At 34.5% G+C, this 72089-nt stretch overlaps 3 protein-coding genes, 1 long non-coding RNA gene and 1 other non-coding gene across 5 annotated transcripts; 2 read left to right on the top strand and 3 right to left on the bottom strand.

Moving 5' to 3' along the window:
• Positions 1–15073: 15073 nt before the first annotated feature.
• Positions 15074–15796, top strand: LOC107633565 (uncharacterized). The gene is made up of 2 exons (XM_016337178.1): positions 15074–15385; positions 15497–15796. Exons 1-2 carry the CDS (start codon positions 15074–15076, stop codon positions 15794–15796), a joined length of 612 nt encoding a protein of 203 aa, XP_016192664.1.
• A 21436-nt stretch (positions 15797–37232) lies between these two features.
• LOC107634614 (uncharacterized) lies at positions 37233–39241 on the bottom strand. Its single transcript, XR_001619013.3, has 3 exons — positions 39134–39241; positions 38557–38691; positions 37233–37796 (listed from the first exon to the last, which is right to left on the bottom strand). It is a non-coding gene; the product is annotated as an uncharacterized LOC107634614 (long non-coding RNA).
• Positions 39242–51749: 12508 nt separating this feature from the next.
• LOC107633564 (uncharacterized) lies at positions 51750–52220 on the bottom strand. Its single transcript, XM_016337176.1, has one exon. It carries the CDS (start codon positions 52218–52220, stop codon positions 51750–51752), a length of 471 nt encoding a protein of 156 aa, XP_016192662.1.
• A 6658-nt stretch (positions 52221–58878) lies between these two features.
• LOC107633563 (uncharacterized) lies at positions 58879–60031 on the top strand. The gene is made up of 3 exons (XM_016337175.1): positions 58879–59056; positions 59426–59573; positions 59680–60031. The coding sequence occupies exons 1-3, from the start codon at positions 58879–58881 to the stop codon at positions 60029–60031; spliced, it is 678 nt and encodes a 225-aa protein (XP_016192661.1).
• Positions 60032–64498: 4467 nt separating this feature from the next.
• Positions 64499–64606, bottom strand: LOC148572343 (small nucleolar RNA R71). The gene has a single exon (XR_015907838.1). It is a non-coding gene; the product is annotated as a small nucleolar RNA R71 (small nucleolar RNA).
• Positions 64607–72089: the final 7483 nt, after the last annotated feature.

Below are 72089 nucleotides of genomic sequence, written 5' to 3'. Positions count from 1 at the left end.
AGTGTGAAGAGTGTTGAAGTTAGTCCCACATCAAAGAAAGCATGGAAGAGTGAGGAGTTTATAAGATGAGAGACCCATTAACTTGACTCCTTAAGGTTTTGAGTTGGATGTGGTGTCTTCTCATCTTATGTTCTCTCACTTGATTCTTCCCTGAATTTTCTCCGGTTGTCGAGAGCTCGGTCTGGTTTTTAAGGGGTATTAAAGGTGAAGCATCGAAAGTCCGGGCGGCGTGTCCCGCGGTGTTTTGCGGCGGTGTAATGGACGAATACTCATATGTGGTGGAGGAGCTAGAGGGGAGTTGGTGCTTGATGTGGAGACTCACACTTGAGGGGGAGATTGTTAGTGTTGCAAGTGTGAGGAGTGTTGAAGTTAGTCCCACATCAAAGAAAGCATGGAAGAGTGAGGAGTTTATAAGATGAGAAACCCATTAACTTGACACCTTAAGGTTTTGAGTTGGATATGGTGTTTTCTCATCTTATGTGGTTGTCGAGAGCTCCCCACGGTATGCATTTAATTTGTCTTAATTATGTATCATTTAAATCTTTTTTCCTTTATCTAAACCAATGCGGTGTAAGCCACAATAAGTTAGTTATATTGATGCAAGATATAGCTGTTTTTTGATATTTTTTGGTGACTGAAATAAACTAAAAAAAGAAAAACTAAATAAAGGATCTTCTTAATATATTATAGGTAGTATATATTCTGATAAATTAAATCGTTTATTTGAAGGCCACTCTTTATTGATTAACTTAAACATGAGTATCCTCCAATCAAGTAGAAGATTAATATAATAGTGCCCTTGATTCGTGAAGGCTAAAAAATCAATAATAGAATAATGTTACCTAATTAAGTATGTATGTATCCACTAATATGCTAATTTGTATATAACCCTACAAGAATAAAAGAAAAAGAAAAAGAAATGACCAATAAGAGGGGGTTGAGAGAAGAATTTGAGCATATATGTTGTTACCTATAAATCTCACATGTTACGACATGTGTCTTAATTATTAGCTTTAGTTTGTGATGCTTGATATATATGGTCCTACACAAAAAAACAAGTCACAATTTTTTTCAGAGAATCTTAAATTTGAATTTGCACTAGATTTTGATATTGTTTTGGTTTATTGCGACAATGACCAGAGAATAATAATCACAAATAATGATGATTATAGAAATATATGAATTGAATGAGGAACCACTGAAAGTGGGTGTTGAAGGCTTTGACCCCAAAATTGATTAGTGCTGCCTCATCAACATCAAAATTATCGCTGCTCATACATGTATTTGGATAGCCCTAACGTCTCCGTCCTCTCTCAATAGCATTTTGGAATATTGCAAAATTGAATTATTAATTTATTATCCATCCCCTACTAAAATTCTTAAACAAACTATTGAATTGAATTATTGATGTTAAAAAAAAGTCCAAATACATCAAGCAGAATTCTAGTATAAATACAATATTAACTAAAAATATTTAGGGGTGAGCACGAATAACGATCCGTCTAAATTCAAACCGAACTAATTAAATTGGTTCTGAAATCAACGAGTAATCGGATCCAATCCGAATTAAACCGATAACTTTTGTTATTGATCGGTTCGAGTATCGATTCTAGGAGTGCAAAACCCGAACCAACCCGTAAACCCAATCATATATTAATTAAATAAAAAAAAATGGCTTTTACCTTTTAGTGAATTTTGCAACTCGTAACCCTAACACTTTGAAAACTAGACAAATATTTCTATTGCCCTTTTGTATTTAACTTCTAATGTTTGTATTTTAATGTGTTTTGATTTTAGCTTCTTTAAAAGATTATTCACTAGACTTTTGTATTTAGCTTCGAATATTTTTATTGCACTTTTGTATTTCCATTAGACAAAGATTATTCACTATTAATATGTTTGGATTTTAATGAGTTTAGTTTTTCATGTTTGGATTATTTCTATTGATGTTACACGTTTATTGTATTTGTTGAATTTTTAAGATAAAAATTTGATTTTTTTTTTATGAATTTCAAAGTCATCGAGTACCCAATTACCGAACCGAACCAATCCGTTCTTAATCGATTTAATTTGGTTCGATTCGGATATATGTACAAAAAAACGTAAATTCAAACCAAATCGAACCAATTATATTTTGATCGATTCAATTTTAATTTTACTTTAAATCCGAATCAAATCGACCCGTACCCACTCCTAAAAATATTGATCATCAATATAAATAAAAGTTGATGATCTCCGAAATTTTCTTAAAGCGAAGAAATTCTAGAAACTGAGATTCCGTTTTTAAAACAAGAGCCATACGCCCGGCATATAGGCATGGGCCAATTAAGTTTAATTTCAGGATCCACTTTATATTCTGAGTAATATCTGTGAGCACTATAGAAGAATATAGAAAGCCACAGACCTAAAAGGTCACATGCAGGGTTTTCAAATTTCAATTATATATATGTTCATTATGTTGCTAGCAATCATGCACTAATAATACACTTTCAATTTACAAGATTGTTCTATATTGGAGAATATATACATATATATAAATTAAACAATATTCCATTATAATGCACATTAACTGGCTCTTAACTCTTAAGTAATAAGATATATATACCTAAGATTGTATTGGATAGACTCTTGCCGCAATATTTGAGATCACAAATCATTTGATGCTAAGCCACCTGTAAAGAACGACTTTCTAAGATAAATATATATATATATATATATACAAGTTCAAGTGGTAACAATAATAAGCGTGCATGCCAGTTATAACCGTCCTCTTATATGCAATGCCCTGATCTAATTAATTGCTTTTACCCCTCAATTAATAATTAGGGAAGCTTTAATATCTTGCCAATTATAATTAATCTTCTACTTGATGCGCAAAGTTGAAGCAACATGTAAAGAGGTTGTGAAAATCATGTATGTAAGCAAAAGTGTCAAATAAGAAAGTGCAAATGGTTATCCTCAATCCTCCTTTTCGTCAAACATTACAGGCTCAGTTAGCTTATTGATAACTTCCATTGGCTGTTCTTCCACCACTAACGTTTCGGATAACTAATTTATCACCTCGTCATTATCAATCCGACCAAATCTAAACTACATTATATATATATATATAGCTGCGTCTCTGGTGGCCACATTATCGGTGGCTAGCAGTGGTTACGTGCTGATTGTCCAATGAGATGCTGACATTTAAACTCATCGTTAGTGTCGCTAACATGTGTTTAAGAGATTAAGTATGGTTAATGTTTCCTCCTTTACCGTAGGGGTACGATTGTAAATAGGTGATGTTGCAAGGTTATGAATGTCAATTGGCAGAATTGCCTTTATCAAAAAACGGGGATGCTGGCAGTTGCCGGAGATGGGCGAGCTAGGCAGAGAACGTCGTTGGAGAAAATCAGCTCAAAGTGGAGGTTACAGGCTTGGTTATGTGTGGATTGTAGTCGGCTTATTAGCGGTAGCTACAAGAAAAATGTTCGTCGGATTTATTATCGGATTTAGCATCAGTTTTATCGGCAGATTTTTCGACAATTTTTTGGTGTTGAGTTCGTCATGTCAAATCATTATCGACGTATTTCTCTTTTTGATGATAAATTCGCCGCTAATAATTAGTAGAAAAAAAAATAGGTGTGAACTTTAGCATCAGATTTACTGTCGAAAAAATACGATGATAACCACTTTAGTGAAACGCTACGTTTAAGTGACCCGTACCGCATTACCATCGGATAAATCCGAAGGTAATTGTGTTCTAAATTCAAACTGCGAATCCTCTTTCCCTTCATTTCGAATTTCACACACACACACACACTCTCTCTCTCTCTCTCTCTCTCTCTCTCTCTCTAACACTATAAGAAAAATGTTGAGTACCGTCAGAATTATCGTTGGCCGTTAGCAGCGAAATTTCTGTCAGATTTACCGGCGGTAATGGTGTCGAATTTTTAAGGTTTAGTAATTACCAGCGGATTTTGGAATCCGACGATAACTTCGACGGTAATTATTGGAGGAAAAAAAATGGCGTGTTCTTTACCGTCGGATTGATTGGCGAATTTTTCCGACGGTAAAGCCAATTAGTGAAACGATGCGTTTTGGTGATCGCAAAGTTTTACCGTCGAAAAAGTCTGACGGTAAATCTGATGGTAACTAGGACGTAAATTCAAAATGCGAACCCTTTTCTCCCTCATTTAGATTCACTCCCTTTCTCACTAAACCACTGAAACCACCATCTCCTTCCCTTTCCCTTCCCTCTCCCCAAAAACGACCCTCTGTCGCCGCTGACACCGCCACCACCACAACCCCCTCTCCATTGCCGTCAGTCCACCCACCCCCCAGACCCCTACGTCCTTCTTCTTCTCCCTCTTCTCTCCTTGCCACTTCACTATTAACCTTCTCCGTTCTCCGAACCGTTGCGCCACACCACAGAGCCACCACCGCAGCTCCCTAACTTCGCCTTTCTGGTGTCTGCTCGTCACCGCCGCTACCCAACTTATCCTATTCGAATTGATTCTGCCTCTGCAATAATAGGTAATAAATTTAAATGCGAATATTAAAAATAGAAGCTTGTATGCTTAATGCTGATGTATGTTGAAATTCAATTGGATTATATTTTGTTTTGTTGTAAATTGAAAAAATTGTCAAGCTGTCCATTTTAACATATGCAAAATAATTGAGAAATTAAGTTATATTGAAGCATATGTTGCTTAATAAGGATGCATATTTGAAAAAGAAAACTAGTTTAACCTGTTCTTCTGTTTGATGAAAGTGGAGATGGGTTATTATGTCTGGTTGTTTATATCCAACTGTTTTTTTATTAATAGATTATATCCACATGTATGTAAACTATATATTGAATAAAATATTATCCTAACAGATTTTGTTAGTAGGGTGAAAAAACTTTGTTTTCTATTTAATTGTTTTTACTTTTTTTCTATAAAACTTGGTTAGATGATGTATATGATGAGTATGGAGATTGTATTTTTATACGTGTTTGAAGATGGCTGAATTTGAGTTTACGAATATGCTGAGATTTTTTTTAGTGTTGAATTAGTTTTTCTTATTTTGATGTTGAATTTGAACTTTGAATTCAACTTTAAAAAGTGTTTCAATTATTGAACTGAATTGTTGAATATTGTTGCTGGAGTTGTTTGACATTATCTGAACGATGTGCATTGACTGTGTTATGGCTAGTTTTGATACATGCAAAGATGATGACAGGAAGAGGTGTTGCGAATCAGGCTGTCAGTCGTGGTCGTAGCCATGGTCGGGATAGAGGGAGGGTTTTCTCTGGTACCTCCGGGACTTCTGGATCTGCTCCCTCTACTCCGACCACCCCGATGGCACCACAAGTTGCAGGTTTAGCAGACTAGCCATTCATCACGGTCCATAACCTTAACTATATGTCGCCGTCCATGGAGACGATGCCGCCTCCTATCGCTCAGCAGCTCGCATCCACGGCGACGCCGAGTCCAGCGACAGATACGGCGGCCCCGAAGTTCAGCCACGACAGTGAGGCAACAGCTAATGCCCTTCCACTACCTACTATCATACAGTTGCGCATTTGGACTAATGGCAGCAAGGGACAAGTATCACGTTTAATGCTCATGTATTTCCTGTTTATTGTTTTCTAGTTTTATTGATTATGATTTTCGTTGTTGCTGAGATTTCTTGAAAATTGATTCCTGTTTAGTGGATTTAGGTTGATTTGGAATGTTGATGGTTATTATTTTCTAGTTTTATTGATTATGATTCCCGTTGTTGCTGAGATTTCCTGAAAATTGATCCCTATTTAGTAGATTTAGGTTTATTTGAAATGCTGCTGGTTGCTGTTTTCTAGTTTTATTGATTATGATTCCTGTTGTTGCTGAGATTTCCTGAAAATTCATACCTATTTAGTGGATTTAGGTTGATTTAGAATGCTGCTGGTTGTTGTTTTCTAGTTTTATTGATTATGATTCCCGTTGTTGCTGAGATCTCCTTAAAATTGATTCCTGTTTAGTGGATTTAGGTTGATTTGGAATGCTGCTGGTTATTGCTTGTTAGTTTTATTGATTATAATTCCTATTGTTGCTAAGATTTCCTAAAAATTGATTCATGGTGAATGGATTTAGGTTGATTCTTGTTTGTGGGTTGTTGTTAGATTTTTGCCGAACCTGAACGCGTGTACTCAGGAGATTACGAATGTCATTAAAGCTGATGTATGACCAGCACTGGCCCAGCAACACGAAGATCCCTGCTGAGACTAGGCAGTGCTGGTTTGAGAAATGGGCGGTAATTACTTTCATTGTTTCTGTTTTAATTCTTTTGTGTGAGTAAACATATGTCTGATTATCTTCTGCTATGAAATTATTAGATATTAATTGCATATCTCTTAGCTTACTAATCACAGTAACTTATGTTAATTACACAGGAGTCTTACACACAGAGACTGGAGGCCACAACTCAGCAGTCTTAGCAAAGTGGGGAGGATGTCACCGATGGATCTACAGCCTTAGTCGTCAATCCCGATGCGGTTTGGCGCGAGATTGCCTCTGTCCCGTACAAGAACCACGTATACAAGATGGGATCGTTCTTCGCTAGCAGCCTCTGTACCTCGACGTTGAGGCTGTCGTTAGGTTCCGCCACCAGTTGAGCCGTCCAACCCAAGAAAGGCGTGGATTTGAGGCTCCAAGTGCAGGAGCTCCAACGCAGCCTTCACCAGCAGGCTCAGGAGCTTAATGATTATTGGAAGAGGTATCAGGAGATCCTCACCCGCGTGACATCTATGGATGAGCTTAGGATGGAGTTTAGGAAATTGCTAGAGTGGATGCAGTGTATGGAGGCTTAGATGGAGGTGTACCAGGCCCAGATGCACACCGCTGGCATCGACCCTGCTGGTGGTAGCGGTCCTGCTGCAGGTGGCTGCAGTAGCACTAGTGGTACACGGACATCATCACTGCCTCCTGCACCGCCGACTCAGGGCCATGGGACTAACGACGATGACTACCGGGATCTGTAGATATTAGATTTTAGTTTTCTTATTTCATAGATTTATTTGGTGTACTTGACTTTATATAATTTGCACATTGTATTATTTATTTATTTTAAATAAAAATTATTTATTATTTATGAATTGACCACTAATTGTGTGAAAAAAATTAAAATTAAAATTAAAATTGACCATTTATTTTAAATTTCAAAAAAATAAAATAAAATGACATTACCGTAGGAATAATCAGACTGCAACATGGCACAAAACAACATGTTTTGGCGCCAACTTTACCATTGAAAACATCTGACGGTAACCAATTCATTTTATGAGCTGGTAATCTGTCGCAAAATCCGATGGTAATTACCAGCAGACAAAATAAATTTGACGGTAAGTATTTACTGGCGAGGTTTATACTGTCTGATTGTTTTTGATGGTAAATTCGACGGTTGATATGGATTTTACAAACCACAAATTACCAGCAAGTGCATCGGATCGTATCAAGTAATACCACAGTGAGTGGGTTATCGATCCCACGAGGATTAATAAATTAAGTAAGCAATGATTGACTAATTATTATAGTTAGACAAGTGAAATTGAGAGTTTTGAATATCAAATAACATAAAAGACTGAGAATTGAAAATGCGAACAGTAATTATGAAAAAATAATATGAGAAGAGAGTTAAGGCTTTGGAGATGTTTAGATTTTCGGATTAACAATTATAGTCATCTACCTTGATCATGCAAAGATTTAGTTCATAGCAAACCTTAGGTGATTGAATTCCAATTTCTTGGCAATTCAATCTCTTCTAACCTAATCAACCGCCAATTTCTTGATCAATTAATTATGTCAAAATGTTAAGTCTAAATTCTGATTTATAAGCCACACAATTCTTAAAAACCCAGAAATAATCTGATTATATGTCACGTGTCACATTAAATCCAGATAATTGAAGAATTATGAGAAAAAGGTTTCAAGCTTTAATTCCAATGATGTAACTTTTTCAAGATTCAAAGGGATTTAATTTAGATTAGTGTTATTCTCCAATATACCCTAATCCGTAGGATGAAGAATAATATCAATTCTTGAATGTAAACCAATGCATTAATTAAAGAGTAGAAGAACAAACAGTATTAATCTATCAAAATAATCAGAGCTCCTAACTTTAACATTCGAGGTTTAGTTGCTCACGGTGTAGAGAAAATCCTAAAAAGGTAAAAGTTGTGTAAATGTAAAAGTGCAAAAGTCCCAGAAGAGAAGAGTCCGCAGGGCAAATCCTTTTCCATTTTTATAGTTCTAATCCAAATTGATACTAAAATTAATCCTAAACCTAATAATATCTTTTGTTGTTTAAAAATTAAATTCAATTCAAATTGATTTCCTTCGTGTGATTTGGTTGCGTGCGTAGGGACCACTTCAAATCTCGCTGCCGGTGATGTGGTGTTTAGTGCCACCTTGGCAGAGAAGGGTGAGAGCTTTATATGATCTGGTGGTAAACATCGATGATGTGGCATTTAGCGCCACCTTGCCAGAAAAGGTTGGTGAGCTTCTTCAAGAATTTTGCCTCATCTTTCACCCAAATGCTACCTGTAATCAACACAATGCAACAATAACTCAAAGTAGCATCTAATAGGGTGTAAATGACTTAAATCTTCTAGGAAATCAACAAATCACCATATAAATCATATAGAAAAGATATGAATGATGCTCATGCATCAACGGTAAATTGATTACCATCGGATATATTTGAAGAATTCGACGGTACTCAACGTTTTTCTTATAGTGTAATCTCTCGCCTCTCACTCTCTCGCTAACCCTCTCATCTCTCATCTCTGTCAACATCCTCCTCCCCAGCAGCCCCCTCCAATGGCACCATCTCACCATTCTACTATCGTTGTTGTAAATGCTTCTGTCGCCGCTTCTGCTTTTCTTCTTCTTTTGGCGCCGGCGTGAGGTCTGAAGCTCTTGCTATTCTTACTTGTTATTTGTTATTATAAAATACGTTTTGTGTTGATTATTGTTGATTTGTGTTGATTATTTATTCGGGTTGTTTAGTGAAGTTTCCATTATATATTTTTTTCATTATTGTTAATTTTTTCTTAATCTTTTACTTAGAAATTATTTTTTGGTGCTTTAATTTTCTTTTCAAGTTTCTTGCTGCTTCAATTAGATGATAATTTAGAATCAGTTAGAGAATTTATAAAAATTGGTTTGACGATGAAGAAATTAAAATAAATTATATGATATATAAGGTTTGTTTGTTTTACAAATCTAGAATGCTTTGAAAATTTAGCAAATGTGTGCATTTGAGTTGCTTAATAACAATGCTTGAAGCCTCTTGGTGAGTGGATTAGGATTTGAACTCTTGTATGTTGCCTCAATAATGATTGAAAAAATTAAAACAGAACAGAATTTAAAGTTACATAACTTTCTCATATAATGTGATATGAGTCTGAAACTTATTTTAAATCAAATTTGGGGGTGTCTAGTATAATGCCACCAAAATTTAGGAGTAATGAGTTAGAATTAAATTTTTCATGATTTTTGTAAAATCCTAGCTACCTGTTGTTTTTCAAAAATTGCTAGGATATGGGTAAAACTTTGAAAATTTGTACAAAATTAATTTTTAAAGCGATTGTAATAAAATTTGATTTAAATTAAAGTTTAGGATAATGTATTTTTTTAACTAAGTTTAACGTAGTTTATTTTGATTAGGCATTTTGAATGATTAGTGAATATGTTTAGCACATTTTTAATTGGTATATGCTCTTCGCAGACATAACGAGCAAATTTTATTCATTTTTTCAACGATATTCTGGTGAAGAAGGAGAAAAAAGTGTTATGTCTTTGTGAAAATCTAACACAATTGTCATAATTTTTTTTGTTTTACTTTGATATCAAAACAATGAAGGTTGGTAGGCGGGGAAGATGATGATTAATGGAGATGTTGTGGATAGTTGATAAGTGGAGAAGATGATGAACAATGGAGACTTTTTTAGTTTTTTATCAGCTTTTTTTGGTTGCGATAGATTTTTATGATCCAAATTACTTTCTTCAAAAATTTTTTCATCATGTCTTTTCTTTTAGGTTCAAAATAATTCTCATCCTTACTGTTTAGTTAAAATAAAAAGACTTCTCTGGCAGCTTTGTTAGCATCTGGTGGTGGTCTATGGAAGAATTGGAGGTCAAGAGTAGACCAATGTAATGGAGGGAAGATAGAAACTCAAAATCGAACATGGTTGAGTAAAGAAAATCAGGAATCAAAGGAGATTTCTCAGAGTGGGCGACTCTGTGAAGATCAAGGGAGAGAGATTTGATTTGAAGAGTTATGGTTTATGACAAGAGGCATTTCTAAAGCTGAGTTGCAACATTATTCCTTGCTGGGTGTGGGAACAATGGCTAACCGAGGAAGGCCCGGTGGTAACTGATCGGCCAAAAAGAGCTTCAGTGACGAGATGTTCCAAGAAAAATTCATCTTCCATCTACAAGACTACGACCATGGAGTAAAACATAGTAGATACATTCAATGGAATAGGATTCAAAATTTCAGATTGAGTTGGAAACTGGGTTGGAGACTAAGTCTCTAATGGAGTGGGTAAAATAATTGGATCAGATCGACTTTTATGGACCCTAATCCAAAAAAAAAAAAAATCACCCATAGAAATTTCCAAACGAGTAATTCACTCATATAATTTTACCATAATAAAAGTTAGGCAAATCCTTTACCCCACAACACACACAAAATTCACCCATAGAAATTTCCAAATGAGTCATTCACTCATATAATTTTACCATAATAAAAGTTAGGCAAATCCTTTACCCCACACACACACACACACAGATATATCGTGGTGTAAGGGGCAAATTTTCACATGACCTAATTCCATCTCGTCTTACTTTATTCTATATGGAATTTATCTCATTATTATCTTTGCTCTAATATGCTTTTTACTAAGTACCTGCCTTGTTCCTATTTGCTCATATAATAACCTTAAGATTTAGCATATAAAATTAAATTTCAAAATTTATAAAATTATGAACATCATCTAAATATAAAATAAATTAAATAATGAGAGTCATACAATACTAAAAATGAATATATAATTTTAAATTATCTTTTTTATTATATATATAAGAAATGCTAGGAACTATTAAAATTTATTATTTTTGGTCATCACTTAGCCATCAATTCAATTTATTTAATCTAGTTCTTTTAGTTTAGTAATCCAATAACATAACTCTGCCTATGTTACACCTGCGGTACAAAACTGGCCCCAAGCTTGGATAAAGGAGGAGGGTTGTGTTAGGCCTTCGACAGTTAAGATAAACACTTATTCGAATCTTCATGACATGGATCAAAGACATTACTGCGCTAAAACTAGGTCATTGACCGGAAGCAACGCATCGTATGGCTCGCGTACAGTGTCAAATTAGTAAGAGCCGCTGCATTGGTATCCGGGTGTAGTGTTAAATGAGCAAGGATTCTCGCATTTTTGTGAACGGACGAGGGTAAATAAGCTAGTTCACAAAGAAAAAGGTAAAGGTAAAGGTTGGAGCGACAGAAAGTTAAGATTTGAGACATGGAACATAAGCACTCTAATAGAAAAATTCATGGAGGTGGTGGATACCATGACAAGGAGGAAGATTAACATCATGTGCCTACAAGAAACAAAATGGGTCAGCGTGAAGGTTAGGGAGTTAGATACCTTTGGGTTCAAACTTTGGTATATAGAAAATGTAAAAAATAGGAATGTGGTAGGTATTATCGTGGATAAGTAGTGGAAGAATGACGTAGTGGATGTCAAGACAGTGGGTGATCGAATCATCTCTATCAAACTTGTGGTAGAAGGAGGTACTTTTTATGTGATTAGCGCCTATGCACCGCAAGTGGGTTCGGACAAGTAACACATGATAAGGTTTTGGAAGGATCTAGAGAGTTTGGTGATGCGTAAGCATCTTGTACCTTTTTTCCCTTTATTTTCTAGTGTTTTTAGTTATAGATTATTAAGTTTTATATTATCTTAGTGCAAAAAACCTCTTTGGAATACTTTTAGTTGTTTCAGGTGAAATTCGGAACAATTTAGCAGAGTTTTAAGTAGAAACAGAGAAGTTGGCAACATCCCTTTGGGCGCTAAATACCAAGATGGTGTTTAGCGCCAGCAACACGCCACAAATAAAATGCCTCTGCCCCCTTATGGGCGCTAAACACCCAATTGGCGTTTAGCGCCATCAAGCCTAATCCGAATTGAAGGCCCACTCTTGGAGCATCTCTAGTTGGACTTAGCTTTTATTAGGTATCTTATCTTTTATTTTTGTAATTTTTATTTACAAACAATATCTTTTAGATTTAGGATTTAATATTTTATCTTATTTCCAAATCAAATTAGGTTAGATATAAAAGGGAAAAGATTCTCCCTTTAGAAGGATTCGAACCCTTTCGATTTTTGGCATACTCTTCAGAACCCTAGTTTTTCTCTGTACGTAATAACCCACTAAACCTATTTGGTTAAGGTTAGGAGCTCTGTTTATCTTCTATGGATTAAGACTATTGCTTTTCTATTTTAATTGATGTATTGATTCAGTTTCAAGGATTACTTTCGTACTTAATTTTATGAATCTGGGTGGAACGAAAGTATGACCCTTTTTCTATATGCGTTCTTATGATCATTGGAAGAGGTCTCTCACCTGAACAACAGCTTGAAGTAAATTCCTCCTAAATTGCTAATTACATGAACTAATTGGGATATGTGACATATAATCCTTTTAACTTTGGGTAATTAGAATTTTTGTGACCATAAACTAGTTTTGAACTTAACCCTCTAATCGGAATTAAGTGACCATGACGATGGCGGTTAATGAAGGTTAGAAGAGACTAAATCACTAAGACATTAGGGTTTAGTCATTTACAGTTTGCCATGAAATGAATCATGTATTGTTAAAATAGTTGGTAAGAAGTTTTAATTCGGAAAAGTAAACATCTCTGATACCTTAACTATTTTCTCTCACTGTTTTCACACTAAACTCATTATTTACTTTCTTTACTATTGTTTTACTGTTTAATGCATTTTAAAACCCACCAAACCAACTCTTCTATTCGCCTAACTAAGCCAATCAGTTGACCATTGTTGCTCAGTTCCTCAGTCCTCGTGGGATCGGCCCTCACTCACCTAAGGTATTACTTGGACGACCCAGTGCACTTGCCGGTTCAATTGTGGATAATTCAAAAATTCGCACCAAGTTTTTGGCGCTGTTGCCGGGGACTGACGGTAATTGACAACTGCCAGTTGTCTGGTTGCTTAGATTAGGTATTTTTTCTTAGTTTTGTTCATTTATTTTTTATTTTCCTTTAAAATTTTCGAATTTAGTTTTATTTATTTTTCCTTAATTTTTTTATTTTAAGTTTGGTGTCCCGTTAGTGATTTTTATTTTTCTAAATTTTTTTGAAACTTTTAGTATTCTTCTTTGTTTAATTTTCAAAAATTTTATGTCATTTTTCTTTCTTATTTTTTTGAAATTTTTAGTCTAATTGTTGCTTTATTTTATTTTATTTCTTTTTACATAAGATATCTCATTGAGAGTCCTCTATACTCTGATATAGAGACTCCCACTTTTATTTGTTTTCTGTTTGTTAATGAGCAGGAACAGGGACAAAGAACCGTTCTTGAATTTGATCCTAAACCTGAGAAGACCTTGAGGCGGCGTTTGCCACAAGCAAGAGCTTACAAAGCCTAAGAGAATCTCAGAGATACTTCTGAGAAGGAAGCTGAAGAGCTCACCATGGATCCTAATAGAGGGAATCCGAATGGTAATGAGCAAGCAAAGAGGACTCTGAGCTCCTACACTATCCCCACTCCTGACTTTTATGGGCACAATATCTCAGTACCTGCTATTGGTGCTAATAATTTTGAGCTGAAGTCACAGTTGATCACTCTGGTGGAACAAAATTTCCAATTTCATAGACTCTCGCAGGAAGACCCGAATTTGTTTATCTCTAATTTCCTATAGATCTGTGACACTGTGAAGACTAATGGAGTGAATTCGCATGTCTACAAGCTCATGCTCTTCCCATTTGCAGTGAGGGACAGAGCTAAGCAGTGGTTGGATACTCAGCCAAAGGAGAGCCTGGACACATGCGACAAGGTGGTCAATGGATTTCTGACCAAGTTCTTTCCACCTCAGAAGCTGACTAAGTTGAGGGTGGATGTTCAGACCTTCAGGCAAAAAGATGGAGAATCCCTTTATGAAGCCTAGAAAAGATACAAGCAGATGATTAGGAAATGTTCCCCAGACATGTTTTCAGAATGGACCAGACTGCAGATTTTCTATGATGGCCTCTCTGAGATGGCTAAGATGTCTCTGAACCACTCCACAGGAGATTCCTTGCACATGACGAAGACACCTGAAGAGGCTAATGAGCTCATTGAGATGGTTGCCAACAACCAATATCTTTACTCTTTTTAGAGGAACCCTGTGAATCCTGGGAGTACAATGAAGAGAGGAGTTATGGAGGTGGATACCTTAGATGCCATTCTAGCCCAGAACAAGATCATGTCATAGTAGATTAGTATGATTTCTCAGTACTTGAGTGGGATGCAAGTCTCAGCTGTCAGTACTCAAGATGCATCCTATGACATGAGTAGAGGCTTCAACCAAGGGGAGAACTATAATTGTGCTCAAATTACTCCTGAGCAAGTAAATTACATGAAAAATTCCTCCAGAAATCCCAATAATTACCCTTATTCGAATACATTCAATCAGAGATGGAGGAATCACCCTAATTTCGGGTGGAGAGAGCAACCCCAAAAGCCTCAACAAAACTTCAACAACAACTTTCAGGGCAGTTTTAACTAAAACAAGTTCAATAATTTCAACAACCACCAATTCCAATCCTCTCAACCATAGCAGGCATCCACTCAGCCTCAGAATACTCCTGACTTGGCCACTCTAGTGGCAGAACTTTCAAAAAGCACTCATAGCTTTATGTAGGAGACCAGAGCGTCCATTCGAAATTTGGAAGTACAAGTGGGACAGTTGAACAAGAGAATACCTGAGAGACCTCCTAACACTCTTCTCGGTAACACAGAGGTAAATCCAAGAGAAGATTGTAAGGCCTCACAATGACAAATAAAGCTGTGTCTAAGGAGGTGCAAGTTGTTGAAAGGCCAGAGGAGAAGGAAGCTCCAGAAAAGGATGAAGTTGCATTGTCACACGCTCCACCTAGGGTGCCTATTCATGAGCCTAAAGCACCACACCATCATAAGTCCCAAGAGGAGACCAAGGATGATCAGTACTCTCAATTCTTGGAAGTCTTTAAAAAGCTCCACATTAATATTTCTTTTGCAGAGACTCTGGAGAAGATGCATCCTTATGTTGCATTCATGAAAGGATTACTCTATGAGAAGAAGGCCTTCAAGGGAGATAAAACAGTGGTGTTAACCAAGAAGTGCAGTGCACTTATTCAGAGCAAGTTACCAAAGAAGATGCCAGATCTGAGGAGCTTTTAGATTTTTTGTACTAATGAGAATGTCACTTTTGACAAGGTTCTCTGTGATCTTGGCTCAAGCATCAATCTGATGCCATTGTCTGTGATGTGGAAGCTGAAAATTCAAGAGGCACAGCCTATAAGGATAGCATTGCAGATGGCTGACAAGTCTCTGAGGCAGGCACATGGGATAGCGAAAAACGTCTTGGTCAAGGTTGGAGAGCTATTCCTCCCTACTGATTTTGTGATACTTGATATGGGAGAGGATGCAAATGACTCCATCATCCTAGGAAGACCATTCCTAGCCACGGGGAGAGTGATAAGTCCATATTTTCCGATATATTTTAGCTTAATTTGAATGGATTTTATCACATAAACTCACATTTAAGCACTCAAATAGCATACTTTTGTGTTATCTCCCTAATTTAGACTTAAATATGAAAACATGTGTTTTTGTGCTTAAATTAGTGACTTTAATTCTACTTTCATGCCATTCAATGCCATGATATGTTTTGTGAGTGATTTCAGGTCATTTTGGCAAGATTGGCTAGGCAAAAGTGGAAGAAAGCATGTACAAGGGAGAACACATGAAGAAAACAAGGCAAAGCACACACAGACAACTGTGCGTGCGCACAAGCATGCATGCATACACACAAGAAGGAATTTGTATATGTGCGTGCGCACAACCCTCTGTGCGTACGCACAGGACCCTGCACGTGGTTTCATTAATGAAACATGTGCTGTGCAATTTCTGAGGGCTTTTGGCCCAATTTTGGAAGGCTATATGCTGAATTGAAGTGCTATATGAAGGGGATATCAACACATATCAACACATGAGGTTTTCATTAGGTAGTATTAGGTAGAATTAGTTAGGAAGCTTCCATAGGAGTAGGAGTAGGAGTAGAGTAGAATTCCTCTCTTAGGATTTCATTTCCATCTCCATGTAGCATTTTATAGCAAGCTTTGATTTTGGATTTTGCTTCTTTAATTGTAAGTACTCTTAATTTCCTCTTTAATTCCATCATTTTTTCTTTTACTTTCTCTTGGTTCAAGTTACTTTGTTAATATTGCAATTTTGAGTTCTTGAAGTTTTGATTGATGAATTTAGTGTTTTATGCTTGCTTTATGTTTGTTTGGATGTTTATTATTGATATGGTGAATAGTTGGTTATAGTTTTTCCCTTTTCCTTTGCAATTTCTCATGTTTTACTTTTATGCCCACAAGGTGTTTGTGAAAATGCCAACTTTAGATTTTGAGTAGATTTTCACACCTTAGCTAGGGATTTTAGTTCCTAGGATACTAGAGTCATAATGTCCGACATTTAGTGGTAATTCTTGGGTAGTTAGTTGATTCTTGTTTTCATTGACGCTAGCTTTTTATCAACTAGTTTGGTAAGTTAGCTAGGACTTATGAATTAAGGTCAATTATGCTTGTTTGACTTATTCCTCGATGTTAGGGATAGACTAAGCGAGATTGACTCATCATAATTACCATAGTCGTGGTTATGGCGATGATAGGATTCCTTGGATCCTCTTATCCCCAAGTCAAGGCTCTTTTTATGCATATCTTAGCATTTTCACTAAGTTTTGATCTTTTTTCCCTTTTTACTTGCATTAATATCAAGTTTTGATCATTTCTTAGTTCTTTCATTTCTTAGTTCTTTCAATCTTTCGTTTCTTACTTGAAAACCCCCCTTTTTTTCTAACAACCGAAAGTGTAACATTTCAATTGCATCCTAGGGAAGATGACTCGAGATTTAATTACTCTCGGTTGATATATTTGATTTGAAAGTCTAAACTTTGATGATTGGGATTGTATTGCCGGTTTGGACTATACTCACAACAGAATTATTTTATCTAATTTCTGAATCGGTGTAATTCCCTTTCACCAAGTTTTTGATAAGGGAATTGGTCTTAAGGCTGTGGAAAGATGTTGAGAGAGGTGAATTGGTCCTAAGGCTGTGGAAAGATTATTTGGTGTTCAAGGTTTTTAAACCTTTACCGCTCTCTGGAGAAGGAGACACCTGCATGCAGAGTTTATTGCTTAAGCCTCCCCCTTTGATGGAAAACCATACAGTTTTCCCAGACACCAAACCTAAGTTTTGTGTTGGGCATTCACTACCCACCGAGGAGGGAGGAAGTCCCAAGAAGAAGGTACCCAAGGGCTGGAGGAACAAAAAGATTCTTACTGAAAACTTCTCACCTAGCATGAAGTTGGTGTTCACTAGGAGTCCAGTCATACCTCACACAATGAACAGGATCCTGTCCTTTGAGCATGTTGAGTTGATTCATGATATCACAGGAAAAAGGTTCACGGTGAGGGGTGAAGATATGAGCCCTTATGACCCTCCTCCTTAGAGGAGTTGACCGTCAAGCTAATGACGATAAAGAAGCGCTTGTTGGGAGGAAATCCAACCATAAGTATCCTTTAGTTTATTTCAGTTTTATTTTCATTTTATTTTACATTGACTTTTATAGTTTTCCTAGGTTTAATCTAGTATGTGATCATGCACAATGCTTAGAACAGGGACAGGAGGACTCAGAAGGAAGAACAGAACGCTCTGGAGTAGAAAGTGCCCTGGCGTTTCCTGGCGTTTAATGCCCAGAATGGAGTATGGAGTAGGCGTTTAATGCCCATAATGTGCGTTCCTTCATCAAATTTTACTCCCTCAAAGGCATTTAGCGCCACTTGTTCGTCCTAAAAAAAAAGAGAGAGTATCCCTTGTTGGCGCTGGCGTTTAGCACCCAGTACGCAGTTTCAAGTTTTGAAGGAGGGGGTTTAACTAACAGTTAAAACCCCAACCCCTCACCCTTTGACCATTCAAACCTACCTCTTCTCTCTTCTCCTTACCCAATATTTCATCCACATTCATCCACTTCATTCCCTAAGATCACCTTCTATCATCCTATCAAATCCCACCTATCTTTTTGCTCACCCCTCACTTCACCCAATCACACCTCATCTTTTCCATCAATCTCTCTTCCCCAAAACCACATTCAAATTCTCTTCCCCCCTCCCATTTCACCCCCCCATAACCAAACTTACCCCCTCCCCTATAAATACCCCACTCTTCCCCCTTTCTTCATCATACTCACAATTCACATTACCCTCATACTTCCCCCTCTTTCCTATTCATCATTTCCCTCTTTCTTTCTCTCAAACCGTGAGCACCCCCTCCTTCAACTATATTTTTATTTTCATTTTTATTACTTTCTCCTATCTCTTCTTTCCTATACTCTCTTTTTCTTTACTCAGGAATGAGCAAAACTTTTAAATTTGGTGTTGGGTGCTTCGCTTTCCTTCAATTTTTTTCACTATCCTCATGGCACCCAAAATCGGTGAATCCTCTTCTAAGAAGAGAAAAGAGAATGCGCCCGCCTTCGGTCCTTACGAATTCACCTGGTTCTTCTCCAAGACCCATGAGGATCACTATAATGAAGAGGTGATCAAGAAAAGAGTGATATTGGAGGTCTGCTTTAAGCTTCAGCCGGAGGAGTACCTGGAGATCCAAGAGCAGATTTTGAGGCTGGATGGGAATGTTCTGACGAACCCCATAACTGAGGTTGGAGCATTGATGGTTCCGGAGTTCTATGCCAATGCTTGGGTCACTTACAAGCATGTCCGTTGTGTGAACCCGGATCCGAAGAACTGGCGCACCATGGTCAGGGAGCATATTATGGATTTCAGCCCGGAGAGTGTGAGTGTAGTGCTGCAGTTAACACTATCTAGAGAGGACCCTTATTCCTACACTCGGAGGGTCAACACTGACCAGAGGTTGGATCAGATTCTTACTGACATTTGCCTCCCCGAAGCTCAGTGGAAGAGGGATTCTAGAGGTCAGCCGTACCAACTAGATAGGTATGACCTCAAGTAAGTTGCTTGAGGATGGTTGGAATTTATCCAATGCTCCATTATCCCTACAAGTAACTGCTCTGAGGTTACAATTGACCGAGCAGTGATGATTCAGTGTATCATGCTCGGTAATGAGGTGGAAGTGCATCAGGTGATCCCTTAGGAGCTGTACAAGATAGCTAACAAGCCCTCCACCTCTACGAGATTGGCTTTCACTCACCTTATCTATCGCCTGTGTAGAGCAGTTGGAGCCCATATTGATGGAGATACCCCGATCGATGTTGATAGACCTATCACTAGGAGGGGTATGGAGCACGCTAGAGAGCTTGGGCATGCACCACCACATGAGCTAGTTCCTCCACCTCAGCAGGAGCTTTCGTAGATGCCTCAGGGAATCTATGTCCCTCCCCATGACTATTGGGACCAGTTGACCACATCTATAGGGGAGCTGAGATCATCTATCGATCAGCTGAGGATTGAGCATCAGGACTACTCAGCCCTCGTCCACCAGCTAGTGGAGGCGCAGCTGAGGCAGGGGCATGATATAGAGGAGCTGAAGCGCCAGAGAGGATTCCCAGGAGGGAGTAGCTACTGCCATGACTGGGTGGTTGAGTTTCTTTATCTTCCGTTTTCCCTATTTCCTGTTATTTTCTTATTTGAATCTTTGCATGATCATTAGTAATCTTTTATTACCTTCTAGGTTAGTTACTTAGTTTGTTATTTCATGTTTATCCTAAAAGTTGTCTCATGTATTATGAACTGAGCTAAAAGAAAATTTTAAAAGAAAAGAAAAAGTAAAATGCATGAGACTTGAAGTTATATATTATGAATTGTCCTAATTATTTTGATGTGGTGGCATTATCTTTAATTCTGAATATATGAATGAATAGTGCGTATTTGATATTGAAGTTAAGAATATTGGTTCTTGAGGTACAAAAACTTAGAGAAGTATTATAAATTCTCTAACCAAGTACGACATTGATCCTTGAAGCAAAACAAACAGCAAGAAGAAAAGAAAAGAATACGAAAAAGAAAATAAAAATAAAGGTCCAAGGCTTTGTGCATCAATGGTTAAGAGGGTCAAAATTGATCTAAAGCTCAAAAGAGTGGTTTTTCCTAACCATATGCTTGTGGTGGAATGTGTCAAGTAATCCTTGAGACAAAACACCAAGAGTCGTGACCAAATAAAATTACAGAGTATACCAAAGGCTCTGAGCACCACTGACTAAGAGAAGTAAAAGAAAAATTAGAACTCAAGGAGTTTCTCAGTTAGGTGCTTGTGGTGTTCTTATATCAAATTAAACTTGAGGACAAAACACTTAGAGTCACGACTAGGCTCAAGGTGCAAAGCACCAAGGAAAAGATAAGAAAAAGCTATGTTCAAGGATCAATCAGAGCTTCAAAAGAAAGAGAATTCATAATATCATACGGGTTCTAGTGCTAAGAGACACCAATACTTCTGAGCTCTAATGTATAGTGAGATGCCGAACCTATTCAGAATTAGAGTGTCATTAGCCCCACTCAGTACTTAGACATGAGCTTAATTCAAGTCTTAAGCATTTTCTCTTCTTTTCTCAGTCCTATATTGTTTTAGTTGCTTGAGGACAAGCAACAGTTTAAGTTTGGAGTTGTGATGCGTGAGCATCTTGTACCCTTTTTCCTTTTATTTTCTAGTATTTTTAGTTATACATTATTTAAGTTTTATATTATCTTACTACAAAAATCCTCTTTGGATGCTACTTTGAGTTATTTTAGTGTTTTTATGATTTCAGGTGAAATTTAGAGCAATTTTGCAGAGTTTTGAGTAGAAACAGAAAAGTTGGCAGCATTAGCGCCAACAAGCCTGATCCGAATTGAAGGCCCACTCTTAGAGCATCTCTAGTTGGACTTAGCTTTTATTAGTTATCTTATCTTTTATTTTTGTAATTTTTATTTACAAATAATATTTTTTAGATTTAGGATTTAATATTTTATTTTATTTTCAAATCAAATTAGGTTAGATATAAAAGGAAAAAAATTCTGCCTTTAGAAGGATTTAAACCCTTATGGTTTTTGGCATACTCTTCAGAACCCTAGTTTTTATCTGTAAGTCATGAGCCACTAAACCTCTTTGGTTAAGGTTAGAAGCTTTGTTTATCTTCTATCGATTAAGACTATTGCTTTTCTATTTTAATTGATGTATTGATTCAGTTTCAAGGATTACTTTCGCACTTAATTTCATGAATCTGGGTGGAACGAAAATATGGCCCTTTTTCTATATGCGTTCTTGTGATCTTTGGAAGAGGTCTCTAACCTGAACAACAATTTGAAAGTAAATTCCTCCTAAATTTCTAATTACGTGAACTAGTTAGGATACGTGACAATAATCCTGTTAGCTTTGGGTAATTAGGGTTTTTGTGGTCATAAACTAGTTTTAAACTTAACCATCTAATCGGAATTAAACGACCATGACGGTGGCGGTTAATGAAGGTTAGAGGAGACTAAATCAATAAGACATCAGGGTTTAGTCATTTACAGTTTGCCATGAAATGAATCCTGAATTGTTAAAATATTTGGTAAGAAGTTTTAATCCGAAAAAGTAAACATCTCTGATACCTTAACTGTTTTCTCTCATTGTTTTCACACTAAACTCATTATTTTCTTTCTTTACTCTTGTTTTACTGTTTAATGCATTTTAAAACCCACCAAACCAACTCTTCTATTCGCCTAACTAAGCCAATTAGTTGGCTATTGTTGCTCAGTTCCTCAGTCCTCGTGGGATCGACCCTCACTCACCTGAGGTATTACTTGGATGACCTGGTGCACTTGTCGGTTCAGTTGTGGATAATTCGAAATTCCGCACCATTTAGTCCAAGACATACCTTCGGGAGATAAGATTTTCTTAGGAGGAGATTTAAATGACTATGTTAGAAGAGAAGTGATTGGGTATGGAAGTATTTATGGAGGCCATGGTTTCGGGGTGGTCAATACCGAGGGTAAAACTATTTTGAATTTTTTTTCAAGCTTTGACCTTCTCATTGTAAATATATGTTTTAAAAAGAAAGACGAACATTTTATAACGTATAGGAATGGCATGACATGCTCTCAAATCGCCTTTTTCTTGTTGAGGAGAGTCGACAAAAAAATTTGTATTAATTGTAAAATTATTTCGGGAGAAAGTTTAACAACACAACATAGGATTCTCGTCATGGATTTTCGCATTGAGAAAAAGTTGAGAAAAAGATATCATACGAAGGATCCAAGGACAAGGTGGTGGCGGATGAAAGGTAAGGAACAAAGAAGCTTCCTAAGATGGGTAGGAGAAGAGGTAAAGTGGGAAGGTGATGGAAGCACGAAGGAGATGTAGAGGGAGATGACAGAAGTTATTAGAAGAACGCTAAAAGAAAGTTTTGGTAAATCTAGAGGGATAGGACCAATAGACAAGGAATCTTGATAGTGGAATGCGGGTGTATAAGAAAATATAAAGGCAAAAAAGGAATGCTTTAAAGAGTGGTCTTTGTGTCGCAATACAGATAATTGTGAAAAATATAAGGCAATTAAAAAAGAGACAAAAGTAGCTGTAAGTGAAGAGAAAACAAGAGCATATGAGGGTTTCTGCCAGTCTTTAAGTACAAAAGAAAGAGAAAAATGTATATATAGAATCGCAAAGAGCCGTGAAAGAAGAATGAGAGATTTATATCAAGTTAAGTGCATAAGGGATAAAAACGGAAATGTTTTGACTCAAGAGGAGAAGAAGATCAAACTTTGACTACTATCGAATGATTCGAGACTTTTAGGTAAAAGATACTTTAAAGCGGATGAAAAATGGCGAGGCAGTAGGACCCGATAATATCCTGATTGAAGTTTGGAAGAGCCTTGGAGAGAAAAGCATCAATTGGTTAACCAAGCTTTTTAATGGGATTTTAAGGTCAAAGAAGATGCCAGATGAGTGGAGAAAGAGCACCTTAGTACCTATCTACAAGAATAAGGGGCATATACAGAGTTGCAGAAATTATAAAGGGATCAAGCTCATGAGCCATACCAAGAAGTTATGGAAAAGGGTGATAGAACGGAAGTTGAGACAAGAGACACAAGTAACAGAGAACCAATTTAGTTTTATGCCAAGCAGATCCAATACTAAAGCTACATACCTGTTAAGAAGGATGATGGAGAGTGATGCCAAGGCATCATAGGCTAGTTTCACTAGCATTTTTCTGTTAGTTTTAGTTGTTTTATGCATTTTCTTGAGCTTAAAGTAACCAAAAATGGTTAAATGAAGAACAAAGCAATGAACCATCCAAACAACATGATTTTGATGCATATTCCATGAGTTTTAGTTATAATACTTAAATGCTATGAATGGAAGATTTCTCATGAAATTTTGCAAGACTTTGATGCAATTGTTTGGATGATTTCAGGGAAGAAGAGGCTAGGCAAGGAAGCAACAAAATCAATAAAGGAAGCTTGAATATCACATGTGGAGTTAAAGTTCCAGTTTAAGCCTAAACTAGAGCTTAAACGCCAAAAATCATGAAGGATAAGAAATGCTGGAATTGAAGTTTAACCTCCAGTTTGACCTCAAACTGGAGGTTAAACGCCAGAATGAAAAGCCTCACTAAAGAAGCATTCCACGTTTAACCTCCAGTTTGACCTCAAACTGGAGGTTAAACGCCAGAATGAGTATGCCACCCAGGGAGGAGTTCCACGTTTAACCTCCAGTTTGACCTCAAACTGGAGGTTAAACGCCAGAACCAGGAAGAGTACCAGGGAGCCATTCCACGTTTAAGCTCCAGTTTGACCTCAAACTGGAGCTTAAACGTGTTCGACAGCTTTTCTCCTCCAGGGTTGCTCTCTCCATTTCCACGTTTAACCTCCAGTTTGACCTCAAACTGGAGGTTAAACGTGTTCGACACCTCCAGGGATACCATTCTAAGCTTCCACGTTTAACCTCCAGTTTGACCTCAAACTGGAGGTTAAACGTGTTCGACCTCCAGTATGCCTCCACCCTTTACCACGTTTAACCTCCAGTTTGACCTCAAACTGGAGGTTAAACGTGTTCGACCTCCAGGGCTGCCCTTCCTATTTCCACGTTTAAGCTTCAGTTTAACCTTAAACTGAAGCTTAAACGTGTTTGACTACATGACTCTCCAGGGCTACCTTCTTCCATTTCCACGTTTAAGCTTCAGTTTAACCTTAAACTGAAGCTTAAACGTGCTTCTACAAAAGGCCTCACTGGAAGTGTCTGGCGTTTAAGCTGCAGTTTAAGCTTAAACTACAACTTAAACGCCACTCTTGGAAAAGGTTTCTGGGCCAAAAATATTGTGATTTAAGTTAGTCTTTGAGCACAAATATTAACTTAAACTTACTTTGGTATGAAACCCAATTGAATATCATGGTTTATGGGATTGGGCCTGAAGGATTGATGAGTTTGAAATCTCAATTTATTGAGTCATGTGTCATTATTTGATTTTCACTAAGTTGGCTCAATAAATGTTACAGGATTTGGATCAACAACTTCATCAAGATTATGGATCATAAACCCAAGGCAAAAGGAAAGCAAGGAGAGGCCTCAAAGCCCAAGAAGCACAACTGAAGCTCAATATAGAAAGTGTATAAATAGGATAGAAGTTAAGTTAGAGAGGACTTTTACTTTCACTTTTAGCTAGTTTTCCTTTTCTTTGTAATTGAATTCAGAGCTATGATTCACTAAACCCCCTTTCATTGGGTTAGGGAGCTCTATTGTAATTCAATGAATCAATAATAGTTTATCTTCTTCTTCAATCTTTTCTCTTGAATTTTGTTAGAAAGCTTCTCGATCTAATTCCATTGAGTAGTTGTCTTGGGAAAGAAACTACTCATACTTGGAATCCTTCGGAGCCTTGGGAAAGGAATGGAGGATTCATGCTAGAGAAGCTTTCTCACAGTGGATTGGATTGGGGTTTGGATGGATATTGTGACATGTAATCCTACCAAATTGTGGTTCATGAAATTGTGTGGTATAATCAGTGATCAAGCATCATCTCTTCTTATGAACATTTAAACCAAGGGATTGGGAATTTGTTCGTTTTTAGAGAGAATTGGTGAGCCAAGGGATTGGGATCCAATCATATAAGATTGCCAAGCAAAATTCAATGAACGCATTGGTTGAGGAAGAGATAAACATGTTTTGATTCGGAGATCTCAATATCTCCTATAACCCAATGAATTCCCCATTTCTGATTTCCACTTTCTCTTTACATTCTGCTACTCAATTCATGCAATCACCCCCATTCCCTTTTAATTTCAGCAATTTAGTTTCTGCTCTTTAATTCATGCAATTTAAGATTCCGCCATTTCAATTTCTTGTCATTTACTTTTCCCGCCAATTTTACATTCCGCAATACTCATCTCAATCTTGATTCCGCTCAACTAGAACACACTTCTAATCCGAATTGCTCACTCAACCAATCCTTGTGGGATTCGACCTCACTCTATTGTGAGTTTTTACTTGACGATAACCGGTGCACTTGCCGGAAGGAATTTTGCCGATCGTGCAATTTCCTAAATCGTAGCATAACTAGTTTATGCGCATCAGAGAGGTATCGTAATAATAAAAAGAATCTACATATGGTGTTTATTGATTTAGCAAAAGCATACGATAGGGTGTTAAGGGAGGTCTTATAGAAGGTTTTGGAAAGGAAGAGAGTAAGGATCGCATATATTCATGCAATTAAAGACATATATGAAGGGGCTACAACTAGTGTGAAAACTCAAGGTGGTGTGACAGAGGAATTTTTTATCGGTATAGGATTAAATCAGTGATCATCTTTAAGTCCATACCTTTTCACATTAGTCTTCGAAGTACTCACAGAGCATATCCAAGAGCCTATGCCATGATGCATGCTTTTTGCCAATGATATCGTATTTATGGGAGATTCAAGGGAAGACCTAAATAAGAATTTAGATTTATGGAGATAAGCTCTAGAAGTGTATGGTCTATGCATAAGTCGTAGCAAAACGGAATATATGGAATGTAAGTTCGGCCGCTGAAAGGAAAATTCTAATACAGAGGTGAAGATTAGAAAAAACATCTTACGAAAAGTTAAAAATTTTAAGTATCTTGAGTGCATGATACAAGATAAATGGAGAGATTGAACATGATGTAAATTATAGGATCTAAGCAGGTTGGTCAAAATAGCAGAGTGCGTCTGGTTATATGTGACAAAAAAAAGTGCCTTTAAAACTTAAAGGTAAATTTTATTGCACTGCTATCAGACCGGCTATGCTTTATGGTACAGAGTGTTGGGTGGCCAAAGGGAAGCACGAACATAAGTTAAGTGTGGCAGAGATGAAAATGTTGAGATGGATGAGTGGTCATACGCGATTGGATAGAATAAGGAACGAAGATATAAGAGAGAGAGTTGGAGTAGCACCTATTGTAAAAAAGATGGTAGAATCATATCTTAGGTGGTTTGGACATGTGAAAAGCAGACTGACAGAGCACCCAGTTAAGAGGGTGGATGAGATGGAAGATGGACAAGGGGTGAAAGACAGAGGAAGACATAGAAAGACTATCCATGAAGTGGTCAAACGAGATTTACATATAAAAGGTCTCTCTGTAGATATGATACATGATACAGTTCAATAATAACGGCGTTGATCCATGTAACCGACTCCACCTAGTGGAACAAGACTTCGTTGTTGTTGTTGTTATAATCCAATAATATATTTTATCTCATACTTTTCAACATTAATGACTAACTAATTAGGGGTGAGTACGGGTAGCGGGTACCCGATTACCCGTCCGAACCCAAACCAAACCAATTAAATTGATTCTGGAACCAATGGTTAATCGGGTCCAATCCGAACCAAACTGATGGCCTTTGTTAGTGATTGGTTCGGGTATCGGTTCTGGGGGTGAGAAACCCGAACCAACCCGTGAACCCGATTATGTACTAATTAATATATAGCTTTTAGTGTGTTTTCCAACTTGTAACCCTAACACTATGTCACTTATGGCGCCATCTTAGTCTCTCATTCTCTTAGTTTCTCACCCAGAAACTCTAGCAGAAGCAGAACTTCCTCCCACCACGCAACCAGCTTCTCCAATCTCCATCATCTTCTCCATCAGGCATTAGGCGCATCGTCTTCTCCACCTCTTCCTGGTAGCGGCAGCGATGCAGCAACCAACTTCCTCTCCGTCGGTATCTCCGTCACGGCGTCACTATCGTCGTCCGCAGTTCCCTCTCAAGCAGCCAGCTTCATCTTCAGTCAGCCATTCCCTCTCCAATAGCCAGCTTCCTCCAGGCTCCAGCATCGTCTTCTCCGGTCACTCAGTCAGGTTAGTCTCTAATTTTTGGGGAATGTTATATGTTAAAGTATTAATTATTTTATTTTCTGTTCAATTTTTGAAATTATACATTCTTAGTTGTTGTTGAATAAAGCTCTTGATCACTCTGAAGCAATCCTCTTTGAGACCTAAATTGGAGTTAAATATACATTTTTAGTCCTCTGTTGTTCAATCTTCTTGTTCACTCTAAAGCAATCCTGTTTTTCAATTTTTAAAATTATACATTCTTAGACCTCTGTTGTTCAATTTTTGAAATTATATATTGTTAATCTTCTGTTATATGTTAAACTACTTTGAAGGCTTCTTTTTAGAGTAATAATTCTTCATCATGCGAGTTTGGGTGTGAAGAATTGTGATCCTCAAGATTTTTCCTATTGAGAATACACTGACGTGGGGCAATAATTTGATGGAATTTACGTATATATTTTATCAATGCCATTTAGTGCTCATTAAAATCTACTTTGGCTTGCTTTTAAATATTAGTAGAATGTTGCTCTTATGTAAAAGCGTGTCCTAGATTTGATTTTGAACTGATGATCTTCTATAAGCTGATTTTGATTTTTAACTTAAAAAATATTATGCTATTTGGTTACTATTATAATTCATGGTAGCAGATAAATGAAAAAAAATTGAAAGAAAGCTAGAACTGAATTTTACTAATGGTGAGAACTAATCCTAAAAGTGATATGGTTATTAGAAGTACTTCTTCTCCAAGTGTAGTCACTCCCGCTGCTATTGACTATGGTCTTTCTGGTGGAACATCACAAAGTCCAGCTCCCCCACCATTGCCTGCCTCAAATTCTTCATCAGAAACACAAACCGAAGCTACTGGAGCTACTAGCAAGCCTCCAAAGGAGGTAAAACGTAAACCCAGTAGAGCACCTAGTAGTGGTTGGGCTCATTTTTCTAAAAGTTCTCCTAATGAAGCCTGCTGCAACTATTGTAAAAAAATATGCATGCAATAGTTCTAGTCATGGTACAACAAACTTGCATAAATATTTTAGAATTTGCACTAAAAACTCTCATAAGTAAGTTGAAAAGGGGCAAGAAACTATTGCACTTGGGAGCCAATTTGAGGATGACCCTAATGCAGTTACTATGAAGCTTGTTGATTTTAATCAAGAGGAAACTCGTCTTGCTTTTGTAAATATGATAATTGTTGATGAACTTCCTTTTAAATTTGTTGAGGCTCAAGGCTTTAGACAATTTATGAGTAAAGCACAACCTAGGTTTAAGGTTTTCTTCCATTGGACAATTGCTAGAGATTGTATGGCTTTGTTTATATACGAGAAAGAGAAGTTGAGAAATTTGTTATCTGAAAATCGCCAAATGATTTTCCTTACTACTGATAATTGGACCTCAATTCAGAATTTGAATTATATGTGTGTGACTGCGCATTGTATTGATGATTCTTGGACATTGTATAAAAAATATTGAATTTGGTTTGATTACTGATCATAAGAGTGAGACTATAGGGAGAGCTTTAGAACAGTGCTTGCAAGAGTGGGGTATTAGAAGGATATGTTGTGTAACTGTTGACAATGCTAGTGCTAATGGTGTTGCAATTTTGTATTTACTTAGAGGCATGGGTGATTGGAATGGGTCAATATTGTTAAATGGGGAGTTCATGCATATGAGATGTTGTGCTCACATATTAAATCTAATTGTCAGTGATGGTATAAAAGAAATTGACAGCTCAATAAGTAAAATCAGAATTGCATGCAAGTTTGTTAGGTCATCTCCTGCTAGGATGCAAGCTTTTAAAAGGTGTGTTCAAGAGGCTAATATAACTTGTAAGGCTGGTGTAATGTTAGATGTGCCTACTAGGTGGAACTCTACCTATTTGATGCTAAAGGCTGCTGAGAAGTTTGAATCGGCTTTTAGTTGGCTTAGTTATCAAGACTCATTTTATTTGTTGTCGCTTGAGTCTGAAGGAGGACCTCCTGATGCTAATGATTGGAAAAAGGCACGTATGTTTGTGAAGTTCTTGAAATTATTTTATGATGCAACTCTTACTTTTTCTGGTTCTTTGAATGTTACATGTAATAATTTTTTCAATAAATTGTGTGACATTCAAAAAATTTTGAATAATTGGAGAAAGAGTAATGATGTTGGTTTGCAAAAGATGGCGACACAAATGAAAGTGAAACTAAACAAATATTGGGAGGGTGATGGCATAAATTACTTTTTTTGTGGCTGTTTTTCTTGATCCTCATTACGAGTATGAGTATGTTAAATTTTGTCTTAATCAAGTGTATGGGTTGAATCAAGCCAAAGATATGTTGAAAAAATTGAAGGATATCATTCATAAGTTGTTTGAGTATTACTCCATGATATATCCGCTTCCGGATGGTAGTTCTTCTGGTAGTTTTAATTCTAGCATTGCCTCTCATGATCATGGAGTTGGTGGTGAAAATGTAAATGAGGAGGAAGATGGCTTTGAGGATGAGTTTAGATTGAGGGTTAAAAAAAGCAAGGTGAGGTCAAAAGGAATGAGTTGGAAAGATACATGAAAGATGATGTGGAGGATAACATTCCTGGTTTTGACATTTTGTGTTGGTGGAAATTGAAATCAATGAAGTATTATGCTCTTGCTCACATGGCTAGGGATTTGTTGGCTATTCCTGTCTCTACCGTGTCTTCTGAGTCGGCATTTAGTACTAGTGGTCGTGTGCTTGACCAATTTAGAAGCTCATTAAGTCCTTCTACTGTTGAGCCTCTAATTTGCTCACAAAATTGGTTGAGGACTCAAGAGAAGATGTATGATTTAAAGCAAGAACTTGAGAACTAAGAAAAACTTGAATTAGGTAACTATTTTTATATTATATTTCTTTAAATCATTATGTAATTGTTGTTATTGTTGAGCCTCTAATAATAATAATTTAATTATTGTTAATGTAGAGCTTTCAGCTTTAACAATATCTAATCAAACCATTGGAGTTGATGTTGTTTACAACAATTTGAGATTAACATTTTTTTATTAATTATTTGTTTGTTGAATTACTTTTAATTAATCAATTTTATTTATTGACATTAGCTAATTATATGTTGATTTTTGAAGGTCACAACTCCTCTCTTGAACATGCTTAGTTGATGAAATGAAGGATTATGGAGTGAAAACTTTGAAAACAAGACAAATATTTCTATTGTACTTTTTATTTAGCTTCTAATGTTTGGATTTTAATGTGTTTTGATTTTAGTTTCTTTGAAAAATTATTCACTAGACTTTTGTATTTAGCTTCTAATATTTCTATTACATTTTTGTATTTCCATTAGACAAAGATTATTCAGTATTAATATGTTTGGATTTTGATGAGTTTAGTTTTTAATGTATTTGGTGTTTAACATGTTTGTATTATTTTTATTGATGTTACATGTTTATTATATTTGTTGAATTTTTAAGATAAAAATTTGTTAATTTGATTTTTTTATGAATTTCAAAGTCATTGGATACCCAATTATCCGAACCGAACCAATCTGTTCTTAATCGGTTTGGTTTGATTCGGGTATAAGCACAAAAAAATACAAATCTGAACCAATTACATTTTAATCGATTCGGTTCTAATTTTACCTTAAATCCGAACAAAACCGACCCGTGCTCACCCCTATAACTAATAACGAAAAAAATTTAATAATTTTCTAACATATATATATATATATATATATATATATAGAGGTGGGCTAAATAGAGGTGGGCTGGATATCTACCAGCTAGGTATCGACACTCCACATATGTTGAGCACTTTCTTTCAAAATATACACATAATTAAAAGAAAGAAAGTTCGAGAGGAACAATCTCAAATTCCGAGCTAAATTAGTAGAAGCTTGGTCCTTGGTAATATAGCTAGAGAGAGCATGAGAAACCAAAAGATACAAAATGCAGTTGGCATATTCCATTATTGTTTCCTCATTCTATAGTGTAGAGCAGTGTGAAGATAATATCCACGAGGTATGGTGAAGCCTCGTGGACGTGTGTGATGGGTGTCATGTATGTCTCCCTACATACCATTTTGCCTTTGGTGATCTTTTATTTCCAAGTAGCACGAAACTGAGAAAGTGGTCTTCAGCCTTTACAGAATATATAATAACAACCAAATTGAACCACACCAAAATATGGTACTACTTGATTTTGCATGTGTCTTGCAGATTTGTTCTTTCTGTCACTACAAATATATTTATACTCGAAATCCTTATCTAATTAATAATGTACTATCCACCTTCAATCATGTTTTCTGAGTTGCAACGAATGACGATTGACGAGTGAACCTAAGTCTATGACCGGAGAGTAGGGGTGTTCATGGGTCGGGTGAAACCGAATTTGATGTGATCCAGATTCGACCCGAAATATATATCGAGTCTATTTGTTAGACCCGAATCCGGTCCTATACTCGATGAAACCTACACATTTTCGGGCCACGATTATATCAGGTAAAAACTAGGCCGTTAATATTACCTTCTTGTAAGCTAGCATGTGAAAATATCTAAATTTCCAAGACTCCAACCATCAGGCACGGACCCATGCATAATAGTGAGGGGGCACTTGCCCCCACTCTCATTTCATATTTTTCAACAAAAAAAAAATTATATATATATATATATATGTCCCTATTTTAAATTTTGAATGACCCCATTATAAATGAGTAATGCTAGGGAAACAAAAAAAAAACAGCTAGAACTTGTCTTATTTAGCATTTATTAATTGTCGCAACAATTAATGAATGCTAAATAAGGCAAATTATAGCTGTTTTTGGCTGATTTTCTTTTATTACCAAACATTTCCGCTATAAATAAACAAATCCCAATTGTTAAAAGCCGCAAACTCATTTTACATTTCTATCATTTTGACTATTAGTTAACCTAATTAAATTTAGTCTTCTTCTATTTTCAAATCCCACCATCACTCATTTTTTCTTTTAAACCCTCTTTGTAGTTTCATATTTTCAATCTTCTTTTTTATTCCTTATCTAGTAGTCATTTTCTCTTCATCAAAAGGTAAATTTTAAATTCTCTATTTTGTTTTATATAGCTCTATATGATTCTATTTATTTTTCAATTTCATTTTTTCTCTTCTTGATATTTTCAATTGCAAATTTTAATTCAAACAATTATAGTTTAGGTATTAATCTATTTTTTTATTCTCTTTATGAATTTATATATTTTATTTTATTCTCAATTTAGTGATCCTTATTATTTATTTGTTTATCTTTCGTTCTATTCTATTATATGTAATTATGTTGTATATAAATTTTTAAACTAAATTGATCAATTTACTAATTTAACATATATATTTTTTATTTTTAAAAATAATAATAAAAAATATTTCAAAAGAAATCTACCACTAGAATCTGAAGTCACTCCATTAGTCTCTTCTAATAAAAAGAAGTTCTTAGAATTGAAGCGAAAAAAGTTAGCGACTAATGTAATTTTTGGTTTTTTTTTGTATTCAAATAATTAATGTGCATTTTTATGTTTTTAAATTTAAATTAATATATCTTTTGATAGTAATGTATATTATTTTTGTCTCCCAACATAAATTTTCTGGGTCCGTCACTGCCAACCATTATTTGACATCATAAAATTCACTTAGAAAAATATAACAAGAACCAACACTTCCCTAAAATTAAAGCATAACCACAATCAATACTAATATTGTCTAATAACACCAAATATTTAAATCAATACAAATAACACAATATTATACATTAGTCTAAAGTTTTATGCATTTTAAACATAAAACATTAACTTATAGTCTTGTAATAATGACTAATAACACAAAATATTAAGGTTTATAATACTTAAATTCCACATAAGAATAGTCATCATCCATCACTAATAACATAAAATATTAATTGTGTATGATGACCGGGACACCGGACCGAGTTCGGGTGACCCTTACCCGATCCTAAACCCAGTGAAATCACACCAAATTAGTCTCTAAAAGGTTCGGGGCCGGGCCGGGCGATGAACACCCCTACCGGAGAGGTCTATAGAAAGCTAAGTAAATACATATTATTTTTAAGGCTTAATTACCATGTTGGTCCCTATAGTTTTACTAAATTTTTAATTAGGTCTTTATATTTTTTTTCTTTTCAATTAGGTTCCTACACTGTTTTTAATTTTGTAATTACATCCTTTTCATATTAAAAATGTTAAAATTAACATAATATTTTTACTAAAATACATGCAGTCAAAAATTTAATTAAGTTTTTAATTATAAATACCTTCAAATTGCGAAAAAATATTTAGTTAACTCTAATATTTTTTACACTAGGAAGGACTTAATTACAAAATTAAAGCAGTGTAAGGACCCAATTGAAAGAAAAAAAAAAGTATAAGGACCTAATTAAAAATTTGGTAAAACTATAGGGACTAATAGAATAATCAAACCCATTTTTAAATGACAGAGACTCAGACAAAGATATTTAAAACGTCTTTAAATAAGAATGTTTGATCTCATCTATTGAATAAATTATTATATAATAAATTTTTGACACGTGACATAGATTAAAAGTGTTGCTATATTCTTTATAATACTAATTTTTAATTTGTTTAAAATTTAAATTTTTAACAAAAAATATATTATAGGATTGTTTTATTTTTTATAAATTTAATAATATTATTTTTCTGCTTTCATTTCATTGTTATTTTGATACTTTTCTTATTTTGTGAATTTAATAATTTTTTACAAGTTGAGTTTTTATTTAAATTTTTTATAATTTTTTAATCATTTTTTCTAATTTTTAAAGATTTATATTTTAATTTATTAATTCTTATTGTTAATTATTCTATTTTTACTCTAGTAATTCTTATTTATTTTTGGATTCTTTGATTAAAATTTATTATAAAATTCAGATTTTGAAAAAAAATTAAGTATCATTTGAATTAATATTAATTTGAATCGTTAATATAATTTTTTTAATTTTTAATTTTATTCATAATTTATATTTTATTATTGATTTATATTTACGTTTTTTAATTGTGATCAAATAATAATTTTTTAAAAAAAAATATATTTCTCATCTTTATACGAGTAGTGTCCTTCCCAAATAAGAAATAATTGTCCCACCATGGAACTAACTACAACATCAAACTCCACTTTAATTAGTCACTATATAAAAAAAACTCCACTTTAATTTCTAGCCGTTCACTTGTTACCCCCACCAATCAATATGCGTTTATATGTGCTTTACAGATACATATGCATGTGTTATCATATAATTACGTATTTTATTTGAATTATTGTTGTCTTGCTCTTTCACTAGTTTAGGTTGGTATTTGCTACAATATGAAAATTCATAAAATCTGCATAAGATAGATTACATGTTTGCATATCGCACAAACACAGCTACTTGAGACTAAAAAATAGTGTTGATGAATTCATTTGGCTGCTGCCTTTTGGTTTTTCGTTTCTTTTGGTCAGGATTAATATATACAACTTCGATCTGCTAACATTACATTATTAATAGTAAGAGTAAAATAAAATAAAATTTAAAAATTCCAACCCAATCACTACAAAAAAAATTCTGATTAAAAACGGCAGTTTTTGTTTGTATTTATGACAGTTTGAAATAAAATTTAAAAATTCCAACCCAATCACTAGAAATGACTTTCAGAAAGCGAACTAATTCTAGGTTCTATTTAGGTTGTTATGACAGTTTTCAGAAAACAGCTATAATTTTATGGGTTAAAATGGGGTGTTTCCAAATAAAACGGCATTTTCTGGTAGTTAAATTGATAGTTCAAATTGCCGTTATTTTCAGGGTAAAAACGATATTTTTTTTGTTGGTTAAAATGACGTTTATGAATTACCATTTTTACCCTGATAAAGTGACATTTTGATTGGTTAAAATAATATTTTTGGTTGGTTAAAACGACATTTTTTAACCGCCATTTTTTTTTTACAGTGGTGTTTTTATTAGTTAAAATGGTGATCGTGTTGTTTAAAATAGCAGTTACCATTTTTACCTGATAAAAATGACAGTTTTTGATAATTCAAAAAGACAGTTTTTACTGTCTTTTTTATCGTGTTAAACAAATAATTTTTTGATTAAAATTTCACAATAACAAAAAATCAATTTTCATAAACAAAATATTATTATATAACTCATAAACAAAGTAATAAACATAATATATATTTTAGTATTAAAAATCAAAAGTAATAATTCCTATATAAGATATCAAACATAACATTATTTTTAAATTATAAATATCTTAATATGTAACTCTTAATACATAAAATCTTTATCATAGAAAGATCATGCTGCTCTGTTATTCGCTCCAAAAGACTTACTTTCTAATTCTTTTGATAATAGAATCTCACTCTTTTGATTCAATTTCTACAACAAAAAATAATTTAAAAACATAATAAAATAAATAAATAAATAATTTAAAATAGTTGAGTTAATTTAACCATAATAAAAAAACATAATAAAACTATAACTATTTAACAGCGACTACACATACATATGATAAGAATTTATTAATAATCAACATATAAATAAAGTAAGATCCAGCCACAAACCAACACCAATAAGTGATAATTATTTATTGAAAATGATGCAATTTTAATTTTAAATAATAAAAAAAGATTAAATTTTAAGGATCTAACCGAAACAACTATATACATGGAATTTAATTTCTCAAGTTATCAAAATGTCCAAATATCAAAGTGATAAAAGAGTATAAGATGAGTAATCTTACTAAAAAAATACTATTCCATTGATTTAAAAAAAAATTTCTGGAATAGCAGATCACAATAATGCTCAAACCTTCTGGTAAATTATGCACATTTTTTATTAACAAACAAAGACTCGTGATAATTTTGCATTCATCTAAATAGACAAGACAAAAAAAGAACCGTTTATGTTAATCATCTAAATAGACAAGACAAAAAATGAACCGTTTATGTTAATCGATGAATTTAATTTGATAATAATAACATATTATAATATCTAAAAATACTAATAAAACATCTATATATACTACTATATACAAGATAAGTGAGGTTAGCTTTATGCATTTTTATGGAAGTCGATTGTATGGAATAAGCACCAATGACCAAATACTATAATGTGTACGCATAGCTTCAAAAGAGTTGAATCCATTAGTTGCAAGACCAAGACGTACATTTTGAGGATCTTTGGCAAACTTATCATGAAGTAAATTGAATGTTTTCCAAACTTCAGAATCCCATGATTGCCTTATCTTCACATTTTTCTTTTCCATCGAAGCATGTCATCGCATTGATTGAGAGGTCTTAAAACACATAAATAATCGCAAGATCTTTGTAGGTTTTTTCTTTTTAGCATCCTTTCACTTAGATATCTTGCATCTTTTACATTCTTGCAAATCTTCATCCTCCATCTCCCAACCAATATAACATGCAATTACTGGGACATGCAAGTATCTTAGTTTAATTAAGTCCTAGTTTGTTTATAATTTTTTAGCCTCATAGAATGTATTTGTAATTTTTGCATTTTCAAAAGCATCTTTTATTAACTTGAGGATTTCGATCGTGACTTTGTCGCTTATTCTATATAAGCATTTTATATGATACAGTGTTATACTGTACCAATAAAAAATGCTCACACACCACACAAAAGCACAAAATAAACCCGAACAGGACACAATTTAGTTGTGTGAATAACAAATACTCTGACCTGAAATTCATTTTAAGGAAAATACAAAAATACAATAGAACAATAATAAGATAATAGAAGAACTTGAGAATTCTTTTCTCTCCTAATCTAGACTTCTCTAAATCTTTTTCTATCTCTCATCTAATTAGCTCCCCCTTTTATTCTCTTCCCTCTCTGTGAGCTAATTAATTATCATAATTATTTTCAACTCCTACCCTCCTTGGACAGCACAGAGATTATACCAATTCTTCCGGATTGAACTTTGGAATGGCCTTTACTTAAGTGGATTCCCAAATCTGTCCTATACATACATTTTTCAAGCCAATTTTGTCACAAACAAGGATGAGGTATCCTACAGCGCTAACACCAAGATTGATTCTATCATTGCAAGAGGTGTAATAAATGAAACAAGTCACGCTTTTACACAATATGTATGGGATGAAAATGTACAAAATTGGCAATACTTATTGCAGTGTAGCATGTCTGCTAATGCTTAAAAGGTTCAGTCCAAAGTCACCAGAAGACTCCACACAAGGATGCATTCACGACAAACCATTAAGCTGCAATGTCACAACCAGTAATGTGTTTGTCAAATACAAAGGCTTTAAAGTGCCAGATGAACAGCATACTAAGCTAAGCTTGAAATGAAAGAAGCCAAGACACACAAGAGGGTCCCATACACAGACTTGAACTACTCAGCATATGGAATAACTGTTTTTTTTTTCTCTTTTAGGGGAAAAAGATAGACACCAGCCATAACCTCATAATATAGTTTAAGACCACTATAATTTATTGAAGTTAAAGATGTGTCTGAGAAATAGTAAACTCAGGTGTAATTCTGATTAAGCGTTGCTCCTGAAGGATCCAAGAGCTTTGATTGCTCCTAAATTAAAATCAAAGCATATTTGGTATTTACTTTTAAAAAGTACCAATTCAAGTCACCAGGAAATTATTTATGTAGTAATTGTGGAGACAATAATTCATACATAAAAGAATTTCAAAATACCTGGGAAAATGTTCATAATACTAAATCTCTACGAAGCATATTTGAAAAATTGGCCAAAAATTAAACCATGTAAAGGTTGATTAATTTGTTGAAAACTGTATATGTTTGAAACAGATCATGAAATCTTAATGTATTTCACACCAAGTTCATCAATAACTTGACTGAATATTATAAACCCAACCTCATACATGTTGAAAAGGAAAAAAAAAATCTACAAATATATTCCTTAATTGAATGTTTCTCTCTCATTCAGGCTTGCAAAATTAAGCATATTCAACAATAATTAGTCAAAAATCAAAACCATATTATCATACCAAGTCTTGGTTGCTTAGGTGAGAGTCATCATGTTAAGTGGTCGGAGCCTTAATTAAGTATTAATCAACCTTATCTTTTGAATTCGAGCCTCTAGATTCGGTCACTCTCTAAAGCTCTTCCATGAATTCTAGCATCTGCAAAATTAACCAAAACAAGTTTGAATTTCGAATTTTTTTTTATTTACAATGCTAATTATAAATAAATGAAGAAAACAGAGGTTGAATAAAACATACAAGTTTGGCGAAGACAAGAACAAAGGATAGTAATATATAGAACACGAAAGTATATATAATTGCTATAACAGATCAATGCAAGCATAAGCTAAGATACATTATATACTCTCAAACTTCTTGCTATAACAAAAGCAAATTCATATAGGAATCAACTGAGACTAGATAACTTGGAAAAGAAAGATCATAGCCACTAGATGATTAAAATCTAAATAATAAAAAACAAACGAGCGAACTGATAAAACAACTCATAGTTTTATGAAGTTTCTGTAACTTGATTTTCCATTTCAAAGTTTCAGGTATTTTTAACAACAGTAGAAAATTAAAAGAGAGAAAGAAGATCAACCTTGCTCTCACACGGAGATTCTAGCCGGAGAAGAACGCGCCGCTGGAAGAGAACCTGCCAGAGGGAAAGTCTTAATTAGGAGTCAATACTTCTCCCGTTAACAATTGAATATTAAAAGGAAACAATCAAAACAACTAATAATAAACCTTTAAATAGAGCTCAAATGGGTGACGGATTAATTTTTAAGCTGTTAGATTAAAAAATATTATAAAAAAAATTAAAATATCTAAAATTTAAGCAAACAAATTTAAAAATAAAATAAAATAAAACCATTTTAAGATATAAAATTTAAAATTTAGAGATTATAATTTAAGATTTAGGATTTAAACTTTATAATTTAAAGTATTCAGCAATGATGTTTGGTGGTAGTAGGATGAAATTGTAGTATTAAAAAAAATAAATAAAAATAAAAAAATTAATTAAAAAAAATAAGTAATTAAGTTCGTTTGTTTATTGACTAATATTGGTTATTTTTTGTTGGCTCCCTAATTAAATTGTTATAGAAAATATAATTTTAAGATGAAGTATTTTGTTTGAATTATAAATTTAATTTTTATGTATTATTAATACAGATATTAAATCACAAATAATTTTATATTAATTGTATTTAGGATAAAATATTTTTTTTATCTCTAACGTTTATATTTTTTAATTTTTTAATATTTAATTTTATTTGTAATATTTTTTGTTTATGTCAATTATGTCTAGACATTAATTTTAAATAAAATATTAAGAATAAAATTGAAAATATTGAAGTGGTGCCAACAATAAAATGGAATAATATTCAAAAGCCAATGAAACATGGAGACTAGGGGTAGAAGACTTAAAAATTCACAACACTGCTATATTATTTAAATGGTGGTGAAAATTTACAGAAGAAAGTGAACCATTATGGAAGCGAGTTGTGACATTATGCTACAATTGGGAGTTGGAGAGACCAATAAAAGAACAAACGTGTAAATACTAGAATGACCCTTGGAAAGACATAACAAATGTCGCAAATGAAAACAAATTGTATAAACAATTGTGTAAAGAAGGCTGAAAAATGTGTGTGAGAGATGGTATGAAAACTTTGTTTTGGAAAGATACATAGGTGGATGACAGAAAATTAGAGGAGAGATTTTTAATATTGTATAGAGTCTCAAATCAAAAGAATTGTAATATTAGTGAGTGTGGCATGTGGGTTGGATTACCATGGGTCTGACAACTCCAATGGAGGAGAGAGTCTTTCAAGAGGGAAAAAACATAAATTAAAGAGTTAGAGAGCATTCTAGATTTTGTTTTTTTTTTTTTTTTTTGGATATGGTATAGACACACAGTACAGGTTGTGAGTCAAATCATTCTATGATGCGGCGCTTGGGAAAATAAATGGAGTCTCAAATGTAAATTATATCTTTGATGAACTTTCGAGAGGGTGATGATATGTCATTTTAAAAATTTTTTAAGTTTTTTTCTATTTCATTTTCTTAGATTTTAATTAAATTTATTATGTTTTCTAAAAGAATTTAATAAATAAATAAATATTTGGAGTTAAAATGGTACTTTTTGTGTTTTCCAGAATTTTCGACTCAACAACTAGTAAGAATCAATGTTTTTTTCGTAAAGAAAACATAAAGACAAAAAAAGCTTGACATAAAGAAGAGAAAGCGTACCCTAAAGAACAAGCGAAGCTCTACGCCTGGAGGACTAAGCTTCATGCTTGGTGGATGTGATGCACGCCCGGCGGACTCCCATGCATGCCTCTCCACGTCCAGCGGCCACCTTCCACGCTTGGCATGTGTCCTTTTTCTAGGAAGAGGAATATTGAGCTTTTTTGTAAACCCTGAGTAATTAATAAATAGTTAACCAATAAATTAATTGTTATTTAAAAAAATTAGAAAATTAAATTTGATAAGTTAAAAGAGTAAAAATAATTAAAATATAAATTTTGACGTTAATTTTAAAGATTTTAATCCAAAATTGGACTAACTAGCCAAATTAGTTGGACCAGACCCAAACCGAACCCATGGCTCAACATATAAGAAGCCAAATTCAGCCTCCTTCCCCGTTATTTCACTTAAATCACGTTGAGGAGCAACAGCAAAGCTCAAACCCTAACTCTTCTTTCAACTCAAATTTCAATTCCACATAACTTTCAATCCGAAGTTTTGATTGACGAGCCGTCAGGGGCCATACGATCGTCTCAGAATTCTTTACAAAATCCACTAAACAATTTGGTAAGAAACTTGATTTTTTTCACCCAGATCTTCTCATTTCAATTTAAAAAATTTGGAGTTTTGGTTATTAAATAATTGAATTATTTTGATGGTTTATGTGAACTCTAGCAGCGAGTAATCACTAGGTTTTGTCCATTTGATACGTGGGTAACGGTAAAGAAACCTTAACCTTTGTGAATATTTGATTTTTATGAAGATTAGAAATTTTAATTGTGGCTATATATGAAATTGTGTGGTGTTAGATTGAATTCATGTAAAAGTGAAGTCAAAGTGGTGAATTAGAACAAAGTTGTGGTGGATATAAGCTGGTTGAGTTGATTTGAAGATGTTGAGACTTGCGAAGAAGAGAATTTGTGGCGTTTGTGTCTTAGGGAGAAATCGGCCAAGGTATAGTTTTGCTTTCTCGTAGATAATGTGTAGGATAATGTGAAAACTTAGGCTGGTTGACCGTAGAATAAGTTCGATTATATGAATTATTGAGAATTAGTAATTTTGTTGGAAATTTTTGAATGAATTGGTTGGTTTGGTAGAATATATGTGGTGTATGTACATAATGTGAAAGTGTTGAGTTTATGAGTATTGATAATGATTATGAATAATAATAATGATATATTGATGAATTGTGTTGTTGTTGATTATTGATTGTTGGATTAAAAGTGAGAAAATTGAACATAGGAATGTTATGGAAGAGATGAGATGGATATGGAATTGCTTTGAGGGGATTTGGTGTTGTTCTGAGGAGTAAAATAATGGTTTGAAATTAAGATTTTGGAAAGAATGGGATTTTAGTGTTTTGTTAAAAAAAATAAATTTTTGACCAACTTCGGCGAGTCATAACTTGGCTTCCGGATTTTCAATTTATGCAAAACTTGTTTCAAATGAAAATGGGTCCGTGAAATTTATTCCATTTAAAAAATGGATGAAAAATTATTTTAGAACGAAAAAGTTATGAACGTTTGAAGTTTGGTGCAAAAATCTGGTTTTTAGCAGCTTTTGAAGGAAACAAGATTCGCGCATGTGGAAGCATGGTTGCGATGCAAGCATTCTCCTCTACCTCGAACACTCGCATACGCTAGACATGACTGCATATGCGACTCTAATAGTTCGTGTACGCGAAAGGGTATCTCGGGTACGCGAAGCCCCTGTTTTGGCCCAAAAATGTGATTTTGAACGTTTCACCAATTCTCTAACTTTCTAAACCTCTAGAACTACCTTCTCGGACCTAATACCTAGTTTTTAAACATAAAAAAGGAGAGGAGACCTATAGTGGAAGGTTGTGAAGTGGAAGAACTTGGATCGAGGACTTTGAAAGAAGTTAAACATGGTATGAATGATGATGAAACTAGTGTTGGTTGATTGAAGAACTGCAGAATATTGAGACTATTATGAATGAAAGTTAACTTGATGATGATTGATTGAAAATGAATGAATATGATAAATGAGGCATGATTGAGATTGATTGATGATGAGTATGTCTGTGTTTTCTCTCTGGTTGTAAGGGTGACAGGGCACCTCTTCTCTATAATGGTGACATGGCACATATTTCCTCTAATGGCGACAAGACACATATTCCCTCTAATGGTGACAGGGCACTCTCCCTTTAACGGTCAGCCGATGTGTTGAGATATTTGTGCACAACAGAGAGACAATGCCTGAGTTAGCTACTGGACATGTCGGGTTGGCTGTATAACCGACAAATGAGCTCATTAGCCATAGGACAGGCATACATCATGTGCATTATCTTGGTTTGCCTAATTGCTTAGCTATATTCATCCGTTAATTGCCTTTTTGCTGTATTTACATTTTATTTGTGTTTTTCTTATTTGAATTGTATGTCTGTGCAACTGAGAGACCTCTCGTATGGTGGAGGAGTGACGAGGGTAGTTTCACCGGTGTTTCAGAGGGTTGGAGGAGGTAAGAGTGAAATGTTGAGTTAGGATTAGATTCAGAACTTGAAAACCTTAGACCGTTTACCTAATTTCTGGTTTTGTTTATTCCTTAAGTTTAATTCTGAGTCGGAGTTCTAGAATTGCCTCTGACTTTCCCGGGACCTTATATATTATGTATGGTGGCACCATTACCATGCTGAGAATCCTCGGTTCTCGTTCCATACATACTTTGTTGTTTTTCAGATGCAGGACGCGAGGTACCGCACTGAGCATTCTGAAGACTCTTTGGAAGCGAAAAACTCTTGGGACTTAGTATTGTATTTGTTTATGTTTATATATGTGTATAGATTCTCCACCTTGTATATATTATGTTTTGTCCTCTTAGAGGTCAACTTGGAGAAACATGTGTCTGTCTTATATTTTTGGGATGCTTTTGGGTTATATCCTTTGGAGTTCTGGTTTTATATCTTTTGTTATTTATATCTTTTAGAGTTATGGTTTATACGTTATCCTTTTCTGTTCGATATTATCTACCTTTCTATGTTGACCCAATCTTGAGTGATGCGCTTTTCTGTTGTTGTTTCATTTAACTTTTTCTTTCAATGCTCCTAGTTAAACTTCCTTTCATATATTTATCTATGTATATTTTTATTTTTAGAGGTCGTAATACCTCACCACCTCTGTTCTACGACTTAAGTGTAAAGCTCTGTGTGGTAGGGTGTTATATTTTTGCCTAATGTTCTCTAATACAACTCTTAGGAAGCAACAATTAAGGCCCAAGCTTAATTATCCACATTGTAGCACCCTCACTATCAGAATGCCACGCTTCCGGTTGCGCCACTCTGATAGCAAGAGGTATTATGACGACTTCATGTACTTAATAATAAAATATGAGCCTTTGACTCGAAATTGTGTCGCTATTTTATTTGAAAAATCGAAAAAAATACTTTTATAATAAAATAAACAACCATATACATAAACAAAACTTCTTACTCAAGTAACTTATACATATTAGATACATACAAATCATACAACTCCCGTCCCTCTTACAAAAATTATAATATTAATGGCAAGGGAAAAATAATAATAACTAAACTAATACATCCATATCGCATAAGTTGAACTAAAAAAAACTCTTCATAAGTGTCTTCGTCCGTTTCCTGAAAAGAAAGTTTGTATTTCTCACAAAAAATTCCATGTAAAATAACATTTTAATCAAAACTTATCTCTAATCCAGTCAAGCATGGCCTCCGGCCCAAATCAAACCAAATCTTGGCCTCTGGCCCAAATCAAAACAATTCACCATCGAAACTTAATCTCAACAGAATCAATCACAAACACAATCAAATTCAAGGCAAACACATATACAGAACAGTTAAACAGAATTAATCAAATAAGCAAACTAAAACACTTAAGCACACCCAAACAAAGCACACAAATGCAACATGATGCATGTCTATGCCTAATGCAGGTAATGAGCTCATTTGTCAATTTCGACCCGCACCCAACACAATCTGACTCGCAAGTCAGATAAGGCATTCTAGCGGCATAACCTCTGCAATGTTCCAAACCTTTGCTGGCGCTGATTCTCCAGCTGAAGTATGCCGAACATGACCTCTGCAAGTACTTGCAGGCGCCGATTCTCCAGTTGAAGCATGTGCCCCTTTCTCCTGGAAGCCACTACATACACAGGCATCCCCGCACAACTATTCACACATAAAGCCCACGGCTTAACATTTTCACATCAGCACCTTAACCACTTACTTTTCGTCACCCTCTCGTAACCTTTTAATCATTTCATAAATCACACGTGTCATGTTCTCTTTTCCCTTTCTTTCTTCTTCTTAACAAACCTAACTCAAATCATTTTTATTTAAAACCAACACCAACTTCAAAATCATTTCAGATTTAAACCTCTTTCAAAAGACTAAAAAGAATTATTTATTAAGTAAATGTCACGGCAGAGTCTCGAGACTTTAGGGAGGATGACAATCAAACTCGTTCTTTAAAATTAATAAACTCCTTAAATCATAATTCCTTAAAATGTAGTTCTTTAATCAAACTCATAACATAAAGTCTTATTTAATAAGTAAAAATTCAATACTTAATCTTTTCTTAACAAATCACATTCAAAACATAAAGTTTTTCCTTAATAAATCAAACCCAAACATAAATATTTTTTTAATAAATCAAAAACCAAACAAAACGATTTCTCAAGTCCAACCTTTTTTTAAATAAACAAAGTCTTAAGTTTCATAATAAAATTTTGACAGCATCTCCCCTAAAACTCGGACTTTGCTAACCTTTTCGGGTCCCAACCGAACTATTCTCAACATTTTTTCAACCATTTCTAATAACTCAGACTAGTTCCAATATCAGAAATCATTTTCGATAAATCAATAAAACTCATTCCCAATATCAAATTAACCTCAAACTAAGAAAATCATTTTACATAGTATTTAATCAAATCGACTTTCCAACTTAATAATCAGAAACAGTCACAATTCAATCATCATCATAATAACCTTAAATCAAGTACAAAAGTCAACTAAACATTTCCAATCAATCAATAAACCATTCAAACTAGCATTTATATTCATTCCAAGCAACTCAATTCAATTTATAAAACTTGCAAAATTATAAAAATATATTTTCACTATTAATATCGACTTAAAATAATTCTTAGTAGTGAATTAAGTTTAAGAAATCGCCCCTACCTCGATTGTCAAAACTAGAAAGCTATAAAACGCGTCAAAAATCCCTTTTTCTCCTGGCCCGCAATAGCGGCAGCCGCAACCACAGTTCTTTCTTGCTTCCGCAGCAATAGCAGCGGCTTTAATCAAAACATTCACTAATCAAAGCACAACCCTATGTTACCAAAATCTCAGAACTTTTAACAACTCAGAACAAAATACTGATTCAAGAGGTTTCAAAAATGAAGACTCTTACCAAAACAATAGGGGCCCCAGTGGCGGTTTCCAGTTGCTAGAACAGTAGCGACGACAGCAGGAGGCGATGACAGAAGCAGCTCAGCCTCGGACCCCTCTCTTTGTCATCTTCGCACACATTTTTCTCTCTCTTCGAAGCTCCGACTTCACCCACGGACAACAACGCAGCAGATCCACGGCGTTGGAATAGCGACGGCAAGTTCTGTGGCGACCAGGGACCTCGACGACGGTGAACCGCGGCCCTCCCTTCTTCGCGTCTCTCGCTGTCGCACTCTCTCTCCCTCAGTGGTGGCTTCGATGGCGGCGCGAACTCGTGACTCCATGGACGGGATGGCAACGGTGATGGCTCCAAGGCGACGACAAGGCGTGGCCCTCCCTTCTTCTATGTGCTTTGTTTTTATGCCTAATTGTATCTTTTGCCTAAATGTAAAATATGCTTACTTGCTAGTTGTACTACTTGTTGTACATGTATACTACTTGTGTTTTACTTGCCTGGATTATCTGTGATTGTCTGGTGCTAAGGAGGGTAGGTAGGTGGTAGCGATGGGATCGTAAGGAGGTTAGGATGGTGAAGGTTGTGGGATACAGTAGTGTAATTAGTATTAGTTAGAAATTCCCTAAGTTTAAATAGCCCTGTTTATGGTTTATGGTTTAAGTTATTTATTTTGTTAAGTTTGAACATTCTGTATCGATGTGAAGTTCTAAGATTGTCTTTGGCATCCCAAAACCATATATCTTATATATTGGGCACTGTTACCATACTGAGAACCTCCAGTTCTCATACTATATGTTGTTGTTATTTTTCATATGCAGGTCGCAACCCACTTCGATGAGTTTGCGGATGGTGACAGAGCGGAGGATCTTTTGTTATCATTGTATTTTGGTTAATATGTTGTAGTTCTCTCACCTTTGGTTATTAAACTCTGTTGTCTTAGAGGCTTACTTTGAGAGATAAGTTGTATAAATTGTTTTAACTCGAAAATTCTGTATTTTCTGTATGTAACTAGTCGGCCTAGGCTCTGCGGGCTACGACTGGAGTTCTTTGTTTATATATATATATATATATATATATATATATATATATATATATATATATATATCTTGACTATTATTATTAAGTTTCATGTTGTATCTTGTGCCTTATGCTTTTAGTTATCGTGTGTGAACGCTTCACGGTTTATAAATTCGCTTTATGCAATTTTGAACTTTATTCCTTCATCGGGCTTCTAGCATTATTATTTCTTCCTATATTTATTAATGTATGAGCTTTAGAACTATCGTGATGCCTTGTTATCCTTCGCTTTATAGCTAGAGTAAGGCTTAGGAAAAAGGGGTGTTACAAACCTTCTCTTCTAACTCGGCACGTCGTCATCCTCCCATGGCTTCTCTATCTGAGGCTTCGAGCTGTTTGCCATTCTGTCATCGTCATCTCGCCACTCACCGTAGTCTCTTTTTTGTTCTGCTCTCTGTCAAAGGTTAGTGGCACTACTTTTCACTTTTTCTTTTTATGCTCTGTTGAGTCTGTTCTAAATCTGATTAATGATTTTCTGAATATGAAATCAATCAAAGAAATTGATTTTGTGTTGTCAAAATTATTGCTAAAATGGATTTGTTACTCTGCTGCTGCTATTTTTTAATTTGCTAAAAATTGATTTTTGTTGATGATTACAACTTCTCATGTGTCTCTGATCTTGAAGCTGTTGTTGTTCATGATTTTGGGAGGGCTTCTTTTGCTTTTGATTTCTCTGTGGAACTAGAAAATGCAACTGGGGTTCCTGAAATCAAAGGGCATTTGGATAATAATAATAATAATAATAATAATAATAATAATAATAATAATCACAAAGTGGAGAGGGATTGTAAAATTTGTCACATGAGTCTAGAGAGTGATAGTTCTGGGTCTGGTGTTCCAATTGAATTGGGCTGTGTTTGTAAAGATGATCTTGTTGCTGCTCACAAAGTATGTGCTGAGACATGGTTCAAGATTACAGGGAATTTGTGAGTATAAAATTCCATCTTTACTTCATTCTTTTTAACGGCAAAATTTGGTTTTTGATATTTTTTAATGCTGAATTTGATTGATTCTATCGATATTTTAGACACCCTTTTGTGTATGATTCATGGAATTGAGGATTGGATTATTTTGTACTGCTCTATATATATACTTGTTCTATGTCTTGGTGCTGAGTCTGGCAAATATTCTCAATTACTTACAGCTATGGTTTCCTTTTTGAACATGATTTTATTTTTCCAAAAAAAATCATAGAGGATTAGGGTTGTAGATTGTTTAATTGAGTGATGAATGTAAAGTTGAAGATGACGTTGACAAAAGTGCTTGGAAACACATATTTTAAGAGTGTTTTAAAAAAAACTTTAGAGTTTGTATTTTGATAAGATCATATAGTTTCAGTTGATGACATTTCATGTAGTATTTTAAATTTAAAATATATTTTAATATTTATATTAGACTATAATTATATTTTAGGATGTTTATTTATAATTTATTTATTATTTTATTCTAAAATAGTTCTTTTGGTTGAACCACAGTTGGACCGATTATACCAGTAAACTAGTGACTAGAGCGATTCGATGACCGATCTGATTCTCAAAACCTTGTTATAAACTATTATTTTGTCATTCATCCAGAATATTAAAAAATTTCAAGCAAAAAATAAAAATGCAACATGAACAACTGATTCAAGTTTATCCAACTGAAAGAATAGAATAAAACTCATAGCTTTAACAGGTAAGGAACTTTATATGATGATTTTCAACATTTTTCTACCTTTTTATTCTCTTTAAGTTGTCACTTGATTATAAACTATTATTTTGTCATTCAGCTAGAACATGAAAACATTTTAAGTAGAAAATAAAAATGCAACATGAACAACTGATTCAAGTTTATCCAACTGAAAGAATAGAATAGCACTTATAGCTTTAACAGGTAATAAACTTTATATGATGATTTTTAACATTTTTTTTTGCCTTTTCTATTTTTTTAAGTTGTCATTTGATTATAACAACACTCAAAGCATTATCAGGTAAGGAACTTTACAAGATGATTCTTAATTTTCTTTCTTTCTTTTCTATTTTTTTAACTTTTTTTTTTAATTATATTAAGTATGGAATATACCTAGCAATTTTTCAACTATTAATTAAAGATGAAAACTGAAGAATATAATGATCAAGTCATTACCACGAAAAAGTATTCTGAAACACCTCACTTGGAGAGAATTAGGCTTTGTTTAGTGGAGGAAAGAAATAGGAAGGAAGGAAATTAAGTGAAAATAAATAGAAAGGAAAGAAATTGAGGTAAAATTTAATTTCTATTGGTATGTTTGGATGGAAGAAAAATAAAATAGAGAGATATTGAAAGATGATTAATTTATGTTGTTTGTTTGAAAGGAAAAGTGGAAGAAAAAAAATGAGTAAAGTTATATAATGATAATTTTACCCTTTATATTATATAGGCATGCTATTATGTATATGATTATGTAATATATTTAACAATTTTATTAAATAATAATAACAAAATTTAATTATATTTTTTGATATAACAAGTTACGAATATAAATTTTATAAATAAAGTATATAATAATAATAATAATAATAATAATAATAATAATAATAATAATAATAATAAAATTAGGGTGGTCTATTTATATACAAATTTTATTTTCTTATACTACTCATCCTAACACATAAATTAGAGACAATTTCAAGAAGAAGACATACATAAATCAATAGTTAATATCATATAATTAATATATTATGTCTTATATTGCATTAACAAATACACATAAAAAATTTCTTACATAATAACAAGTTAAGGTCAGCTAAAAATAAAATTTATACATAAAACTAACAGTTAACATTGGGATCTCTTTGATCAAGTCATTACTAATAGCATAGACTTCTTTGACTAAGTCATTACTAATAGTATAGTTAACAATAGTTATAGTTATGAAAGTCACAAAATACAAAAGTATGATGTATTATCATTATAAGCCTTAATTAAGTCATAATATGTTACCCACAAAATATAAAGATACTACTACCTTCCTAGAATGCACCAGCTTCTTTCATCAATTCATATAATGTGGCAAGACATATATCATTTGGAACACCAAAAAATTCTCTCTAAGCTCTATCATATCTGCATAAAAAGCAGTAACACCTCATGCGCAATTCTTGCATCACACCTAAATTTTCTAACTCAGTCCACACATCATTTATAAAGTAAATTCGAGTAATGCTTTGCTCAAGAATCACAAGACCCCTTTTAGCTATTCGCACTTGTTGTTTAGGAATTTGAACTTGCTCCTTAGCTACTTGCACTTGTTCTTCAGCTATTAGCACTTGCTTTTCAGCGATATTAATTGATCTCTCATAAAAAAAGATTCCCATCATTCATCATCTCAGTCAATGCTTGAATGCCCTAACTCATTCTTTCTATTTCTAATTCTAATTTATCACTCATGGTTGTTTTGCGTTTAGTACCTCTTGATGATGTTCCATGAGAGCCGATTGATTGGTTAGACAAACCAATTTCAGGACTATAACCCATTGTAAAACTAGTAGCATGATGAGTAATTGGCTCATCATTCCACTCCTCTTCTATATTTAAGAAACTATCATCATCATTCAAGTTAATTGTTTCTTTATTCTTCTCCCACCTTTTGACTTTCCTTTGGCACTTTCAGCATGTTTTCCTGTTACTATGTCTGTACCATATATCTCAAACAGTTTAACATAGTGTTTGATTGGAGTACGCATCCACTTTTTTACTTCTGGTTTTGCCTAAGTAAAATAGAAGAATATTTACTGAGTGTGTCTATATGTAAATATATATTATTGATATCATTCTTGAATATTCACTAGTTAAATTCTTAACCAAATAAGAGAATGAATGCATAAAGTCTATCTTAATCAATTCTTCCCAAATTTCAGTTTCAGCCTCAAATATCTTTGTAATTGGATTCCAAGAAAATCCACTAAGGCCATGAAAATGATCATAATAAACACCAAAATGATCCTTTAAAGTCCTCAATCTATTCTTAAGATTTTCTTTGCGGAGGTGGTTACCTTAGGTAGATCTCAAAAGTGAAAGTATATTGTCATATGCCATTATAGTAAATGTGTCATTCACTCTATTTCCTTTGCCACATTCTTCAATCAAAGTATCAATGAAGGTTGTATACATTTCGTCGGTCCATCTTAATGTATCCCGACTAGTGGCATCACCTTGCCATGATATTTTCTTTGGCATTAACACCTCTCAATCTACAAAACAAATGGATAAAAACAACATACCATAATCTCAAATCAAATTATTTGTTAACTATCTTATCATTTATTGAACAGATAAAGATTCAATACACTCCATAAATACAACATGTCACAAGTTGATTCAACAATTGCACACAAAATTCATTAAATAGAATGTAATAACACATTAAGAAGTCACATATGAATTCAACAATAACACATCAAAATTAAAATATCAATTCAGCTCACACATAATACAACTAACAAATTCATTTGCATTTTTTTAAAGGAGTAATTAGAGTCCTAGTTGATAGTCAGCCCATATTTGAGTAGCTATTTCATCCCTTAACATAGATCTCCGCCTATAGTCTTCATCTTGTTCATGTCGAACTATTTCATCCTCTTTTGGATTATTATCTTGCAATTCTCGATCAACTTGAGCTATGAGATGTGGACCAGGATCTACACCCATTAAAATATTATGTAAGATAAAACAAGCTAGAACAATTTCAGTCATAGTTTCAAAGTCATAATGTAGTTCAGTGCCACTTGTGATTATTGCAAATCTTTTCTTCAAAACTTCAAATGACCTTTCGATAACATTTTTCAATGAAGCATGATGAAGATTAAATAATTTCTTTTCATTTTCTGGGCCACGTCTTGCATACTCTTTTAAGTGATATCTTACACCTCGATATAGGATAATTAATCCATGCTTCAACATGAATCCAACATCTCCAAGGTAAAATTTTCCTACAAAATCCATCATTTAAAATCATTTATTTAATATAAACACATAAACTATTAACCTTTAACAACTAATGATATAATGATGTTTTATGTATATGCTAACCTCGTGGAAGTTTAAAATTATCATCCCTTGATAATGCATTCTTAAGAACTATGCCGTTCCTTTCTAACCCGTTAATACATAAGTGAACTTCATATCAAAATCACATGCAGCTAATACATTTTGTGTCAGCCACTCTTTTCTCCCTCAAAATTTGGGTTGATCTACTATTGGCACTTTGACATGAAAATGTATTCCATCTATAGCTCCAATACAATCCTAAATAATAGTCCATTAATCAATAAAGTAATATGAAATTTGCTATATCAAAGAAAATTATTTATTCTTGTAATTGTACATGTCCATACCTTAAAATAAGGATAAAATCTATGATTATGAAGGATCGCTGGAGAAATAACAGTTGCAGATGGTTGTCGAAGAAATTCTTCTTCTAGTAAAATAATTTCTCGCAAAATAGCATGGAAGCGGCGGCTAATAGTTTCTCCAGACTGGTGGTAGAAAAAAGAAACGGTTCTAATTTTCACATTATGAGCTATTATATGCAAGAACCTAGCAACTTGTTCCTCTACTGTAACATGTTTTGTATCTCTCACTTGACATGTTGCTCTTCATTTCTCACACAATTGAAGAAATGCATTAGGACCTATGCGTAGGATATCACGATACCTATTAGTTTCACTTAACTGTTGCATTAAAGTAGCTCGAATTTTTTCTCACCCAACCATTTTATGGGAGATAGATTTGTTAACTCGCATAGACATTAATCTCAATAAATATAACATGTGCACGATTATTAGTGTTATTGTACATAATTTATGTCGTCTTTTCCAATCCTCCTTCAAGACGGTTAATATATGTTCTTGGTTTTCAAGGGTTAATATATTTTCCTGGTTATCAACCCCAAACTTAAAGGAATGATTTAATGGGAAATCACAATTAAAGATGTCTTCCGGATCGGCGACAAAAAAACTTTCTTCATGATCATCCTTATCCATTTAACAAGCACTTTGTAGGTTTAAATGTACATACCATAGATTTACAGCACCAAAGAAAAGAAAAAAATATAGCATCATACGTTAAGTATACACAATGCAATTAAATAACTAGTATTCATACATATGAACTCCTAATCAAAGAATATATTTAATTGTAAAAGAATCTCAACCAATTGAAAGATATCTATTTTTTTATAACTTTCGAAAAAACTTTAACATAAACTACATGTAAAAAAAGCAAAAAAACACAGAAAAAGAAAGTAACCAACCAAGCTAGAAGTTGTGTGCCATTGGCAATTGAACGAAACAAAACCACACTTTCGTGTAGCTGAAATCACAAATTTAACTATTTGTGTGCTTGCAAATGTAATTGTGAAAAGTTCATTTTAAAGTGTGTATAAACTACAATTTGTGTTATTCTTATTATACTGAAATTAAATTTAATTTGTATATGTGTCAAAAACATAATACGCTCTAATGTTTCTAAAGAACACAACTAGAACTATTTGTTTGTGTGTTATTCGGCAACCATAATATATGCTTTCTAAATAGATAATGTGTGCATACATAAAGAAATTGTGTGCCATTTAGCAAAAATGATGTATTTGATGAAAATCAAAATTGTGCTTCCATAAAAAAAGAGCATGCTTACATGAAAAAAAAATTGTGATCTTTTTCAAACATTTATTATATACAAAAAATAATTGCACTACTCTATAGTCTATACACATGTCAATTCTCCCAACTCTGATGAACTTTTGAATCTGTATGTTTACATGTTTTTATTGGAGTATTTTATCGAATAACTTAAAGACATAGAAAATAAACAAAATAATAAACCAAATCAAAATGTAATATCTGTCCATACACTTCAAAATTGAATCACAAACACACAGATCCATGAATATATGGAGTGAATTGTGAAATAAGAGCAACATAAAAACTTACCTAATTTCACTTGTAGACACAAAACGCTGTGACTAGACTGTTTGCGTAGTGGTGGATGAATGGACAGTGGCTAACAGTTGCAGTGGTTGATAGTGCTGGAACTGGTTAGCATGAACAGCTGAATTGTAGGGTGGAAGAGTCTTGGAAAAAAGGAGAAGGGTAGGGTTTGGAATAACAGAGAGAAAAGATTTTTTCCTTCCATTTTCTCGCCTAAGTTGGAGCGAAAACTTTTTTATGGGTCCCTTTTACTTTTTGGCACTGTTGATTATTTTCCTTAGCATTTTCTATCCAAACCAAATAGCTGAAATTTGACATTTTCCTCCTATTTCTTTCCTTCCGCGTTCATTCTCCCCTATTTTCCATCTAAACAAACATAGTGTTAACCTCATTCTGCAAGGATTCCATGGGGCTCAATCTTTCTCCCATGACTTTTTCTTTTTTCTGCAATTATCTCATCGTTCTTCAGTTCATGGAATTTTTCACCAATTTTTTATTCTTCAAAACAAAAATTTGGCACCATATGTATTGGCCATAAAAAAACATTAAAAATAATAAATATGTAAAACCAAATCTCCAAACAAAAAAAATTAAATGAAGTAAACAATTCGGCTCTTAAAATTATCTATGCTTGGACATCAAACATCAACAAACTATATGAATCGCTTCTCAACTAGTTTTCCTTTCCTTTTGGTAATTCTAACTTAATGACCAACAAATGACAATTCTAACTTAATGACTAACAAATGATAACTAAGTCAGAACGCCACCAACACAACGGTTTACTCATATTACTATCCTAATAAAGTAATCATATAGAAATGAAAAAAAATAGAAATTGAGCACTTCATCTTTCCATGGCGATTTCTATTCTAACATTGTAAATTTATGCAATAATGATTACTACGAGAAATTTGTACTGTGATGGATCAAACAATGATGCAAGGAGAAAGTGTCATCTATAGGGTTGACTAACCATGAAAGTTTGACGAAAGATAGGGAGGAGGTGAATTTTTTTCTGGCTATGGTCCGGAACCGACCTCGCATAGACTATTAAGGTTCAACACTGTGTTGCTACCTGACGTGAATTGATTCTACCTCTCATGCATTAGATGGCTCCATTCTCTCCGTCATCGCTCGCTACTCTCTACTCTTCATCATCTTCTTCGATGATGCCACCATTAACGGCGACCCCTCCATCGCCTTCTCTGATCCCTGAAGTACCGATTTGTGGAGTTGAGGAGGAGTTGACGCCGACAAATCATGGGTGGAGGATAACTGGAAAGAAGTGGCTGGCCGCTAGCAAGACAAAAAGTAGAATGCACGCAGCGGCTGGATAGTCTGAACCCAGAAGGAGAAAAAGACTTAGAGGAGGTGGTACGTCCGCTGGCGAGACAGAGAGGAGAAGGTTCGCTGCGGTTGTGTACTACTGCTAATACCAACATAAAAAGAAGTGATATAGAGGAAGAAGAAGAACGAGACTGTTTTCCTCTTCTTTGGAGTGGAGGCAGCAAACAAAAACCCTAGAGCAATATAGACATATGGGTTTTGGGTTTGGAACCTAGGGTCACTGTGGTTAGGTTTTTTATGTGATTTAGAATTTAAATTATGGTTTAGGGTCTATGTTTATGGTTTAGATGGTTTATGGGTATAAGGGTATATGTCATACGATGAAAAGAATCTATGGTTGCTGCCTTCTGCCTCATAATGTTATTTTAGTGTTCTCAAACCCTTATGGCTTTTTGTGTGTAATATATGACGATGTACACTTACATTAAAAATATATATGTTTAAATATTTTTTTGTCATTGTGGTAATGGATAATTCTTTTCATAAAAAAAAATTTGGTATATTGCAAACATTTTCTTTAAATTGTTTATTTATAAATTTAAATTTTAGTGAAACAGGTATCTAATTTTCATCGTTTAAAATTTTAAATCATATAATGCATTTTTTTTTGTGCTTGCTTATCGATCATTTTTTTTGTGCTAAAAAATTTAACTTCACATGTCATGCAGAGTACGTGGACAACCAAAATTGTTGATTAAACTCCAAACTTGCAAGACTTTAAAAAAATGGTAAAGTATCGTTTTTATCCCCAACGTTTGGGGTAAGTTTCAAAGTTGTCCCTAACATTTCAATCGTCCTATTTAAGTCCCTAACGTTTCAAAATTGGCTCAATGTTGTCCTGCCGTTAGGGATCCGTTAACAGAATTGACGGCGGGACAAAATTGAGACGATTTTGAAACATTAAGGACTTAAATAGGACGAAAACGTTGAGGACAAAAATGATACATAGAAATAAATTTTAATTTTATCCTTTAATAAGATCAATTTTTTACTATACATAGTATTCAATTATTTTTTAATCACATCTAAGTAAACTACACTTAATCATATTACTTTCATTTTAAATAAATTAATCTTTTTTTTATAATTTTACTCTTAAAGATTTTTAGTTATCATGAAATATTTGTAGAATGACTAGTATATAAATTTGCAGAAAAGAAAAAATAATATATATACAATAAAATATAAATTATACCTTTTGTCTCTAATGTATCAAAATTCTTTAAAATTATAAAACAATAAATTTATTTAAAATGAAAGTAATGTGATTAAGTGTAATTTATTTAGATGTAATTAAAAAATAATTGAATACTATGTACAGTAAAAAATTAATATTATTGAAAGATAAAATTAAATTAAAATTTATTTTTATGTATCATTTTTGTCCCTAATATTTTCGTCCTGTTTAAGTCCCTAACATTTCAAAATCATCTCAACTTTGTCCCGCCGTTAATTCTGTTAATGGATCCCTAACGGCAGGACAACATTGAGTCAATTTTGAAACGTTTGGGACTTAAATAAGACGATTAAAACGTTAAGGACAACTTTGTAACTTACCCCAAATATTAGGGACAAAAACGATGCTTTACTCTAAAAAAACTATATTGGATACTAAGAGGAGAAAATGGCCAAACTTTATCATCAGTAGTTCATATGATTAGTAGCTCATTTTTTTAGATCGTGCAAGGTCGTAAGGTCTTAAAGTTTGATACTAATAAATTGTTCATGTGCCTTAATTTTGTAATATTTTTTAGTAAAAGCAAACAATGCTGCAAAGAGGTTTGTATCTCAACCCTCTCCAAGTACCGTTTGTCAAGAATCTACACATATAAGACCTACAAGTTCAGCAACGGAACTTAGAAGCTCATTTATGGGTAAAGGAAATTATAAACCATTTCAGACACAATTAAATTTGGAAAATCAAAATCCTTTACAAAGTAAGCAATCGCCATTGACTCCATCCTCAAATATTACAACCCAAGCAACTTTATTTGCAAGGTATACTATCAAATCCGAAAGTCATAATAATTTTTTCAGTGAATTTTCTTTTTATAATGGCTTCATTTCGATTTTTCTTACTATATTGCATATAACTTCACATTACTATGACAATCTTCTTTATGTGAACGATCAAGCTCCAGAATTTGAAGAAGGTATAGTTCAATAGTGTTAATACACACGTAAAATGATTAAAAGACAATTAAATTATGGACAAAGGTTCATTGTTCTCTTATAACAATTTATGCAGATGCACTAGATCTTGGTGATCCTATATATGAGTGTCAATTCTGTCATAATTTTCTATGGTTGAAAGAAAGTCTTTAGAAAACTAGAAATAGCCATACTCCTAAGTTCTTAATGTATTGCATGGAAGGCAAGCTTGAGTTGCCAATTTTATAAGAAACACTTAAAACCTTGCAGGATCTACACAATGGAGTTAATGATAAAAGCAAAATTTTTTTGAAGGATATAAGATCATTGCATTCACTTCGATGGCTAGAAAAGTTGACTATTCAATCAACAGAGGTGGTGCTCCTCCAATTTTTCTCCTTGGTGGACAAAACTACCACTTAATTAGTAGCCTATTTCCGCAGCCAAATGAGAAACCAAGATTTGCACAGTTGTACATTTATAATACGGATAATAAGGTCTAAAACAGAATTAGAACCATAAGGTAAGATAATATTTTAGCATTCATGTATGAACCTTATGGATGCATAGATTATGATTGATCATTGTTGATATACCATTACTTATATATCTTTTAATTTATTAAATAACATATTTCAAAACAAATGACAATATTGATTCTTTAGAGTGTGAAATTGTTTCAACATTAAAATCTATACTAGATGAGAACAATCCATTGGCAAAATCTTTTTGTTCTGCAAGAGAAAGATATGAGGCAATTGATTGTCCAAATATTAGACTTATATTAGTGAGCAAAAGGAACACAGATGCAAGGAGATATAACTTACCATCAACTTCTGAAGTTGCATTCCTAATTGTTAGAAATATAAATGAAGATACAATCAACAGAGATATAATAATTGAAACTCAAAGTAGGAGGCTTCGAAGGATAGATGTGTTACTTCCAATGTATCTACCTCTACAATATCCTCTACTTTTTTCATATGGAGAGGAAGGATTCAAGATTGATATAAAGACTTTTTCACCTCCTAGTGTTAGAACAACAACAAAAAAAAGAGAGAATTAGCATGAGAGAATTCATTGCATACAAACTTTAAAAAAGAAAGAATGAATCTCCTATTTTGCTAAGGTCAAGAAGACTTTTTCAGCAATTCTTGGTGGATGCTTATACAATGGTTGAATCTGATAGGTTGTTGTACCATAGATTTAAGCAGCCAGGCTTGAGGATTAATAAGGAGAAATCATTGCATGAGTGCATACTCCAGGGCGAAACTAAAGCAATAAGTTCTAGCCAAAGAATCATCTTGCCAAAGAGTTTCATTAGAGGGCCTAGATATATGTTTAAAGATTGTAATGATACCCAAGTTATTTTGTCACAATGACTTGCAATTCAGACTGGAAAGAGATTAAACAAGAGGTAGCATAAGAAGGCATAAAAGCGGATGACAGACCTGACATCATATGCAGAATATTCAAAATGAAGGTGGATGAACTAATTACGGACGTCAAGCAAGGAAAATTTTTTGTAGGCTATTTGGATGTAAGTGACACCAACTAGAAAAATAATTTTGTATATTTGTCACACATTTAAAAAAAAAAACTGAGTCTAAGTATTATTATTTAATTATTCAAATTTTCTGTCATTAATAGATGTTTGCACCATGGAATTCTAGAAAAGAAACTTGCTGCATGCTCACATACTACTATTCATGCATCCAGATTCAAAACTGAGGATTCTTGATGACATAGATACATTCATCTGTGCAAAAATTCTTGATAAAGTGAGGAATCCAAATTTGTATGCAGCTGTTGAAAGTACATGGTCCATGGACCATGTGGCCAATACAACCATCATAGTCTGTGCATGGTAAATAGAAGGTGTTCAAAATTATTTCCCAAGAAATTTAGAGAGAGAACAATCATAGACGATGTTGGTTTCCCTAAATATATGAGAATAGATGATTCCCTAATAGTGAAGAAGAAAATTTTGAAGTGGACAACTCTTTCATTGTTCCTTACAACCCATCGCTACTTCTGAAATATGCATGCCATATCAATGTTGAGTATACTTGCCAGACTTCAGCCATAAAATATTTATTCAAGTATGTTCACAAAGGTAATGATAAAGTCACTGCTGCATTCTACCAAAGTGGTACATCACAGGTTGATGAGATACACAACTACGTTGATTGTAGATACATATCTGCGTGTGAGACAGCATGGAGGTTGTTTTCTTATCCTATTCAAATAAAGGAATCGACAATTATCAGATTGTCATTTCATTTACCAGATGATAAAAATGTGATCTACAAAAGATTCTACTGACATCAATTAGGTACTTGAGAAAGCTAATTTCAAAAGATCAATGTTGGAAGGATGGATACAAGCCAACAGTGATTTCAGTGATGCAAGAAATTTATCTTATGTTGAATTTCCTACATGATTTGTCTAGAATTCAAATAATTTAGAATGGACACATCGTCAACAAGGTCATGCCATAGGAAGAATATCTCATATTCCTCCTATGAATAAGGAAGACGACTACTATCTGATGCTACTTCTAAATATACAAAAAGGATGCAAAAGCTTCGAGGACAAAAGAACAGTGCATGGGATTATGCACAATTCCTTCAACGATGTATGCTATGCACTAGGCCTCCTTCAAGATGACAGAGAATTAATAGATGCAATTGCTGAAGCATCTTCGTGGGCATCTGCAAATTATTTAAGAAGACTTTTTGTTGTTTTGCTTACTGATGAGCGGATAATTTATACGCTTTTTGGCATTGTTTTTAGTATGTTTTTAGTAGAATCTAGTTACTTTTAGAGATGTTTTTATTAGTTTTTATGTTAAATTCACATTTCTGGACTTTACTATGAGTTTGTATATTTTTCTGTGATTTCAGGTATTTTCTGGCTGAAATTGAGGGACCTGAGCAAAAATCAGATTTAGAGGTAGAAGAAGGACTGCTGATGCTGTTGGATTCTGACCTCCCTGCACTCAAAGTAGATTTTCTGGAGCTACAGAATTCCAAACGCCAGAAATACGTTACAAACTGGCGTTCAACTCCAAGAATGACCTCTCCACGTGGAAACTTCAAGCTCAGCCCAAGCACACACCAAGTGGGCCCCGGAAGTGGATTTATGCATCAATTACTTACTTTTGTAAACCCTAGTAACTAGTTTAGTATAAATAGGACTTTTTACTATTGTATTTGACATCTTTGGAAGATCATGGATTGTATTTTTGATCCTGTGATCACGTTTTGGGGGCTGGCCTTTCGGCCATGCCTGAACCTTTCACTTATGTATTTTCAACGGTAGAGTTTCTACACTCCATAGATTAAGGTGTGGAGCTCTGCTGTTCCTCATGAATTAATGCAAAGTATTACTGTTTTTCTATTCAATTCAACTTATTCCGCTTCTAAGATATTCATTCCACTTCAACATGAATGTGATGAACGTGACAATCATCATCATTCCCTACGAACGCGTGTCTGACAACCACTTCCGTTCCACCTTAGATTGAATGAGTATCTCTTGGATCTCTTAGTCAGAATCTTCGTGGTATAAGCTAGATTGATGGCGGCATTCATGAGAGTCCAGAAAGTCTAAACCTTGTCTGTGGTATTCCGAGTAGGACTCTGGGATTGAATGACTGTGACGAACTTCAAACTCGCGAGTGCTGGGCGTAGTGACAGACGCAAAAGGAGGGTGAATCCTATTCCAGTATGATCGAGAACCTCAGATGATTAGCCGTGCTGTGACAGAGCATTTGGACCATTTTCACAAGAGGATAGGATGCAGCCATTGACCACGGTGATGCCTCCAGATGATTAGCCATGCAGTGACAGCGCATCGGACCATTTTTCAGAGAGGATGAAAAGTAGCCATTGACAATGGTAATGTCCTTACATAAAGCCAGCCATGGAAAGGAGTAGGACTGATTGGATGAAGACAGCAGGAAAGCAGAAGTTCAGAGGAACGAACGCATCTCCATACACTTATCTGAAATTCTCACCAATGATATACATAAGTATTTCTATCTTTATTTTCTGTCTAATTATTATTTTTTTCGAAAACTCCATGATTAATTATTATCCGCCTGCCTGAGATTTACAAGATGATCATAGCTTGCTTCATACCAACAATTTCCGTGGGATCGACCCTTACTCACGTAAGGTTTTATTACTTGGACGACCCAGTGCACTTGCTGGTTAGTTGTATCGAAGTTGTGAATGAAAAAAGATTTATTAAGACGTGCGTACAGAGTTTTTGGCGCCGTTGCCTGAGATCACAATTTCGTGCACCAAGTTTTTGGCGCCGTTGCCGAGGATTGTTCAAGTTTGGATAACTGACGGTTCATCTTGTTGCTCAGATTAGGTAATTTTCTTTTTGTTTTACTTTCAAAAAAAAATATTTTCAAAAACTCTTCAAAAATTTCTCCCTTGTTTTCGAAAAAATTTTAAAATAAATGTTTTCAAAAATATATTTTTCTTCAGAATTTTTAATAATGAATTCTAGTGTTTCATGATGATTTGTTGAATCCTGACTGGCTGTAAGCCATGTCTAATCTTTTGGACTGGGGTTTCAACTTATCATCACAAGAGCTTGTTGATTCTCACACACTTAGTTGCTCTATACATGGAAAGTATAAATATCTTCTAAAGCTTGACTGGCTATTAAGCCATGTCTAACCCTCAGATTGGAGCTTTAGACTAAGATTCCAAGATTCTTGAAATTCATATTAAAAATTTTGGAATCCTTATTTTTCTTTTTTTCAAATAATTTTCGAAAAATCCAAAAAAATCATAAAATCATAAAAAAATAAAAAATATTTTGTGTTTCTTGTTTGAGTCTTGAGTCAATTTTAAGTTTGGTGTCAATTGCATGTTTTAAAGTTTGCATAAAATTTTCGAAAAAATTCATGCATTCATAGTGTTCTTCATGATCTTCAAGTTGTTCTTGGTAAGTCTTCTTGTTTGATCTTGATGTTTTCTTGTCTCGTGTCTTTTCTTGTTTTTCATGTGCATTTTTGCATTCATAGTGTCTATACATGAAAAATTTTTAATTTTGGTGTCTTGCATGTTTTCTTTGCATTAAAAAAAAATTTCAAAAATATGTTCTTGATGTTCATCATGATCTTCAAAGTGTTCTTGGTGTTCATCTTGACATTCATAGCATTCTTGCATGCATTCATTGTTTTGATCCAAAATTTTCATGCATTGCATTATTTTCATGTTTTTCTCTCTCATCATAAAAAAATTCAAAAAAATATCTTTCCCTTTTTCTCTCTTAAAATTTCGAAAATTAGATTTGACTTTTTCAAAAATTTTTAAAATCTAGTTGTTTTTATGAGTCAAATCAAATTTTCAATTTAAAAATCTTATCTTTTTCAAAATCTTTTTCAAAAATTAAATCTTTTTCATTTTATTATTTATTTTCGAAAATTATAAAAATATTTTTCAAAAATCTTTTTCTTAATTTTATCACATAATTTTCGAAAATAACATCATCAATTAATGTTTTGATTCAAAAATTTCAAGTTTGTCACTTACTTGTTAAGAAAGATTCAAACTTTAAGTTCTAGAATCATATCTTGTGATTTCTTGTGAATCAAGTCATTAATTGTGATTTTAAAAATCAAATCTTTTTCAAAACTAATTTCAATCATATCTTTTCAAAAATATCTTTTTATCTTATCTTTTTCAAAATCATATCTTTTTAATCATATTTTTTTAAAACATATATTTTTCAAAAATTTGACTTTAAAATATCTTCTCTAACTTCTTATCTTCTTATCTTTTCAAAATGGAATTTCAAATTTGTTTCAACTAACTAACTAACTTTTTGTTTGTTTCTTATCTTTTTCAAAACTACCTAACTAACTCTCTCTCTCTCTCTAATTTTCGAAAATACCTTCTTCTTTTTCAAAATTTCTTTTTAATTAACTAATTATTTTAATTTTTTATTTTAAATTTCGAAAATTACTAACCTTTTTCAAAAACTATTTTCGAAAATCACTAACTCTTTTTCAAAAATTATTTTCGAAAATCCTCTTTCTCTCTCATCTCATTCTATTTATTTATTTATTTACTAACATCTCTTCCTCACTCACCGAAAATCCGAACCCCCTCTCTCTCTCTCTCTGAGTTCATATTTTCTCTTCCTCTTTTCTTCTACTCACACAGGGACCTCTATACTATGGAAAAGAGGATCCCTATTATTATTATTTTTCTGTTCCCTCTTTTTCATATGAGCAGGAGCAAGGACAAGAACATTCTTGTTGAAGTAGATCCAGAACCTGAAAGGACTCTGAAGAGAAAACTAAGAGAAGCTAAATTACAACAATCCAGCAAGCACCTTTCAGAAATTTTCGAACAAGAAGAGGAGATGGCAGCCGAAAATAATAATAATAATGCAAGGAGGATGCTTGGTGACTTTACTGCACCTAATTTTAATTTACATGGAAGAAGCATCTCCATCCCCACCATTGGAGCAAACAATTTTGAGCTGAAACCTCAATTAGTTTCTCTGATGCAGCAGAACTGCAAGTTTCATGGACTTCCATCTGAAGATCCTTTTCAGTTCTTAACTGAATTTTTGCAGATCTGTGATACTGTTAAGACTAATGGAGTAGATCCTGAAGTCTACAGGCTCATGCTTTTCCCTTTTGCTGTAAGAGACAAAGCTAGAATATGGTTGGACTCTCAACCTAAGGATAGCCTGAACTCTTGGGATAAGCTGGTCAAGGCTTTCTTAGCCAAGTTCTTTCCTCCTCAAAAGCTGAGTAAGCTTAGAGTGGATGTTCAAACCTTCAGACAGAAAGAAGGTGAATCCCTCTATGAAGCTTGGGTGAGATACAAGGAACTGACCAAAAAGTGTCCTTCTGACATGCTTTCAGAATGGACCATCTTAGATATATTCTATGATGGTCTGTCTGAATTAGCTAAGATGTCATTGGATACTTCTGCAGGTGGATCCATCCACCTAAAGAAAATGCCTGCAGAAGCTCAAGAACTCATTGACATGGTTGCTAATAACCAGTTCATGTACACTTCTGAGAGGAATCCTGTGAGTAATGGGACGCCTCAGAAGAAGGGAGTTCTTGAAATTGATACTCTGAATGCCATATTGGCTCAGAACAAAATATTGAATCAACAAGTCAATATGATTTCTCAGAGTCTGAATGGAATGCAAGCTGCATCCAACAGTACTCAAGAGGCGCCTTCTGAAGAAGAGGCCTATGATCTTGAAAACCCTGCAATAGCAGAGGTAAATTACTTAGGTGAACCTTATGGAAATACCTATAACTCATTATGGAGAAATCACCCAAATCTCTCATGGAAGGATCAATAAAAGCCTCAACAAGGCTTTAATAATGGTGGAAGAAATAGGGTTAACAATAGTAAACCTTTTCCATCATCCACTCAGCAATAGACAGAGAACTCTGAACAAAATACCTCTAATTTAGCAAACTTAGTCTCTGATCTATCTAAGGCCACTGTAAGTTTCATGAATGAAACAAGGTCCTCCATTAGAAATTTGGAGGCACAAGTGGGCCAGCTGAGTAAAAGGATCACTGAAATCCCTCCTAGTACTCTCCCAAGCAATACAGAAGAAAATCCAAAAGGAGAGTGCAAGGCCATTGATATAACCATCATGGCCGAATCCAAAGAGGAAGGGGAGGACGTGAATCCCAAGGAGGAAGACCTCCTGGAACGTCCAGTGATCAATAAGGAGTTTCCCTCTGAGGAACCAAAGGAATCTGAGGCTCATCTAGAGACCATAGAGATTCCATTAAACCTCATTACGCCCTTCATGAGCTCTGATGAGTATTCTTCTTCTGAAGAGAATGAAGATGTTACTGAAGAGCAAGTTGCCAAGTTCCTTGGTGCAATCATGAAGCTGAATGCCAATTTATTTGGTAATGAGACCTGAGGAGATGAACCTCCCCTGTTCACCAATGAACTAAATACATTGGATCAACTGAGACTACCTCAGAAGAAACAGGATCCTGGAAAGTTCCTAATACCTTGTACCATAGGCACCATGACCTTTGAGAAGGCTCTATGTGACCTTGGGTCAGGGATAAACCTCATGCCCCTCTCTGTAATAGAGAAACTGGGAATCTTTGGGGTGCAAGCTGCTAAAATCTCATTAGAGATGACAGACAATTCCAGAAAACAGGCTTATGGACAAGTAGAGGATGTGTTAGTAAAGGTTGAAGGCCTTTACATCCCTGCTGATTTCATAGTCCTAGATACTGGGAAGGATGAGGATGAATCCATCATCCTTGGAAGACCCTTCCTAGCCACAGCAAGAGCTGTGATTGATGTTGACAGAGGCGAATTAGTCCTTCAATTGAATAAGGACTCCCTTGAGTTTAAAACTCAAGGTCATCCTTCTGTAAACATGGAAAAGAGGCACAGTAAGCTTCTCTCAAAGCAGAGTCAACCAGAGCCCCCACAGTCAAACTCTAAGTTTGGTGTTGGGAGGCCACAACCAAATTCTAAGTTTGGTGTTGAACTCCCATATCCAAACTCTAAGTTTGGTGTTGGGGAGTCTCAACAATGCTCTGAACATCTGTGAGGCTCCATGAGAGCCCACTGTCAAGCTATTGACATTAAAGAAGCGCTTGTTGGGAGGCAACCCAATTTTTATCTAATTTATTTTTATTGTTATTTCATGTTTTATTAGGTTCATGATCATGTGGAGTCAGAAAATAAATATAAAAATTGAAAACGGAATCAAAAACAGCAGAAGAAAAATCACACCCTGGAGGAGGATCTCACTGGCGTTGAACGCCAGAAATACGCAGTGAAGAAGAGCTGGCGCTGAACGCCAGAAACAAGCATAGAACTGGTGTTCAATGCCAGAAACATGCTGCATCTGGGCGTTGAACGCCCAGAACAAGCATCAGTTCGGTGTTTAAACACTAGAATTGCATGCAAAGGCCTTTTACATGCCTAATTGGTGCAGGGATGCAATTCATTGACACCTCAGGATTTGTGGACCCCACAGGATCATCTCAGCACCTGTGGACCCCACAGGATCCCCACCTACCACCACTCACTCTCTTCCCTCTTCTCAATGTTCATCCTCTCTTCCCAATAAACACTCTTCCCCAAAACTCTTCACCAATCACCTCAATCTCTCTTCCCTATCACCACTCACCAGTCACATCAATCCACTCTTCCCCATAAACCTACCTCATAAACTCCACCTACCTTCAAAATTCAAAATCAATTTCCCACCCAAAACCCACCCTTATGGCCGAACCTTACCCACCCTCCCTTCCCTATATATAGCCCTCCATTCTTCCTCATTTTCACACAACACAACCCTCTCTTCCCCTTCTTGGCCGAATACACCTCTCCCTCCTCTCCTCCATATTTTCTTCTTCTTCTTCATCTATTCTTTCTTCTCTTACTCGAGGGCGAGCAATATTCTAAGTTTGGTGTGGTAAAAGCATAAGCTTTTTGTTTTTCCATTACCATTGATGGCACCCAAGACCGGAGAATCCTCTAGAAAAGGGAAAGGAAAGACAAAAGCTTCCACCTCCGAGTCATGGGAGATGGAAAGATTCATCTCCAAAGCTCATCAAGACCACTTCTATGATGTTGTGGCCAAAAAGAAGGTGATCCCCGAGGTCCCTTTCAAACTCAAGAGAAATGAGTATCCGGAGATCCGACATGAGATCCATAGAAGAGGTTGGGAAGTTCTAACAAACCCCATCCAACAAGTCGGAGTTTTAATGGTTCAAGAGTTCTATGCTAATGCATGGATCACAAGGAACCATGATCAAAGTAAGAACCCGAACCCAAAGAATTATCTCACCATGGTTCGGGGGAAATACTTAGATTTTAGTCTGGAAAACGTGAGGTTGGCGTTTAACTTGCCCATGATGCAAGGAGATGCACGCCCCTACACTAGAAGGGTCAACTTTAATCAAAGTTTGGACCAAGTCCTCATGGACATATGTGTGGAAGGAGCTCAATGGAAGATTGACTCAAAAGGCAAACCGGTTCAACTTAGAAGACTGGACCTTAAGCCTGTGGCTAGAGGATGGTTGGAGTTCATCCAACGCTCCATCATCCCCACGAGCAACCGATCTGAAGTTACTGTGGATCGGGCCATCATGATTCATAGCATCATGATTGGTGAAGAAGTAGAAGTTCATGAAGTCATCTCCCTTGAACTCTACAAAATAGCCGAAAAGTCCTCCCCCATGGCAAGGCTAGCTTTTCCTCATCTTATTTGCCATCTATGTTACTCAGTTGGAGCTTTCATAGAAGGAGACATTCCCATTGAGGAAGAGAAGCCCATCACTAAGAAAAGGATGGAGCAAGCAAGAGAGCCCATTCATGGAGCTCAAGAGACGCATGAAGCTCATCACCATGAGATCCCGGAGATGCCTCAAATGCATCTTCCTCCACAAAACTATTGGGAGAAAATCAACACCTCCCTAGGAGAATTAAGTTCCAACATGGGACAATTAAGGGTGGAACATCAAGTGCACTCCATCGTCCTTCATGAAATTAGAGAAGATCAAAAAGCAATGAGGGAGGAGCAACAAAGACAAGGAAGAGACATAGAAGAGCTCAAGGACATCATTGGTTCCCCAAGAAGGAAACCCCACTATCACTAAGGTGGACTCATTCCTTGCTCTTAAATTTTATGTTTGTCGTTTTCTTTATGTTAAGTGCTTATACATGTTTGTGTCTCATTACATGATCATTAGTATTTAGTAACTTTGTCTTAAAGTTATGAATGTCCTATGAATCCATCACCTCTCTTAAATGAAAAATGTTTTAATTCAAAAGAACAAGAAGTACATGAGTTTCGAATTTATCCTTGAACTTAGTTTAATTATTTTGATGTGGTGACAATGCTTCTTGTTTTCTGAATGAATGCTTGAACAGTGCATATGTCTTTTGAAGTTGTTGTTCATGAATGTTAAATATGTTGGCTCTTGAAAGAATGATGACAAGGAGACATGTTATTTGATAAGCTGAAAAATCATAAAAATGATTCTTGAAGCAAGAAAAAGCAGCAAAGAACAAAGCTTGCAGAAAAAAAAGAAGAAAAAAAAATAAAGGCAAAAAAAAAAGAGAAAAAGCAAGCAGAAAAAGCCAAAAGCTCTTAAAACCAAGAGGCAAGAGCAAAAAGCCAATAACCCTTAAAACCAAAAGGCAAGGGTAATAAAAAGGATCCCAAGGCTTTGAGCATCAGTGGATAGGAGGGCCTAAAGGAATAAAATCCTGGCCTAAGCGGCTAAATAAAGCTGTCCCTAACCATGTGCTTGTGGCGTGAAGGTGTCAAGTGAAAACTTGAGACTGAGCGGTTAAAGTCAAGGTCCAAAGCAAAAGAAGAGTGTGCTTAAGAACCCTGGACACCTCTAATTGGGGACTTTAGCAAAGCTGAGTCACAATCTGAAAAGGTTTACCCAATTATGTGTCTGTGGCATTTATGTATCCGGTGGTAATACTGGAAAACAAAGTGCTTAGGGCCACGGCCAAGACTCATAAAATAGCTGTGTTCAAGAATCAACATACTGAACTAGGAGAATCAATAACACTATCTGAACTCTGAGTTCCTATAGATGCCAATCATTCTGAACCTCAATGGATAAAGTGAGATGCCAAAACTATTCAAGAGGCAAAAAGCTACAAGTCCCGCTCATCTGATTGAAGCTATGTTTCATTGATAGTTTGGAATTTATAGTATATTCTATTCTTTTTATCCTATTTGATTTTTAGTTGCTTGGGGACAAGCAACAATTTAAGTTTGGTGTTGTGATGAGCGGATAATTTATACGCTTTTTGGCATTGTTTTTAGTATGTTTTTAGTAGAATCTAGTTACTTTTAGGGATGTTTTTATTAGTTTTTATGTTAAATTCACATTTCTGGACTTTACTATGAGTTTGTGTGTTTTTCTGTGATTTCAGGTATTTTCTGACTGAAATTGAGGGATCTGAGCAAAAATCAGATTTAGAGGTAGAAGAAGGACTGCTGATGCTGTTGGATTCTGACCTCCCTGCACTCAAAGTAGATTTTCTGGAGCTACAGAACTCAAAATGACGCGCTTCCAATTGCGTTGGAAAGTAGACATCCAGGGCTTTTTGGCAATATATAATAGTCTATACTTTGACTGAGTTTAGACGACGTAAAAGGTCGTTGAACGCCAGTTCTACACTGCTGTCTGGAGTTAAACGCCAGAAACACGTTACAAGCCAGAGTTGAACGCCAGAAATATGTTACAAACTGGCGTTCAACTCCAAGAATGACCTCTCCACGGGGAAACTTCAAGTTCAGCCCAAGCACACACCAAGTGGGCCCCGGAAGTGGATTTATGCATCAATTACTTACTTTTGTAAACCCTAGTAACTAGTTTAGTATAAATAGGACTTTTTACTATTGTATTTGACATCTTTGGAAGATCCTGGATTGTATTTTTGATCTTGTGATCATGTTTTGGGGGCTGGCCCTTCGGCCATGTCTGAACCTTTCACTTATGTATTTTCAACGGTAGAGTTTCTACACTCTATAGATTAAAGTGTGGAGCTCTGTTGTTCCTCATGAATTAATGCAAAGTACTACTATTTTTCTATTCAATTCAACTTATTCCGCTTCTAAGATATTCATTCGCACTTCAACATGAATGTGATGAACGTGACAATCATCATCATTCCCTACGAACGCGTGCCTGACAACCACTTCCGTTCCACCTTAGATTGAATGAGTATCTCTTGGATCTCTTAGTCAGAATCTTCGTGGTATAAGCTAGATTGATGGCGGCATTCATGAGAGTCTGGAAAGTCTAAACCTTGTCTGTGGTATTCCGAGTAGGACTCTGGGATTGAATGACTGTGACGAACTTCAAACTCGCGAGTGCTGGGCGTAGTGACAGACGCAAAAGGAGGGTGAATCCTATTCCAGTATGATCGAGAACCTCAGATGATTAGCCGTGCTGTGACAGAGCATTTGGACCATTTTCACAAGAGGATAGGATGCAGCCATTGACCACGGTGATGCCTCCAGATGATTAGCCATGCAGTGACAGCGCATCGGACCATTTTCCAGAGAGGATGAAAAGTAGCCATTGACAATGGTAATGTCCTTATATAAAGCCAGCCATGGAAAGGAGTAGGACTGATTGGATGAAGACAACAGGAAAGCAGAAGTTCAGAGGAACGAACGCATCTCCATACACTTATCTGAAATTCTCACCAATGATATACATAAGTATTTCTATCTTTATTTTCCGTCTAATTATTAATTTTTTTTTTCGAAAACTCCATGATTAATTATTATCCGCCTGACTGAGATTTACAAGATGACCATAGTTTGCTTCGTACCAACAATCTCCGTGGGATCGACCCTTACTCACGTAAGGTTTTATTACTTGGACGACCCAGTGCACTTGCTGGTTAGTTGTATCGAAGTTGTGAATGAAAAACGATTTATTAAGACGTGCGTACAGAGTTTTTGGCGCCGTTGCCTGAGATCACAATTTCGTGCACCACTTACATCAAACAATATGAGTCGGCCAGAGTTTGTGTGGAATAAAACATCGAAGTTTTTTTCATATGATATTTTGTATGAGCTACGAAGAAGAATGAACAATCAAGGTAAATATATCTAAATGTGTGAATTTAGTTACCTTAATTTCGTAACATTTTAATTACTTTTCATTCATTTTTCCATTTCCTATTAATAAAATTGATATGGTGCTTTAATATATCTATAATAGAATTGATAGATTTGGTGTTACCTAAAGATCAAATAAAAAATATAACACTTGGTAAAACTAAGGAGCTTCTTCAAATAAATGGGAGATCACTTGAGGATTTTTCTGATATGCCATTTCCTTCAGAAGACTTAGTTTCAGGCATGGAAGAGAGATTTATAATGGAAGAATTAAATTTTGATGTTCATGCCCTTTCAATTCAGCTTGATGAATACTTGAAAAAATTGACAGATGAATAGGAGCTTGCATACAATAGGATTATGGATGCTGTTTAGAGAAACAAAGGCAGCTTTTTCTTTGTATATGAACAAGGTGGTTGTGGAAAACTTTTTTATGGTCTATTGTTTCTTGCTCTATTAGATCAAAGGGTGGTATTGTTTTTAATGTGGCTTCTAGCAGAATTGCATCTCTATTGTTGTCTAATGGAAGAACTGCTCATTCAAGATTCAAAATTCCATTAAACATTAGTGAAGATTCAATTTGCAGCATCAGATAAGGTACACCTCATGCAACTTTGATTAACAGAGCTAGATTAATAATATGGGACGAAGCTCCAATGATAAGTAAATATTGTTTTGAGGCATTGGATAAATGCTTGAGAGATATTTTGTGGCCTTCTGAATCGTACAA

The sequence above is a fragment of the Arachis ipaensis genome, chromosome B3, assembly GCF_059453495.1.
Source record: "Arachis ipaensis isolate K30076 ecotype BB chromosome B3, ASM5945349v1, whole genome shotgun sequence".
Taxonomy (NCBI): Eukaryota; Viridiplantae; Streptophyta; class Magnoliopsida; order Fabales; family Fabaceae; genus Arachis; species Arachis ipaensis.
Note: the sequence above shows the minus strand (reverse complement) of the source record. Positions and strands in the feature narration are given on the sequence as shown.

Excerpts from the sequence above, each read along its gene's own strand:
- LOC107633565 (XM_016337178.1), top strand. The coding sequence starts at position 15,074 with ATGACAAATAAAGCTGTGTCTAAGGAGGTGCAAGTTGTTGAAAGGCCA. Across the intron at positions 15,386-15,496 it reads TCAAGGGAGATAAAACAGTG|GTTCTCTGTGATCTTGGCTC; the intron begins GTGTTAACCAAG and ends ACTTTTGACAAG.
- LOC107633564 (XM_016337176.1), bottom strand. The coding sequence starts at position 52,220 with ATGGATTTTGTAGGAAAATTTTACCTTGGAGATGTTGGATTCATGTTG.
- LOC107633563 (XM_016337175.1), top strand. The coding sequence starts at position 58,879 with ATGGTTGAATCTGATAGGTTGTTGTACCATAGATTTAAGCAGCCAGGC. Across the intron at positions 59,057-59,425 it reads TAGATATATGTTTAAAGATT|ATTCAAAACTGAGGATTCTT; the intron begins GTAATGATACCC and ends TCATGCATCCAG. Across the intron at positions 59,574-59,679 it reads ACCATCATAGTCTGTGCATG|TGAAGAAGAAAATTTTGAAG; the intron begins GTAAATAGAAGG and ends ATTCCCTAATAG.